At 39.1% G+C, this 72,089-nt stretch overlaps 1 protein-coding gene across 1 annotated transcript; it reads right to left on the reverse strand.

Moving 5' to 3' along the window:
* Positions 1–16,419: 16,419 nt before the first annotated feature.
* UBE2D1 (ubiquitin conjugating enzyme E2 D1) lies at positions 16,420–51,385 on the reverse strand. The gene is given in 8 exon segments (XM_028481411.2): positions 16,420–17,301; positions 18,050–18,143; positions 21,249–21,354; positions 22,414–22,491; positions 24,559–24,590; positions 24,684–24,747; positions 51,071–51,169; positions 51,332–51,385. Coding segments are annotated over 8 exon segments (573 nt in total). The 3' UTR covers positions 16,420–17,255.
* Between the last annotated feature and the right edge of the window lie 20,704 nt (positions 51,386–72,089).

Below are 72,089 nucleotides of genomic sequence, written 5' to 3' on the forward strand. Positions count from 1 at the left end.
CTCTGAGTTTACCATTGCATTTTGTGTGATATGCCAAAATTATGGAAATTACTGGATAAGCATACAGACTTGGAAGTTAGACAGATCTAAGTTCAAATCCCGTGCTTGTTACTACCTGTGTGACTTTGCTAAATGACAATCTCTCTGTCCCAGAGTTTTCCCCTCTGTGAAATGGGAACAGTGATAGTTGATTCTTAGGATTGTTATGAAGATTAAATTAGAGAGTGTATAAAAAGTTCTTACTACAGTCCCTGGCACAGAGTAAAAGCTCAATAAATAATAGCTATCTTTTTTTTTTGGCCATGCCATGTGGCAGGTGGGATCTAGTTCCCTGACCAGGGATGGAACCTGTGCCTCCTGCATCGGGAGCACAGAGTCTTAACCACTAGACTGCCAGGGAAGTCCCAACAATGGTTATCATTATCCTTACATTATTCATAACACTTATTATTAGCTTCTAAATAATTATAGGTGTAGTATGGATTGTATCCAAACAAAAAAGTCATATTTGCCTCACAGCCCTGTCTTTTATTTTGTCATTTCATCTCCCGATTAAATAACACACGAATTATATACCAGCATTGCTCCTCTCTTCCTATTGAACTTTTAACATTTCTTAATTATTAGTGATGGCTATCTTTGAAATAAATGGAACGTGAGAGCTAGAAGGACCCTTCCGTAGCTTTAGTTTAGATTTTAATTATTAGTGATGTTTTGAGCATAAACACTATGGTAGGTGATGAAAAATTAAAACAACACACACTTAGGTTGGAATTGTTCTTTAATGTTTTCAGAACATCTTTATATAACTGTATTTGATTATATGATTCACGAATTGAAGAAGTAGACAGAGCAAGTATTATCATGATCATGGTTCCCAATTTACAAATGAGAGAAATTAAGTTCAGAAAGCCCATGTCACAGTGTTACAACAGTTAATAAGATGTGGAAATGAACACCTGGTCTTCCAATTCATTGTCTTGCACTTTTCCCATTATATCAGACTATCCCTCAGACTCAGTCAACACATCACATCATTCCAGCCCCAAATATCTTCTTTGGATCTTCTAGACTATGTGAACTCATATTATTTACTTGTGACATATCATATAGCACTCTGGTTGTTAATCTTTTTTATGTGTACATATTTTTTCCTCAATAGATAGTAAGCTATACTTGAGGACAAGACTAAGTCTTATGCTTCTTTCTGTCCCCTATAATACTAGCATAGTACATTGAGCACGACAGATGGATGGAGGGAGGGAGAGAAAGATAGAGAGGGAGATTAAAAAATGTAAAAAGATTAGTTTTGCACAAATTATTTATGTACAAATTTGGCACCACAGAAAACAGCAGCTACCTGTTAGAAGTGTCATTTGCCAATAGAAGGGACAGTTATGTGTGTAGATGGGAGCAATGTAAAATTTGGGAACATATATATGAAAGCAATGATCATGGTTTATTGATATTGCACACTAGTAAAGCTGAAAGTAGCACCAATAAATAGCAGCAGCAGCAGTCAGAGACCACGATAATTCCCTGGTGAATAAGAGTTAGATCCATAGTTATCACTTGAAGAAAAAAATATTCCTAAGAGAAAGCAGTCTTGCTTTTGTAATTATAATGGACAAATAATCCAGCTACAATAGGAACAATCACCTAGTAGGTTTAGCATGAGGAATAGATGTAATTCTGAACTCATAAGTAAAATATATTTCTAGAAATAAGGTTATACTGTAAACACCACATCTAAAGACAATGTACTCATCAGCAATTAAATAGCACGGTGATAGGCATTGGAAGTGGTACAAAAAGGGTAAGACATCGTTCCTGTTTCAACAAGTTTACACTTTGAGGAAATAAAGTATAAACACACACAAATTATAAAAGTATAACAATTCTTTGCAGCAATATAAGAAAAAAATTATAATCTGAATATCTCCTAGCTTATCTTTCCTGTAAATCAAGATTTTAATAAAGTATGTGAAGAAAACTACATGTATAATTTTTTCCTTCAAACCATTTTCATTCACTTAGGGTCTATTATCATCTCACAGCAGTTTGCCTTTTAAAACAGTACACATGCCGCGCAGTGCAGCCAAAACATAAAAAACAAAACAAAAACAAAAACAAAACAAAACCAAAAAAACCCAACAGTATACAAAAGGATGGAAAGGAGAGAAAAATTCTAAAGAAAGATCTATTGCATGTTAATAGTTCCAAGATATCTAAATTAGTTTATGAATTACTTCTCAATTAGAACAAGGTATGCAACCTTAATTATTAAGAGGGTGTCAGAGTTATTTTTAGCCATTGCTATAGCAGTATTATGCAAAATAAATATAGGTTTTCTATTTTAAAGCTGATTCTATGAGTCAGCAGGAGGAAGGACAAGTAAAAAGGATAACTATAATTTTATGCAAATTATAAAACCCAAATTCATATTGCTGGATATTCCTGAAAGCCAACCTAAAGAGTGGAAGAAATTCAGAATGATTATATTGAGGGAATAATGCTATTAATAAACAAGATAACCTACATTGTCTGCCCTCACATTGTAAAACACTGGATCAATACAAATGGTAATAATTATAATATATCACTCATGGCAAGCATGTTAATATATTTTGCTTCTAATCCTTTCGTAAATCCTACAAAGTGGAATTATTTGTATTGTACAGGTATGAAAACTGGTATTCAGAGAGAGATATATAGGAAGGATTATCTTCCTTGTTGCATCTTGTTAAAAATTTCCACCTATGAATCCACAGTTTGCAGCTTTGAAATTATATTTGACTCTATGTAAGCGTAATACAGGCAATTCAGTCATGAGGTTGCAATAGTTTTTTTTTTTTTTTTTTTTTTTCCTGGCTGCACTGTTCGGCTTGCAGGATCTTAGTTCCCTGACCAGGGATAGAATCTGTGCGGTCCTGCAGCGTAAGCGTGGAGTCCTAACCACTAGACCGCCAGGGAATTCCCAGTTTGTTTGTTTGTTTGTTTTAATGAATCCTACTTGATGCTTTTCTCCTGTTTCCCACCCTGTTTTAAATTTATTTATTTATTTATTTATTTATTTATTTATGGCTGTGTTGGGTCTTCGTTTCTGTGCGAGGGCTTTCTCCAGTTGTGGCAAGCGGGGGCCACTCTTCATCGCGGTGCACGGGCCTCTCACTATCGCGGCCTCTCTTGTTGCGGAGCACAGGCTCCAGACGCGCAGGCTCAGTAATTGTGGTTCACGGGCCCAGCTGCTCCGCGGCATGTGGGATCCTCCCAGACCAGGGCTCGAACCCGTGTCCCCTGCATTGGCAGGCAGATTCTCAACCACTGTGCCACCAGGGAAGCCCCCTGTTTGTTTTTTTTAATATTCCCTTACATTTTATTGTTTCTTTTCTATCCTTGTAAAGACTCCTTCTTGGGACTTCCCTCATGGTCCAGTGGTTAAGAAACACTCCACGCTACCGATGCAGGGGGCCTGGGTTCGATCCCTGGTCGGGGAACTACTTCCCACATGCCGCAACTTAAGAGTTCAAATGCCACAACTGAAAGATCCCGCATGCCGCAATGAAGATCCCACATGCTGCAACAAAGACCCGGTGCAGCCAAATAAATAAATAAATAAAATTTTAAAAACAGTTAAAAAAAAAAAAGACTCTTTCTTGACTTATTTAACTAATTTGTGTGTTGCTAAAAATAACATCTGAAGTTCCTTTATTTCCTCATTCATTCAGGCTTCAATTTTTTAAAACTATACACACACATATGCATGTGTGTGCATGCATAAAAAGTGTGCAAAATAATACACACAGAATTGGGTTTAATGGTGATTATACCTTAGTATTGCAGGAGTGAGTAGATGGTACTCAATTTTTACTTTATATAGACCTGTATTGTTTTACATTTTTTTCCAAAATACAATGGTAATATTTATCATTTTAAATATATTTAAAAAAAAAACCTCCATTCCTGGTAGAAGCCAGTACTATGCTAGATACTGCAATAAGTTCTAAAAATACAAAGGTGACTAAGGCATGATCCATCTGTTTAAATCTGCTGGGAGAGTAGGGAATGGCTTCACAGAGTAGGTGACATTTGAACTGTTTTTTTCAAGTGAGGAAGGGTGGAGGTGCTTTCCAGAAAAGGGAAGCAGTATGTGCAAATCGCAGATATGCATGAGGGCATGGTGTCCTTAAGACAAAATATATGTGAAAAGGAGTAGTATGAGACAAGTCTAAAGAGGTTGGGTGGCATTAGTTCGTGAAGGGCTGTGTGTAATATGCTGAGGAGTTTGTTAGCAAAAGATGGACAAATAACTTTTTAGGCAGCTTAAACTCATTTTTAGAAAAACCTCTTTGGTAGGAGCACTGAGTGATGGAAGTGAGGAGGCTGTAAAGAAGGAGGTAAATTAGGAGGTTATTGCTATGATCCAAGAAAGAGGTTGAGATTCTGAACTAAGATTCTGCCATGGCTCATATGCCAAAGGCATTTCTAAGTACAATCAGCAGGATTTCATTCACAGGTGGAAGCCAAGAATGATTCCGAGGATTCTAGTATGACAAATTATTCCAATTCCAATTCTACACTCTGCTAAATAAATAGCCCCAAACGCATGCTTTTATTACATCATTTTGTTGATTAAAAACTTACACTGATCTGGAACCTAGAAAAATGGTACAGATGAAATGGTTTGCAGGGCAGAAATAGAGACACAGATGTAGAGAACAAACGTATGGACACCAAGCGGGGAAAGCGGCAGGGGGGTGGGGTGGTGGTGTGATGAATTGGGAGATTAGGATTGACATACATACACTAATATTTATAAAATAGATAACTAATAAGAACCTGCTGTATAAAAAAAATAGAATTCAAAAAAAACTTACACTGATTTCTTACAGGCCATCAAATCAAGGTTTCACATCTAATTAATCTGCCTTCTCCACCTAATCTTTTCTCTCATTAATTGCACACAGACCAAGGCCATTTTCACTTATTTTTACTTTATTATCTTTGGTTTCTCTTACTTGAATGAATGCCTTTCCCACTTAAATATGCCATTTAAAATCGTAAATATCATCTGAGGCCCAGTTCATTCATTTATTTATTCAATAAATATTTGAGCTCTTGTGGACCAGATACTGTGCTAGGTCCCAGGGAGTCAAAAATGATAAACACTAAGGATCTCATGGTTAGTGATACTGATAATACAGCATGGTAAGGGCACTTATAAAGATACACACTGGGGGTAGAGTGATGTCAGCACTATGGCTGAATAAGTTGACCCTTGCTTGTGCCCTGCCCCCAACAAAAATTTGGCATCTATCCATGGACAGAAGTGCCTTTGTGAGAGCTGTGAGCATCTCTGCCAAGGGATCTGGGAAGAATCTCGCCCACCTGTGTGTTGGGTAATAGACATACAGAACGTGGTCCTGGTCCTGGCTGTGGACCCTGCAGTGGCCCATGAACTGGCTCCAGCCCCTCACAGCCACAGCCCAAGAACTCCTGCAAAACACTGTCTTAGACAATCACTTATGGATGAAAGAGCCATTGTGGAAGTCCAGGTTTCCAGCAGCGAACTTCCAGGACAATGTTGAAGCAAAAAAAATTTAAAAATACAAGTTTGGACACATCGGAGAAGGTAAAAGAAATAGTTTGACTTTACTGCATCAACCCTCCCCCAAGACAGCACAGCTTAGGGCCAAGAGAGATCCTCTGAGCCTGTGATATCTCTAACAAGGGAAAGTGAGAGTGTGTGAGTGACCACCTGGCCTCCCCAACTGTGGGGAACACAGAAAGGAGCTCATTTCTCTCTCAGCGCATCCGTAATACTGAATCATGAACTTCAGGACTGGGGAGTGGGAAGAGGCTGGGATAGAATTCTTGGAGGGCATTAACGGGACACGGCTCACACTATGTTGTGGATTCCATCAAGAAACCAGAGCTGCTGGGGACACATCACCCATGGTCCCCCCAACTGGTCCACGAGCACCCCCAGTTCCTGGCACAACTCGTGCACACACACATGCCCCCCCCCGCACCCCCCCCCACCCTGTGTCCAGCTCCCTGCGTGCATTTCTGACAACAGTAGTGATGAAACCGAGCGGGGCCCTGGGGGGCTCCTGGGCCCCGAGGCCTCTTTTTGTCCCTCATTTCTTATAGGCAAGACTCCAGCCTCCATGACCTTCCCTGAGTTCCAAAGGGCAGATTTGAACAGTTGCTAATCAAGGGAGGAGCAGCCAAGAGACCACCTGAGGCCAGATTAAAGGGACCAGAGAGGCTCATCAAGATTAGGAGACCACCTGAGACCCTGCACACACCCTAATCTTGTCAGCAAACCCTAAAGGGACCAGAGAAGCTCATCAAGATTAGGAGACCACCTGAGACCCTGCACACACCCTAATCTTGTCAGCAAACCCACTCTTGGGAAGTACTGTTATAAAACTCTTCATCAAATCCTCCTGGGTTGGGACACATAGTATTTCAAGGCAGGAGTCTGCTATGTCCCCCTTTGCCTGGCAAAGTAATAAAGCTACTCTTTTCTACTCCTCCAGAGCTCTCTCTCTGCGTTTCTATTCGGCACCGGTGAACAGAGGCCGGGTTTTGGGCAACAGTGAGAGCCAGTTTTGGCATATGGCTAGTGAGCACACACAGAAAGCCAGCCAGAGTCTGCAGGCCAGAGAAAAACCCCAAACTTGAGCTTTAGCACCACCTTTGGGAAAACAAAAGGGAAGATATCAGCACTGGGAGAGATAGTTAAAGGACCGAAGAGGGCATTTTAGGCACCATGAACAGTTTGACCAAAGTCTGAGATTGAGCAGCACCACTCTGTACTGGAAGTGGAAGAAGTTGGGAGCCAATGGGAACTGCAGGAATTTTGGTGGGAGGCAGAGAGTGGAAAATGAGTCTGGAGATGCAAGCCACATCTGATCACGAGCCTTAAGGACTTAGTACTTTATTCTTCTGGTTGATGATTTAAACCAAGGAAATGAACCTGTGAACCATAGGACACATATATAAATCCGATAAAAATGAGCATCACTGTTTGAAGTAGAAATGTATGATTCACTTCTACTTCATTTTCTTTCCCAGCATCTCCATTTTCTTTCCCAGACTCCTCTGCAAAACCACTATTGAGGCTGTGGGGAAATATTAAACCTTTTTTTTTTGGCCATGCCATGCGGGATCTTATTTCCCCCACAGGGATCAAAACCGCGCCCCCTGCGGTGGAAGCGCGGAGTCTTAACCACTGGACCTCCAGGGAAGTTCCTAAACATTCTAAATATTTTAAAATGATAACCCACAAGATCAAATTTCAGTTAGATGGAATACTTTGACATTTCTGAGGATGATTAATCTGAGGGCGGTCTGAGGGTAGGGAAAAAGATAGGAGGTTGTAGTAGCACTGCATTCAAAGAATGAAGAGGTTAGGGATCTCTGTTTCCAGATAGGAGGTCCTACTGAAAATCAGAACTGGATGAATTATATCAAAGATCAACTCTGAGTATTTGCAGTCATTCTTCTCCTGGAGTACAGGCTAGAGCTGAGAATTTGGGCTTAGCACAGGCAGCAGGCCACTGCTGGGGCAGAGAAACTAACAGAGCTTTCTGTGGTTGCACAGTGCTAGAGTGACAAAACTGGAAACTTAAAGGACCTCAATATGCAACTTGTTTTCTCAAGATATGTACCAGAATCTTAAGCTATATTGGTAAAGAAGCTAAAGAATAAACTTTTGAAAACATGGTATAATTTTCTGCAGTCTTGTAGCATTGTTAAGACAAAGGCCTGCCAGAGGACAGGGTCCCCAAAGAACACAGTAACACTGAAGTGGAGAACTGACACTAATGATCTGCAGTCCCCCTTTTACCTGGGGCACTTGATTTGGATGGGGTGTAAGGCTGAGAATTCAGGCTTGGTCTCCGACAGAGAGCGGCTATTCATGACAGAAAAAATAGTAGTACTTGTGGTGGTTGCACAGATCAGAAGTGACAAAATGGTGGATTTGAAAGACTTCAAACATATGGTTATTGCCCCCTCAGGATGTTTGCCAAATTCTGCAGCTCTAAGAAGAAAGAAGCTAAAACTGAGAATCAAAAATACTATTTAAAAGCAGAGTGGAATTTCCTGCAGTCTCTCTGGTCTGAGAAAACAAAGACAATCCTAGAGGGCTGTGCGCTATGAACAAGGGTAAACCAGACATAGATTGAATCTGATGAAACTGCAACCAGCCTCAACTAAGCACAGACCCTGATTGCCTTAAGGTGATCATCTCTGCACACTATTTGTCTAGCAGAGGAGAGGGTGAGCCCTCTCTGGTGGAAGAGAACATCATCTAGAGACTACAGTTTTTTGTTTTTTTTCATTTTTTTTTTTTTTTGGCTGCATTGGGTCTTCGTTGCTGCGCGCAGGCTTTCTCTAGCTGTGGTGAGCGGGAGCTACTCTTTGTGGCGGTGCATGGGCTTCTCACCGCGGTGGCTTCTTTTGTTGCAGAGCACGGGCTCTAGGCGCGCAGGCTTCAGTAGTTGCAGCACATGGGCTCAGTAGTTGTGGCATACGTACTTATTTGCTCCATGGCATGTGGGATCTTCCCGGACCAGGGCTTGAACCCGTGTCCCCTGCATTGGCACGCGGATTCTTAACCACTGCGCCACCAGGGAAGTCCCAAGAGACTCTACAGTTTTTATACACAATGTCCGGCTTTCAATAAAAGTGTAAAAGCACACACACAGGTGATTCAGTTCCTTGAAGTTAACAAAGGCTTTAAAATAACCGTGATGAAGTACTTCAAAAAATAGAAAAAAAAATAGACAAAATAAACAATTTTGGAACACAATAGAAAACTAAAATATGTAAAAAAAAATCAAATGATAGTTCTAGAACCGAGAAATACAATCTGAAATTAACTACAGTATCTGAAATTGAGGGGATGGGTTTAAGAGCAGATTGAACATGCAGAAGACAGGATTAGTGAACTGGAAAAAGATGAATACAAAATTTCCAAACAGAAGCACAGAGGAAAAAAGAAAAACACAGAAAATAGGTTAGGAAACAGTTTTAATACATTTTATACTGGAATCCTAAAGGGGAAAAATAGAATGGGGCAGAGGCAATATTTGATGAAACAAGGGCTGAGATTTTCCAAAACTTATGAAAATGTATCAGCCTACAAATCAAGAAGCTCTGTGAACCTCAAGCAGGATAAAGACAAAGAAAATTATACCTTGTAACATCATAGTAAAAGTATTACAATTTAAAAATAAAAGTATATAATCTTAAAAGTAGAGAAAATAGACACTTTTTAAAGCTGCAACAATAAAAAACAGGTGATTTCTCAACAGAATTGTGGAATCCAAAGACAATGGAATGATATCTTTAAAGTGCTGAAAGAAAATAAGCTAACTTCTATTCCCAGAGAAAATATCCTATACAGATGATAGCAAAATAAAAACATTTCAAGAAAAAAAAAAGTATTTGTCACCAGAAGACTTGCACTAAAAGAAACACTAAATGAAGTTCTTTAGTCAGAAAGCAAATGATCTCAGATAGAAACATGAAAATTCAAGAAGCAATGAAGAGCACTGGAAAAGTATATATGGAGGTCAGTATACTGGCAATAACATACAAAATAAGAATATTAATGTCTTGTGGAATTTAACATACATGTAGAATCAAACTTCATAATGATAATGCAAAAAGTGGGAAAGGAGTAACAAGGCCCAAATAATTTAAGGTTCTTACATTACTGGGAAAATGGTATAAGTAATAATTTATATTAAACTTAATAAGACGGATCTTTTAATTCAGGTTAATCACACACATAAAAAAAATAAAAGGATGTGGAACTAACAAGTTATTTTTTAAAATAAATTTATTTATTTATTTTTGGCTGCGTTGGATCTTTGTTGCTGTGCACGGGCTTTCTCCAGTTGTGGTGAGTGGGGGGCTACTCTTCGTTGCCGTGCGCGGGCTTCTCATTACGGTAGCTTCTCCTTGTTTCCGAGCACGGGCTCTAGGCTCACGAGCTTAGTTGCTCTCTGCCACGTGGGATCTTCCCGGACCAGGGCTCGAACCCATGTCCCCTGCATTGGCAGGCGGATTCTTAACCACTTCGCCACCAGGGAAGTTCCCTAACAAGTTATTAGAGGGAAAAAATTGGACTATTATAAAAATTGATTAATCCAAAAGAGGGCAAGAAAGGAGGAAAAAATAAAACATTGTTTAAAAAAAAATCAGCACAGGAACTCCCTGGCAATCCAGTGGTTAGGACTCGGCGCTTTCACTGTTGTGGCCCGGGTTCAATCCCTGTTCAGGGAATTAAGATACCTCAAGCCACGCAGCGTGGCCAAGTAAATAAATAAATAAATCAGGAACGTAGTAGGTAGAAACCCAACCAACATCAGTAATTCCATTAAATGCAAAGGACTAAATACTCCAATTAAAATACTAAAATTGTCATATTGGATAAAAACCAAATCAAATAAAACCAAATAATGGTTTTATTAAACTCACTATAATGAGTGCAGGAGACATTTTTAAGAAGACACAGAAAGGTCCAAAGTTAAAGAACAGAGACAGATATACACTGCAAATACTAGCCAAAAAGAAAGCTATATTAATATTAAAGTAGACTTTAAGCCAAAAGCATTATTAGAGATAAACAAAGACATTTCTTAATGAGAAAGGGATCATTCTGCCAGTAAAACATCACGATTTCATGTGTATTGTGCGTGTGTGTGTGTGTATCCAATAATGACTTCAAAATTTTTACAGCAAATATAAACTAATAAATAAACAATTTCAGTCATAAACGGGAAACTTGCACACATCACCCATAATGGCTGTGAGAAAAAGCAAATATTGTGAGCACAATTAACAAACTTGATCGAATTGGCACATATATAAACTCTGCACCTAATAACAGACTCATATTATATTCAAACGCAAATGGACCATTTATCAAAATTTACCACATTCTGGGTCTGAAAGCAAGGTTTAAAAAATAAGGTACCAAGGGATAACTCCAATGAAAAATGTACAAGACCTCTGCACAGCAAACTACAAAGCAATCAGAAATTAAAGACAGCCTAAGTACACTGAGTGATCTATATATTCATGGAAGATTCGGTAAAATGTGATGGTGACCCTAAATTCCTTCTTATGGAGAAGTGGGAGTCTATATTCCCTTCCCTTGAATTTGAGAGGGTTTGTTACTGCTTCACACAAGAAGTGACACTATGTGACTTCAAAAGCTAGATCATAAAAGGTCATAGGACTTTCTCCACCTTCTCTTGGTAGACCTGCTCTCCAGATGCTGCGTGTTGGCACTGAGCTGCTATGTTGTGAGTTCAAGCCACACAGAAAGGCTTTTGTTTATGTATTCATATAAATTTATTTATTCATTTTTGGCTGCGTTTTCGTTGCTGTGCACGGGCTTTCTCTAGTTGCAGCGAGCGGGAGCTACTCTTCATTGCGGTGGCTTCTCTTGTTGCAGAGTACGGGCTCTAGGCACGCGGGCTCAGTAGTTGTGGCTCGTGGGCTCTAGAATGCAAGCTCAGTAGTTGTGGCTCAGGGGCTTAGTTGATCCGTGGCATGCAGGATCTTCCCGGACCAGGGATCAAACCCGTGTCCCCTGCCTTGGCAGGCAGAATCTTAACCACTGCGCCACCAGGGAAGTCCTAGAAAGGCTTTTAATAAGTGCTCTAGTAGACAGTGCTCATCCAGGTGCCAACATCTCAGAAGCCTCCCAATGATTTCCGCCTCCAGCCATTTGAATCACCTGAGCTGAGGCCCTAAGTACATGGAAAAGACAAGCCCTCCCTACTGTGCCCCATTCCAAATCCTGACCCAACAGAATTTGAGCAAGAACTGTTCTTTTATATCACTTATTTGAGGGTGGTTTGTCATTCAGCGATAACCAGGACAAAAATGTCAACTTTACCAAAACTGCTCTAAAGATCTAATAAAATCCCAATGAAAATCTCAGAAGAAATGGAAAAGCTGATCCTAAAATGCATTTTGAATCACGAGGGATGTGAATAGTCAGAACAATATTGTAAAAGAACAAAGTTGGAAAATCCACACTTCTTGATTTCAAAAGTTACTACGCAGCTACAGTCATCAATGTAGTGTGGTGTTAGCATAAGGCATATAGGTCATTAGAACAGAATTCAGAGTCCATAAAAAACCTCTAGGGTCAGTTGATTTTCGACAAGGGTACGGAGACCTTTTCAAGGGGAAAGAAGTCTTTTCAACGAATAGTGCAGGCCTGATTTTTAGAAGAGCTTACCAGGTTGGCCTTCAGCTGGCATCAAGGAATATGTCTTTTAAAACTTTCCCTATGTGATATAAGGTTCTATCTGCTATGCTAGCCTGACTAGACTTTTTAAATAAACAATGTGATTTCAGTGAACACCTGCTTACCTTCTGGGAGCCTGGAGTTTTGGTGGGCAAAGGGTGCCTACATGGTTTAGCCCCTATTAAAACCCCTGAACTTTGCATTTCAAACAGTCTTCCCTGGGCAGAAACACCGTGCCTGTGTTCCTGCATATCACTGTTGGAGGGAGAGTGAGCTCTGTGTGGCCCCTTCAGAGAGAGCTTCATGGTTACCTTCATGATCTGTCTTTTCCCCTTACTGAGGGAGCTGTATATCTTTGCTGTGTCGCTATAATAAATCTTAGCTGTGAGTATGAACATATGCTTAGTCTGGTGAATTCTTCTATTGACACACTGTGTGGGTGGTCACTGGACCACCTAAACGGGTGTATCAGGAGTGCTTACACAAGTGGTGTCACAACTGTTCCCCACAATATGTATACTAAGTTTACAATAAAATCTTACATGCAACTCACAGTGATCTTTTGCACTAAAAAGATTTTAACAAAAGCAAGCAAATGATATGAGGAAGCATAGCTCAGAACTTGTACATGTGCCATCATAATAAAAGCAACTTCCTCCTGGGGTAAGAAAGGCACATCCCTCCCTTTACAACAGTAGAACCTAAGAGAGCACTAAGTTTTTTAAAAAATGTATCTTATAATACAAAAATGCCTCCAAATGCTAGAACTTTTAGGTGAATATTCCCTCTTCCTATTAGTTCAGTTCATTTACAATTTAAAACCACATTCTTACATATATAATAGGATAATGAGAGCAGAAATTTAAATGTAACATGATACAAATAAGTCATAAAACACTATTAGGTTATCACCAATACACTACTGTGTTACAAATTATTTCTATTACCCAAAATGTCAGCTGTCCACAAATTTTCAGTTGTCACTACTACTGAAAAAACGCCTGGTCAGAGTGTATCAATATACAGTTTAGGAGTTTGCAGATGTCAGTAAAAAAAAATTTTTTTTAGAAATGACTAGTTATCTATACAGATGAATTTTTACAAGTGAAATTAGATGAATCTCTACCTGCTGCCCTGTTTGCACAACACAACTGTCAGAACAGTCAAAGAGAAGCACTGTAAAAAATTAGAACTTTCACAAATACTCGGCATTACATTTTAGGGCTATTAAGGTGCAATTAAACTTCTGCTTTAAAGAAAATTTTCGGCATAGTTTACATTGATAGAGTGCTAGAAGTAAACTTTTAAAATTCATGTTTGTTATTTTATTATATTAATAACCACAAAAGATTTAAACAAACTAAAAAGATAAGTGCTGTATCTTAACAGACCAAAGTCAACTAAAAAGATAAGTGCTGTATCTTAACAGACCAAAGTCAACAGTTTGAATACACTGAAGCTATATGGCCGTGGCTAGAGTATTAATCACATTTTCCATGGCTAATCCTAATAAAAATGAGTAACAGGACCAATGATTCTACTACAGAACTCAAATTTTAAAACATTGGACTGGACTGGACTGGACTCTGAATCCAGTTCAAATTGACTACCAACAAATAGACAGGATATAAATAGTTTCACCAAGAATCTCTCTTAATCCGAGAGGAAAATTCATTTCCCCAATCTTTCCACCTTAAAAATACAGAAGTGAGAGAGCAGGATTCTGTGAAACATCAATGACTGGAATCATGTACAAAGATGATAAACACATCATTGTGCTAAAATAATGAGAAATGAAAAACTACATGTGGTATTGTTTTTATCATTAAGTTAAAAAAAGTTACTCTTATTTATTTTGGGCTGCATTGGGTCTTCATTGCTGCGCACGGACTTTCTCTAGTTGCAGCGAGCGGGGGCTACTCTTCATTGCGGCGCGCGGGCTTCGCATTGCGGTGGCTTCTCTTGTTGCGGAGCACGGGCTCTAGGCACGCGGGCTTCAGTAGTTTGTAGCACGTGGGCTCCGTAGTTGTGGCTCGCGGGCTCTAGAGCGCAGGCTCAGTAGCTGTGGTGCACGGGCTTAGTTGCTCCGCGGCACGTGGGATCTTCCCGGACCAGGGCTTGAACCCCTGTCTCCTGCATTGGCAGGCGGATTCTTAACCACTGCACCACCAGGGAAGCCCCAAAAGTTACTCTTCTGAATATTAACTCTTAGGGTTGCCCTGGTGCTCTGTGTTCGTGTTTCTCACCTAATACCTTTTGATCCTTTGAAATTGCTTAATTGACAAATTTAAAATTTTCCCTAACAGAGTTCATGGAGGGGTGGGGGTATAACGTAAAGCAAAAATGAATAACTGTACATGATTTACATATGCGTGTGTAAAGCTTGTTCAGGAATTAGAGATAGTTGGGGGGATGAGCATGAGGTATCATAGATTTATTGTATGTGGCAGTTACGAGTGTTCAGAATCCAAGACTTCAAGAGGTAGGATCGTAAAACTCCAAAAGACTATCCATTTTCCTTACTCCCAAGAGGTCCTTAAATTAATGGTTGGTCTATGGAGGAAGGTCCTTGGCTTCGGATTTACAGTTAGGTAACTGATGTACCCTTTGTTAGAATTAAACAAAACAACAAACCCAAAATACTGATCTGGCTGATCATTATGCCACTGCTGAACTTCTAAGATTTTTTAATTAATTATGAGAACTTGTGCTCACTTCTCAAGAGAGTGGTTGTACAATTCAGATGTAAGCAAAGGCAAACAGAGTTAGAGTGTTAGGCAAGTTTCAAAACTTTAATACAGAAAAAAAAAAGACATTTCCAAAAATAAATGCCACACAAAAGTTTTTTAAAAAGTGAAAGATATTCAAGAAACAAAACCCTTTATTATCAAAATATACTAAATACTTAAATCTAATGATGTTGAGTGTTCAAATTCTGGGCCAATGTAGCTTATAATAACATAGTAGTATTCTTCATGATATGGCTGTTTCAAGACATCATTTAATATAGTTACTTTTTTTTTTTTTTTTTTTGGTGGTATGCGGGCCTCCCTCTGCTGTGGCCTCTCCCGTTGCGGAGCACAGGCTCCGGACGCGCAGGCTCAGCGGCCATGGCTCACGGGCCCAGCCGCTCCGCGGCATGTGGGATCCTCCCAGACCGGGACGCGAACCCGGTTCCCCTGCATCGGCAGGCGGACGCGCAACCACTGCGCCACCAGGGAAGCCCTATAGTTACTTTTTAAACCTATATTTTCTTAAACATCCATTTCACAATTCATTTAATTATTTTACATTCATTTATAAAAACACATTTTTTAACAATGGGTTATTTTGTGCTTTATAATAATGAACCATGGTAAAATACTTAAGTGATTTACATTCTTTGCTAATGACAACACCCATCACAGATTTTTGTACACTTATACAGCTACTGAAATAATCAGAAGAGCTACAACTCTTCTTAAAAATGACACTCAAGTTTGGTAAGCATGCTAATAATTAGACATTTTTTTTTCCAAGTTAAAACATTAGAACTTTCTAGCTTTCTTTAAAATCTGCAAAGATAACCTGCTCATTTAAGTCATTTTAACCGACAATTTATAAAACAGAGGGAAAGTGTCATTTTAGAATTTTCTGTATAACTTCTACGGTAAAAAATGGATGTCCTCTTTCAAACTGTGATGGCACTAAAATTCTATTTTAGAAATTCTAGATTTTAAAATGTTAAGAAATACAACGTCAGTTATATCTAGAGCGGCATTTTAATGAATTAACCTAATTATTCTTCAGGTCTATAAAGACTTTTCTTCAATGTAGGTGACACTGTCTTACATTCATCTCAGTACCTTAGAAAATAATTCATTTTAGACGTGATCCAAGACAAATGCCAACATATCCTAAATTCTCTTCAATAACAAGGGACCAGTGTATATCATCCTCTAGATTGACAATTTAGTAAACAGATATCAATACAAACCTAAAGCAATAAAATTTATATAATTAATGGTGATTAGTGCCAAATACAACAGACTTCATCCTTATAATTTGGAATTAATTTCCATGCAAAATTTTATATAGAGTATTGATCCTTACTTATAAAGTAATTTTTTATCTTTTTAAGTAATCAAGACAAATAGTAGAAAAAGCATTTTATTTAAATGGAAAAAGCTACATTAAGATCTGTAAAAGGTGTCAATATAATATTGCCTATACAGAAAAAAATTCAGATGTGAATAGCAACAAATAAAAGTTACACGTCTTCCTACTTAGCAGTGCAATTAATTCACATTGTAATAAAGTTAAGTCAAGTATAACAAAATCAAAACAAGTGTTTCTCCATAATCAGTATACTGAGAATTACAGTGTAAAGATCATTTCAGGTTTAAGGAATCTGCAATCAATCTACAGAATACCCTAAGACAAGGGAGACGGACAGTTAATTCATTTCATTATCAGCTGTTGGGTTTTTTCAATACTGTTCACAGGAAAAAAGTAACGAGTTGACATACATGTAAATAGAATATATTTAGTCTATACAGTAAAAAAATACAAATTATAAAGTGAGCTAACAAAGAATGAAATCTGAATACAGATTTATATAACTGACGACATCTTAGACAACACATACAGTATTTTTCATGTAAAAACATGTAGTTTCAGCAAAAAATAATTTGGTTGCTTTTCAGATGCATTGTAGATTTTGTAAGCTGAAGATGCAGATGTCCAAGTATCTTAAAAACCATAATAAATGTCTTTCTTAATGCATACAAAATGATAAATGCTCTCATCACAGTCTCAAGAATATTTTTGGAAGTTTGTTTTGTCTTGCTTCAGAAATACATTTAAAATGGGTAAAAATCAAAGGATTTCATGGTACAATGAAACAGTAAACAGTGCTCGATTTACTGCTAATGTTGAAAAAAAACCTAGATTTTACAGTACTCTGGTATATATGAAAATTTTTTTGATTTTACATTGCATATTTCTGAGTCCATTCTCTTGCGTGTCTGTTGTATCTGTAGACATACAAAAGGGAGGGATATAGTAAAAACATACAAATTAAATCTTTTAGAAGATCTATGTAAAACTGTATACCTTTTTTATGCTTAACTGCAATAATCATACATACACCAATTATTGGGTCAATGTGACTTAGGTTCATGCATAAATAAAACAGAAAACATGAGCCATTTTTTAAACTAATGGATCTCTTTACAACCTATATGAAAATGTACCTAAGTTATACACAACGAAATAAAGAAATCAATTTCTAATAGAAATCTGTAAATGCCAACCCTGAATGGTCATTATCTGTAAAATGCAAATGAATCAATGGTGCCAGCAAGATGTAGCACCTTGAAAATTAGATCAGTTTAGGGGTAGTTAAGGATAACCTTTCCTGGGAGAAGGTAAGGAATATGATATTCAGTAATTTCCAATTATCAACTTTTTAAATTTTAAATTTACTACTTAGAATTATAGATAGTTTGATAGTTACTATCAAAAAACATGCATACTATGTAAATGCAAAACAAGTACTATTAAATAGTAAAGGATGAAACAACAAGTGGGAAGGGATGAGATTTTTTGTAAAAGGAGTAATAGAATTTAAAAAGAAAGGTTTACTCCACTGGAAAGATAAACAAACTTAACATAAACACAATAAGCATAACTAAATGTACTTCAATACATTGATAATACTTATGTTTTGGCAGACTACATAGAAATGCACCCAAATAGAAACTAATATAAGCAAACACTTACTTTTCTTTGTCTGATTTATAGATTTGTGCAATATCTGGTACTAAGGGGTCATCTGGATTGGGGTCACAAAGCAGAGAACATATGGACAATAAAACTAGATTTAAAAGAGAACATCATATTAAGTAATGAGCTTTCTACTTTATATGAATTACACATGTGAAAATAATTTTACTGAATAGACAATAAACTTATAAAGAAAAAACAAAATGAACACATTAAATTACATTTGAGATTAATTTTGGTTGGCAGCAAATATCTTTAATTTTTTTAATTACAAAATTACCATACAGTGTATATAATACAAAATTATTATCACTTTTGCAATTTTAAATTCTATTTGAATTTCTATTTATTTTAAAAATGTGAACCTCCAAAGTAGCTATTAACTTTTTTTTTTTTTTTTTTTTTTTTTGCTATTAACTTTTAAACTCAAGAGTTCTCTACAAAAATATTTTTTAGGTAACACACATATACTCCGGATGGTACATAGTTGGAAAAATATTCGAATAGCATCCTAACTTTATTTATTTTTTCTTTTTTTTGCGGTACGTGGGCCTCTCACTGTTGTGGTCTCTCCCGTTGCGGAGCACAGGCTCCGGACGCGCAGGCTCAGCGGCCATGGCTCACGGGCCCAGCCGCTCTGCGGCACGCGGGATCCTCCCAGACCGGGGCACGAACCCATGTCCCCTGCATCGGCAGGCGGACTCTCAACCACTGCGCCACCAGGGAAGCCCCATGCTAACTTTAGATGTTTCTTAGAGATACTTTTTTACTTTAATAAGAAAACTGTCCACTTTTTATTCTACTTTAATGCAGAAAATCTGTGTCCTAAACAGTTCAAGGTAAAGCAATCAAATTACAGTTAACAGTTCAAACCGCTTTGGGAGATGGCGCTCATGCACTGTTTTACTTGGGCTTAGAGCTAAAGAAGGAAGATCTGTAAGATTATTTTCAATGAATTTTTTTTATTCCATGTACATTATTTGTAGCAAATGCATTTAAAAAATAATAGGCACAGCTATCATTACATAACTTGTATATTTTTAAATATAAATGAAAATTGATAAATTATAGTAGTTGTTTCTTGCATGTTGTATCAAAATACTAATGCAAACAGCTACACTTAAAAAAATAAACAACTAAGTATCTGAAAAAGAAGGGAACAAGGACTCTGGTTCCTCATTTGTCTGCTTCCATGCCACCACTTCTGAGGGGATATGTAGAATCTTTGGAACAACATTCCATCTTCACCTTCCTCTACTATGTTCCTTTATCTTTTCCTACTCTTACAAATCCAAAGGTGAATTTATAAGGAAGGCAGAGTTGATTCTTAAATGACTTGGAAAGGGGGTGCTATGGGCTAACAAAAACTAATATTTCATTCATCTTTTTAATCTTTCATCTGCCCAATGGAATTTCAAGCCTGTATATTAAACCAACTGGGTAAGTTATCTGGGCTCACACCTCCAGAAAGTTTCCAAACTAAACTCATGATAAAAAGCGAAATAAGATATTTAAAATATTAAAAAGTGAAACATGTACAATAAAGAAAATATAAGCTACTTAATAAAATAGGCAAGAGGGAAGTTCCTCATCTCCCCACTCCTGCTGCCAAGAGCCCTGTGCCCTGATTTCACTATTATGCACACAAATCAAACGTTTTCAGATAAGGAAAAAGATAACAATATATAACATTCATTTGAATGCTTACTATGTGCTAGTTGCATAGTAACCATATGTGGTAATACTATTATAATCCCCATTTGACATATGAGGAAACTGAGGCTGTTTGAAACTGTTCTTAAAGGACAGTTTCTAGAAGCTACCAAAACTATTTTTTATAAAAAGCTACCAATGGCAGAAGGTAAGTGTTCAACATCTGGCAGTCTGCGCTCTCTAAGTATTTAGCTGCATATGCTAAATGAATTTCATTTTGTGATCCTAATCCAGGAAAGAGAATATTAATTTGAAAAACCCTATGACACAGTATCTTTCCTATATCTAGTGTGTAACAGTTATATTATGTGAAAGATTTTTAAAAGGACACTAGAATCTACATGAACATTTTATAGGGATATGTTAGATCAGAAAAATTGCCATTCATGAATAACTAACCAATCTGAAGGGCTGTTACTTATCTAATACTTGAAATACTCATGGCTATGGACACTGCTTCCTCTAAACCTTATCCATTTTTAAAACAAGTTATATATTCAGGTAGCATTTATTTAAAAAAATTTTTTTAATGACCATGGATTCCTCCCCCAAATCCTTCAAGAGAAACAGTTTTCTTAAATTTTATAAAAAGGGAAAACTACCAAGTTACTTTCAGGGGTAGATGGTTCTAACTCAAAACAATAACTCGGGCTCTCTTCTGTTAGAGAAACAAGACAAAATTAAGAGGCTGGCAAAGCAAATAACATTAGCTAATGAAACAAACGGCTTCAGATGCCCTATATACACATCTCATAATTTAGCAAAGAATAATGCTATTCAACTGTGAAAGTTGAGAATCTGCATGGATTATGTATCAGTCCTTACAATTATGCTACTGATTATTTGAAGTTTAGACTAACATGCTATATATACTACATTATTCTAAAGTGTGAAATATGTCTTTCATTTTTTTTGGCCACACCATGCAGCTTGTGGGATCTTAGTTCCCCGACAAGGGATTGAAGCTGGGCCCTCGGCAGTGAAAGCGTGGAGTCCTAACTACTGGACTGCTAGGGAATTCCTGTCTTTCATTTTAAATCATTTACTTTATCTGCCATTCTGACATTTCCTCTGAGATGAAGTAAAGGAGATGTAAAGCTTTACTCATCATGTCAATAAATAATTCCATTTAATGAATGGGACATCTGGTCCTAAAATCTTATTTTTACTTCTGTATGTCTCTCTCTCTGTCCCTGTCTCTTTCTTTTTAAAGATAAAGCTCAAACTAAAGGGGTGAAATGTCAACAGTTCTTATCCCCAAATTCCTAGTTCTAACATTTTAAATTTCTCTCGTTTCATCATTTAGATCTGCCCATCAACCCCCTAAGCAAGAGTAATATAAAAGCTATGAAAGCAAAGCAAAAGCAAAGCAGAAGAAAACACAGTAGATTGGTTTTTTTAAACTTTGGTCCCTAAGATATTTCTGCTGTATTTTTCCTGTCTCACTGTTATCAACTGTTGTAAATCTGATAAATGAAATTACCTTTTGATACAGTCAGAGCTGGTGACCACTGTGACCTCAGGATATCAAGACAAATACTTCCATTACTGTTTATGTTTGGATGGTAAATTTTTGTTGTGAAAGCAATCTAAACATAAAACAAAACAAAACAAAACTGTGACAATCCATGAACTATGAAAGCAAACAGAACCAATTTGCTCTAGGGTAAAATGTCCTCAATTTTATGTGATCTTAGAGGAGAATGTATTCAACACAAATTGGATGAGCATCTACTTTATGTGCACGTAGCTTTAGCTACTGATAATGTGAAAGCAAAGCCAGTTTCCTGCTCTCCCCAACCCCAAGGAATTGAGGAGTATTTTGGAAAGTGTGATAAATAAGTCTATAATAGGTGGTATGACTGGTTGAGTAGCACCTAAAGTAATTAACCATGGCTTTCATCAACCCTCAAAGCGATCCTTTTCTTAATTTGATTATCAATTGATACCTGGATCTAGAAATAGGCTGCTGATCTTATTCCAGAGGAAAGTTGAGGGGCCCCAGCTTATTACCTGCCCTAACAAATCCACCAAGAATTCTAATCTTCCATGAGAGTTGTTACATCATTTCATATGTTATGTTAATTAGGTGTTTTAAAAAATCTAAAATAATTATTTCCTCAGTGACAGAATTTGTTAATGATTTTCTGCCTCATTGACACCCCCATCATTTGTTGGCTTCCTCTTTAGATCTAAGTTAAATTTAATGAGAATGTGTTTTAATCTTTCCTACACTAAATAAAAGGACTATGTCATATTTACTTTTGTATTTCCCAATGCAACAGAACATGGTAGGTGCTCAATAAATGTTTGTTGAATACTTAAAAACTGAGAAAGAAGGGTCAACCTAGGAAAGATAATCCCCTAAATGGAAGAGTCTAACTCTTGACCATAAAAACTTCCCAAACTACACATATCTAATGCAGAGGGAAAGACAGGTAGGGAAGCTAATTTCTAGCCTAACAGATACTGCCTTCTGTTTATAGACATAATACAATATTTGAGTAAGAAACCATATTTTAGATTCATTGATTTTACAGAACAGTTTGAACATGCCAACCTACCCACGGTTTTTTCATGAAAATATCTCTGGATAGACAGTAAAATCCCTGACACAGGAGTCACGTCAATCATAAAAATAAAAATACCTTTGGTGGTTTAAAAGGATAGTCTGTCGGAAAATGTACAGTGAGAAAGAAGACTCCACCTTGATATGCGCTATCAGGCTGAAATTACAAAATAATCACATCAGTGTTTGATTACTATATTTATTATTAGTAACCCAAGATGATTCCCTCCAAATATACCAGATTGAAAAAAATGCCATCATTTTGTCATAAGTTCAAATCATTTACCTTAAAAACAGGTTTCTCTTTGCAGGCATGAAGGAGGACTTTCCAACAATCATGCCAACGTCATAGTTTAAAACAAAACAAAAATAGGACATACACAGTGGAGTGGTGTGACTTGCCCAAACAAATCTGTTTATGAGTATAGACTGTTAAAGGTCAGTAAACACACAAGACTGCTGTGAGAAAATAAGAATTTTCTGTAGCAGTAATCAGTATAAAAGAAAAGGGTTGGGGCTAGTGTTTTTCTTCTTAATTATAACACTTAAGTTCTCACGGTCCTTTAAGGGGCAAGAATAGAGATGAACTGAAAGGACCAACTTATGAAAAGAAAAGGCTAGGTGACACTGTTACATAATTTAGACCTCAAATCTTCACTTAGTAACAGTTTACAAAACAACGTGGGAAATGCAAAAAAGCCCCAAACAAAACTAGATAAATTCAGTTTCATAGAATTATCGAATTAGGAATCAACTTTACAAGAGGAATTTAAGTTTGGCCATATCTCTTTATAGCAATTAGGAAATACTTAAAATGTTACAAGCAAGGAAAAAAAAAGGATGATTAAAAAAAGGGAAAAGGGGGAAAAAAGCAAAAATACCTTAAATTCTATTTTAATTCATTTATATTGAATTAAAAGTATCACGTATATTAACATTTTGGTAATAATAGCAAGGCTATCATTACTTCCTCCTTAAGTTTCTACATATACATTAGAGGACTGTAGCGTATAATTATTCTTACTATACACATAGTTTAATTCTAGTTCATCAAAAATTATATGGAATGTAGAAAATGTAAGTTAATTACAATCAACAGATATGGTCTTCTTAGATGTTCAAATTATATTATTGAGTGGCATATTTACATTACTACAATAAAGAGGATATGAGTAACATAATTGTAACCATTTGCTACATGTGATTCACCTGAGAAATATTTGTGATGGGCTATAATTCAAACAGTAAGGGTGCGACGATATTATTTTGAAGGTTCTTGGTAAGCAATGAAAATCAAATAACTAGATTCTTATTAAAAGTTGTTAAATAAATATGTTGCACTTCACCCTTTAAAAAACTAACTTAATAAAACAATTTAGTAATTTAAGACACTTGCTCAGGACTCCTGCTCTGAAAATTCAATAACTGTTGTATTTTTTAAAAGTTAAGCATGAGGCAATATGATTAAAAACTCTATGGCTTACTAGATAAAGATCTTTCAAGGCAGGGAGGAGAGAATGATGTTAACGGAAACATGTTACTAATGCAGTCTTTACCCAGAAAGTAGATTTGAGCTGTCAGTGCCTATTCTTATGCAATCAGATTTTTGCCCACAGAAAGAAAAGTCATAACTGCTTCTCAGGTGTAGAAATAATCTTAACAAAGGTAATAAGTATTAAGAGAAGCCAGTCATAGAATAGTAGGTAATTCTGAGCTCAGGACAATGCAACAAAAGAGGCAAATTCATGATGTGGCAACAATAGAGCCATTGCAATATTTTATCTGTTCCTCTCACACACAAGAACAGTGATGAGACTTATTGCAAATTGGTACTTGTTACTTGTAGGAATTCCATTATTGGGTTAATTAGACTTATTTCTAATCTACTAAAATGTTGATGTGAGAGTAATTACGCTTAGTTCTGAACAACTGACTTTCTGCGTTTAAAAAAAGATAAACACGCAGCCTGGTTGCAAATTGTGGGTGATTCATTATTATGCATAATGATCAAGGATTTGGCAAAGTATTGTAAATGTGTTCCTAGCAAGTATTTGCCACCAGGGCTCTAGAAAATCATCATAAATCCTTTACTCATATTTTGCTTTCTGAGTGATTCAGAGTACAAGAAAATTCAACCCTAGCCACAAACATCTGATCAAAGGTGAAATGCCAAGAATGAAGGATGGCTGAGGGGATTAATTTCACACAAATGAATCATACTTACAGGCCCCATAATAGTTGCTTGCCAGTGGAACACTGAAACAAACAAAGGAGTTTTGGAGTCATTAACAAGTGTTCACACCTGTATTATTAATGGTAGCAAAATCCTAGCAAGAGAGCAAAGCTTACAGTCATCTCCCACAGGTCCAGCCGAACAGTGAGCAGGTGGGTCGCGCTGTAGATCACTCAATTCCTGAAGCAAAGCAAAAATACTTAAGGTTAATTATTTTCCAGTGAAACACATAATAATCCATGAAGACATAAACTACTCATTTAAAAATCATTTTAGGCAGTTCTATTCACAATATGGACACATAAAATATACTCTGTCACTGATGGGTAGAAGAATATGGAATGAGGTATTAAATTCCTTCATGAGACAGCTCCAAACCCTGAAAAAATTAAATGGATTAAAAAATTGTTTTTCTTTAGCATCCCTAAGACAAACTATTTTTGAGTATCTATTACATGCAGGGTAACTTATGTAAATGCTAGGTGTATAATATATAAAAAACAGATCCTACTTCAACCAGTTTATAATCTAATTTGGGAGAGTGAAGGCTCACAGAGAGATGGATATTTAAGGAACAACATGAAGGTTAAATGGAAAGAAAGGAGAGCAGTTGGGCCATATTTTAAAGGCTAGCACATTGATTCATATACTCTTTTCTGCTCTCAAGGAAGCAAAGGAAGGATCATGGAAATGGCACAGCTTTAGTTGGCCAATCCTAGCCTGGCATTCCAATCCTACCATAACTAGCTCTATGACTTTGGGGAAATAATTTACCTTCAGTTGGGAAGGAAATGATCACCACCAACTATGAAAGGTGTAAATTCAATATAAAAGACTATATATTAGAACTGAAGAACCTAATTTAGTTACGAAGATAAGGGAATGTCTCTGAGAAAGTGACATTTCAGCTGAAATCAAAAGGATGAGTGGGAGTCAGTTTTGGGAGAAATGAGTAACGTGAGGCAGCGTGGCATAAGATGAGGATGAAAGAGTAGGCAGAGGCCAGGCAGAAAACTGAGAACAATATACACCATATTAAGGATTAGGGGTTTTATACCAAGTGCATTGGGAGGGGTTTTAAGAAGTAGCATAATCTGACTTAAAAGATGGCTCTGACTGGTCTATGTATTGAATGGATCAAAGATGGGAAAGAGGAGAAGCTACCAGATTAGTTATTACAGGCTATAACAGGGGCTTGGACTGGAGAAGCGGCAGATAAAAAAGTGGATGGATCTGGGATATTGTGAAAGGCTTACTTATCACAGGATTGACGATGAATTACGCGTACAGAGGAAGGAGAAAGGTCACGAATATATACGTTGAAGACTAGCAGCAGCTAATATTTACTCGATGTTTTACCATCTTAATAATCCTGAGAGGTAGGTGTTATTATGCTTCCCATTTTACAAATGAAGAATAAAGGTGACACGCTTCACTGTGTGCTCACAGAACTAGTATAGGGTGGAAATGGTATTCAAACCCTGGCAGTGGGACTTCTAGCTTTTTAGTTTCTACAGGTGTAGATACCATTTACTGAGATGTGGGAATATACTACAAGACATGTTGATTTGGAAAGTAGATACACTGAATCTGTGATCCTTGTGAAATCAAAGGAAAATTTATTCAACATACAGGGCTAGAGCTTAAAAGAGGATTAGAATAGAAATCAGAAAAATCACTGTATATACCTGTTATTTAAAAACTGTGGGAATGATGTAAACATTTTCATGGGAACACATGTAAACGAATACTGCACTCATCAAATCTAAGATGCCATCAATGGTAAATCACATCCTTATTTTATGTACCAATAATTAAGGAGAAACACTGTCAATTAATATTAAGACACCAACAATTATATAAGATGCGTCCAGATTTTAGAAATGTTAAAATGAAAAAGATGTACACCTTAGACTCATTGCAATCAGTTCAGTGTCCTAATAGAGACAAACAAGGAGTAGGGAAAGGCTTTCCTAAGAAAGTGATATATGAGCTAAGTAACCGAGCCAAGTGCAAACTCAAGTCTCCTTCCAAGTCTTCTGGTCTTTTCCAGTATACCTCAGTATTTCATTTTTGTTTTTGTTGTTTTTTCCCCACAGTTCCTGCTGTCCTTTTCTTCCTGACAAGAATTAACTAAACAGAGTTAGCAGCTTCTTTGGTCCTAGTACAGTTAAACAATAAAGAGGAAGATTTCAGTGACAGTGGTTAAAAAGCAAGGCTTTGAAGCCCAAGTCCAGGTGCCATCACTCATCTGCCTCATGATCTTGGGCAAAACTCTTTTTTTCCTCCTCTATAAGCCTTAGTTGTCTTTAATGCAAAGTGATATTATGACTTTCATCCACAGTTTCTATGACAAACAAGTAAAATGACACATATGAAGCATACAGCAGTCTCTGGCACATAGTAGGCATTCAAATAAATGTAAAGTTAATACAGGATTCATAACAACCATCCAATTCTCTAGTAGCTGAATACAATTATTGAACCAGTTTAAATGATTCGGGGAGGAGCAGTTCCCAAGTCATAGCCCCATTTTATTTACTTATTTATTTTTGGCCTCACCAGGTGGCTTGTGGGGTCTTAGTTCCCCCACCAAGGATCGAACCTGGGCCCCCCTACAGTGGAAGCACAGAGTCCTAACCATTGGACCACCAGGGAATTCCCCATAGCCCCATTTTAGAATGACTGTTCTTTACTTAACTGTTTTCTAATTCGGTCTTTTAGGAGATTGCTTTTGAAAAGATTCATCATGTTGAGTTTTCTAAACATTAGTGTAAATGGGTAAATCGAACTTCTTGGACCTTATTTTATTTTAATTTTTTTAAGAGAGTATTTTTTTTTTAATTTTTATTTATTTATTTTGGCTGTGCTGGGTCTTCATTGTGGCATATGGGCTTTTCTAGTTGTGGCGTGTGGACTTCTCTAGCTGCGGCATGCAGGCTTAGTCGTGGTATGTGGGATCTTAGTTCCCTGACCAGGAATCGAACCCGGGTCCCCTGCATTGGAGCACGGAGTCTTACCCACTGGACTACCAGGGAAGTCCCTCTTGGCCCTTACTTTAACTAGAAAACTAGTTAATAAGAAAACGATAGTCTCCTATGAAACAGAAACAGAATCACGGACATAGAGAACAGACTGGTGGTTGCCAATGGGGAGGGAGTTGGGGGAGGGGTGGAGTGAGAGGTTGGGGATAGCAGATGTAAGCTTTTTTTTTTTAATTTAATTAATTAATTAATTTTTCGCTGCATTGGGTCTTCGTTGCTGTGCGCAGGCTTTCTCTAGTTGCAGACAGCGGGGGCTACTCTTCGTTGCAGTGTGCGGGCTTCTCATTGCAGTGGCTTCTCTTGTTGCAGAGCATGGGCTCTAGGCGTGCAGGCTTCAGTAGCTGTAGCGTGCGGGCTCAGTAGCTGTGGCTCATGGGCTCTAGAGCACAGGCTCCGTAGTTGTGGCGCATGGGCTTAGTTGCTCCGCGGCACGTGGGATCTTCCCGGACCAGGGCTCGAACCCATGTCCCCTGCATTGGCAGGTGGATTCTTAACCACTGCTCCACCAGGGAAGCCCCAGATGTAAGCTTTTATATATAGAATGGATAAACAACAAGGTCCTACTGTAGAGCACAGAGAACTATATTCAGGATCCTGTGATAAACCATAATGGAAAAGAATATATATATATATAAGAATGTGTGTGTAGGGACTTCCCTGGTGGCACAGTAGTTGGGAATCCACCTGCCAGTGCAGGGGACATGGGTTCGATCCTTTGTTGGGGAGGATCCCACATGCTGCGGAGCAACTAAGCCCGTGCGCCACAACTACTGAGCCTGTGCTCTAGAGCCCGTGAGCTACAACTACTGAGTCCACGTGCCACAGCTGCTGAAGCCCACACGCCTAGAGCCCGTGCTCCGCAACAGGAGAGGCCACCGCAGTGAAAAGTCCACGCACAGCAACGAAGAGTAGCCCCCACTCGCCACAACTAGAGAAAGCCTGCGCGCAGCAATGAAGACCCAACGCAGCCATGATAAATAAATTTATTTATTTTTTTAAAAATAATGTGTGTACATATATCTATATATACCTATATATATGTATAACTGAATCACTTTGTTGTATAGCAGTAATTAACACAACATTGTAAATCAACTACACTTCAATTAAATATAATTTAAGAAAAAGAAAATAATCTCTAATTGTGGTTAAAAAACTGTAATGATTTGCATGTATATATTTTACGGAGTAATGTATATGTGAGTAAATCATACATAAATACAAATTTATTTTGTTTACTAATAAAAAAAACCCCAAACCATGTTTTACATGGAATAGCCCTGAATTGTGTTCAAATTTCAAATGTCAGACTGTTCTTTCAAATCCCTTCAAAATAGTATAGAAAAATACTCATTATCATGTTCTTATATTTCTGTGCCCTGATTTTACCTCTTGATAGAAGTTAGACCTAAGAATGAGAAAGATAAAATCTAACAACGGAACTCCTGCAAAGGCCAGGTTCTTTAAAAAAAATTAATTAATTTTATTATTATTATTTTTTTGGCTACGTGGGTCTTAGCTACAGTATGCAGGATCTTTGTTGCGGTATGCGAGATCTTTCGTTGTGGCACGCGGGGCTTCTCTCTAGTTTTCGCGTGTGGGTTTTCTCTCTCTAGTTGTGGTGCGTGGGCTCCAGAGCGTGTGGGCTCTGTAGTTTTGTGGCACACAGGCCCTCAAGTTGAGGCACAAGGGCTCAGTAGTTGTGGCGCATGGGCTTAGTTGCCCCGCGGCATGTGGGATCTTAGTTCCCTGACCAGGGATCGAACCCATGTTCCCTTCATTGGAAGGGGGATTCCTTTTTTTTTTTTTAAATTAATTAATTAATTAATTTTTAATTTTTGGCTGCACTGGGTCTTCGTTGCTGCTCAAGGGCTTTCTCTAGTTGTGGCAAGTGGGGGTTACTCTTTGTTTTGGTGCGCAGGTTTCTCATTGCTGTGGCTTCTCGTTGCAGAACACGGGCTCTAGGAGCGGGGGCTTTAGTAGTTGTGGGACGTGGGCTCTAGAGCGCAGGCTCAGTAGTTCTGGCGCACAGGTTTAGTTGCTCCGCGGCATGCGGGATCTTCCCGGACCAGGGCTCGAACCCATGTCCCCTGGATTGGCAGGCGGATTCTTAACCACTGTGCCACCAGGGAAGCCCGGAAGGTGGATTCTTTACCACTGGACCACCAGGGAAGTCCCAAGGCCAGGTTGTTTTTTTTTTCTGAGGATTACAGTTGCCTTTACTTTGTCATTTATCACTTTCAATATTTTATTACTTGTTTTAGAGTGAACATACATTATATCATATATTATACATTATACATATACATCATAATCAGAATTTAAAAGCTTTGTTTTAATTTTTAAAAGGAAGGCAGGTGGGCAGAAAAAGTGAAGAGCTGGGAGCACAGAGCTGGACGTGCTAGGCTCCGTGCCTGGGCTCTGGGCAGTGAACTCACACATCCTTTCTCCTTTTCTCAGGACCATGTTCTCTGTGAAGCCAAGGCCAGGTTCTTAAGTTGTCTATTTAAAGCTCACTTATAGGAAAGAGGCAGCTGATGGTACATCAAACATTCTTAATAGTCACATAAATCATTAAATTACTACTAATACTGACACAAGTGCTTTGGTAAGGAAACTTAAACGCATCCTAGACTTTTTTAGGAGGGTCTAAATTTCTAATGTTCTTTTTATCAAAATATGTGTCTGCCGCTATATTTAAGATGGATAACCAACAAGGACCTACTGTATAGCACAGGGAACTCTGCTCAATGTTATGTGGCAGCCTGCATGTGGCACCCTGCATGGCAGTTTGATGGAGAAATGGATACATGTATATGTATGGCTGAGTCGCTTTGCTGTGTACCTGAAACTATCACAACATTGATAATCGCCAAACCCCAATGTAAAATAAAAAGTAAAAAAAAATGTCTGGAAATATGCCCTATTACACTGCTTGGAAATACACAACTGAAACTATGGTGCATATGAACAGACAGAATGACCAACAGAAAACAAAAGGCACAATACACACCCTTCCCTGCCTACAAAAATAGAGACCTTAAATTTGAAAAATGAAAAATTCTGAGTTGTGCTAGGGAGGTGAAAATATAAAACAAACAAAAACTATAACCAAACAAATCAAAACCCCACCTTTTTGCTCTTAGTCTATTCAGAAGCCAGTATACTTTTAGACAAACACAAGAAATCAAGGACCACTTATACTTCTCCCTTTTGATTTAGTTTACTCAAAGTTTTTCAGAAATCACCCAATTACCTGATTTATGCTTTCTCTACCATAACTGGCATTCTTATTTATCTACTTTTGGCATCACAGCCACATATGGAGTACTAAAAATAATTTAATGATTCTTATGTTATTTCAAAAGGAAATGCTAGGATCAGTAGTCTCTTCCTTTGCTCTTCTCTCCACTCTTTAAGAATTAACACTGAATTATACAAGTTGCTCAAGTCCATAAGATCCAGTTTATCCCATGCTGATTAACAGTTAAAGGTCTCAAAGACAAAGCATTTAAAACCATTCATTTTTTTCCACATCTTTATTGGAGTATAATTGCTTTACAATGTTGTGTTAGTTTCTGTTGTACAACGAAGTGAATCAGCTATATGGATACATATATCCCCATATCCCCTCCCTCTTGAGCCTCCCTCCCACCCTCCCTATCCCACCCCTCTAGGTCGTCACAAGGCATCAAATTGATCTCCCTGTGCTCTGGCAGCTTCCCGCTAGCATTCCATTTTACATTTGGCAGTGTATGTATGTCAATGCTACTCTCTCTCTTCGTCCCAGGCTTCCCCTTCCCCCTCTGTGTCCTCAAGTCCATTCTCTTTGTCTGCATCTTTATTCCTGCGCTGCCACTAGGTTCATCAGTACCGTTTTTTAGATTCCATATATATGCGTTAGCATACGGTATTTGTTTTTCTCTTTCTAAAACCATTCATTCTTAACTAAATATTGTGTGTGTGTGTGTTACAAAAGCAAAACAAAGCAAAACAGTGCTTTGTAGGGAAAAACAAGAGAGAGCTATGTATAAATAGTCAAACACCCATAAGGCCATTACCCAAACCAAACCACTGTCACTGTATTAGAATACCTCCATCCATGGCTTTGGCGGGAAATAAGCATGTCACTTGCTGTTGGAGGGAGTGTTAGTTGAGATAGAACCTTTTGGAGGGAAATTTGGCAATAACTGTGAAAGTGGAAAATGCATATGATCTCTGATGCAGGAATTTCACCTCCTAGTAATAATCATCCAAACAGACAAAGATAAATATATAAGGATGTTTAGTGAGGCATTTTGTATAATTATGAAAGACTGAGGATAACCTAAAGGCCCATCAATAAGGGAATGGTTCTATGACATAACCATACTATGAGATACTACAGCCACTAAAAAGAATGAGATATGTATATGTTGACATCAAAGAACGTTGTATAAAAATAATATAGTTTTTGAGTGAAAAATATATGTGGCAGAAGTATGCTCAATAGATCCCATAATGCTATACATGCATAGAAAATAAATTAAAAGAATACACACCACACTATTAACAGTAGTTATATCTGGCAGTGGGCTGTCACCTTTTATTTACGTCTTTTACATTGTTTCAATTTTTTACAATAATTTTTTCAACTTTTTAAAGAAAAAATAATGGTTTTACTCAGGTTCTTATGCATTTTAAGAGAGATGAAATGACATTGTTTTTCCCCCACTACATATATTGTAAGCATCTTCTCTCTTTTTTATTAAAAATTTTTGCAAGACAAGGAAAAACTGAGGAACTGTCACAGATTAGAGGACATATTATATACTAAGGAGACACAACAACTAAATCCAATGTGGGATCCCAGATTGGATCCTTGGACAGCAAAAGAACAGTGGAAAAACTGGTAAAATCTGAATTAGGTCTGTAGTTTAGCTTACAGTACTGTATCACTGTTACTTTCCTCATTTTGATAACTGTACAATGCTTATATATATTGTAAAAATTAGGGGAAATCAGATGAAGGATATATGAGACCTTTCTGTAATATTTTTGCAAATTTTCTGTAAGACTAAAATTATTTCAGAATAAAAAATAATGTACAACTTTTTTTTTTTACATATTCCAAAACTTAATTCACTATTTTCCTTCCCAAGCTTGCTTCTTTTTCTGTGTTCCCTATATTTATTAATGGGATTATTAGTCTCCTAGTCACCACGCTCATTTTGACTCCCCTTTCTCTAGTTCATCTTGTCAGAGGAAGAGTATAATATATTCTACCTTAATACCTATTACATTACCTCAAAAATCTATTATAGTTCAACTATAATTGCTTCCCAATACTCTATGAATTACTTGCATAACAATCTTCTAAAAGCACAGCTCGGTTTATTTCATTTTTCTGCTTAGAAAATGTCAGTGGCTCTCCATTGCTTATTAAAGACCAAACTCAACCAACTCTTTTCATTATCTAGTCCTAACCCTACACTTTCAATTGGGTTCCCCTTCACAAACATCCCCAGTAATTCTCCAAAGAATGCCCTTGGGTTCTCTAAAACACTTTCAGGAGGTCTGTGAGGTCAAAATTAATTTCATAATAAAACTAAGATATTTGCCTTTTTCACTCTCAATTATCTCATGGGTATACAGTGGAGTTTTCCAGTTTAAGAATATTTGATACTGTAACAGATTGAATGCATGAGCAGATGTGAGAATTCAACTGTCATTTATAAGCCTGACTATAATGAGATCTGAACACGTATAAAACAATGACACTCTACTTTTTTTTGTTTTGGAATATACAGTTATCTTTAATAAAAATGTTATTATGTTAATATGCAATGGGTTTACGGTTATTTTTAAATTACTAAATATTTTTAAATTTCTGCTTTAATTTCTCATATGGTAAATATTAATACATATAGCCTATACAAACAAAAGCTCTTTGAGGCACTCAAAACTTTTAATATAAGGGGGTCCCGAGACCAAAAAGTTTGAGAACCATCTAGTCAGGTCTAGCCTGCGTACTTGGATGTTCCCTGTACATGGCTAAAGTTTTCTGACCTTCATAATTTTACTTCTCTGAAAATAACCTTCCTTCTAACTCCCTGTGCCCAAATTTTATCCATCTCCTTAACAGTGGCTGTCTTCTCAATGACCACTTTAAAAATATGAGTTTTGGAGTCAGACCTGGCCTTGCTACTGACCCTTACTAGCTATGTGACCTTGGGCAACTAACTCACTTAACCTCTTGCTCAAGTGCCTCATATGGGAACATCACTGGAAGAACTATACTGAGAATTAAATGAAAACACATAAGTGAAGTAACTAGCTTAATACCTGTCATGTATAATAGATGCTCAAGAAATACTAATTTCCTCCTTCCCTTTCCTCTTCTATCAGAATATTATTTTAAAACTAAGATTTTTTTGCATTTTATTCATGAATTCCTCCACAATACTTAGAACAATACCTTTCATATACGGTGCTTGATATTGTTTGAGTTAAACAATACAATTTAAGGAATAGCTTGATACAACCCCTATGGAGAACAGCATGGAGGTTCCTTAAAAAACTAAAAATAGAACTACCATATGATCCAGCAATCCCATTCCTGGGCATATATCCAGAGAAAACCATAATTCAAAAAGAGTCATGTACCACAATGTTCACTGCAGCTCTATTTACAATAGCCAGGACATGGAAGCAACCTAAATGTCCATCAACAGACGAATGGATAAAGAAGATGTGGTATACATATACAATGGAATATTACTCAGCCATAAAAAGGGATGAAATTGTGCCATTTGCAGAGATGTGGATGGACCTAGAGACTGTCATACAGAATGAAGTAAGTCAGAAAGAGAAAAACAAATATCCTATATTAATGCACATATGTGGAATCTAGAAAAATGGTACAGATGAACTTACTTGCAAAACAGAAATAGAGACACAGGTGAATAGAGAACAAACATATGAATACCAAGGGGAGAAGGTGGGGTGGGATGGATTGGGAGATTGGGATTGACATATATACACTACTATGTATGAAATAGAGAACTAATGAGAAACGACTATACAGCACAAGGAACTCTACCCAGTGCTCTATGGTGATCTAAATGGGAAGGAAATACAACAAAGAGGGGATATATGTATACGTACAGCTGATTCACTTTGCTGTACAGCAGAAACTAACACAACACTGTAAATCAACTGTACTCCAATTAAAAAAAAAAAAGGAATAGCGTGATCAGCAGAGCATAGATAACTCAAATTTCTATTTTTTTGAAATGCAGGGGCTTCCCTGGTGGCGCTGTGGTTGAGAATCCGCCTGCCAATGCAGGGGACACGGGTTCGAGCCCTGGTCCGGGAAGATCCCACATGCCGCGGAGCAACTAAGCCCGTGCGCCACAACTACTGAGTCTGCGCTCTAGAGCTTGCGAGCCACAACTACTGAGCCCGTGTGCCACAACTACTGAGCCTGTGCGCCGTAACTAATGAAGCCCATACACCACAACAAACAGTAGCCCTTGCTTGCCGCAACTACAGAAAGCCCACGCGCAGCAACGAAGACCAATGCAGCCAAAGATAAATAAATAAATTTATTTTTAAAAATGCAATTGATTAGATTTGGCAATAGAATCAGAATTAATTACTCTCCTATGTAGATATGCGGACTGCATATAATAAAAAAAATCTTAATAACAGGTGTTGAGAGAATAGTGCAGGTCACTTAAAAAAGACTGGGGTGGCCTTTTAAATAACATATAATAACATCTAGAAATGAACCTCAAGAGAATATTAATCATTAAGGTATCAAAAACACATGCCACTGCCACAACTACTTTCAATTTACAGAATGTCTGATACTCTAGCAAAGTGTCCAAAGCCACGTAAAATTCTTGTGAGTCTTTTTTGTTGTGGCTCTGATTTAGAAGACCTCAAAACTCTAAATATGCCATCCTTATTGTTTATTTAACATGCTGCTGACCTACTTTCAGGACATAGCTTTGGGCTGCTTTTCCAAGAGGAGTTAGAGGTTTGTGCTGAGCTGACCTAGTCTCAAAGTTAAGCTGTCTTCCAAACACTGGCAGTCCTTGGTGACAGAGCTATGCATACTCAGAGCTGCAGTCTGTGGCATGGACTGAGTTTTTTTTTTTCTTACTTTTTCCAAGCTCAATTTAACCAGCTGAATTAATTATAGCAGGAGTTTATTAAGCACTTCCACATCCTTTCTAATAGGGATCATGACTGATTTTATACTCTCGTCCCAACTCCAATGTTTTAAACATTTATTTTAATGGTATAAGATTATGACAGTAATAAAAATCCTCACAAGTCACTAGTCAGGCACATTTGTTGATGATTGAACTGGGGCATGAAATTCAAGGAGAACTTATTTGTGGAAAAAAGTAACTTTATAAGATCTATTGGGTTGGCCAAAAAGTTCATTCGGTTAGTGAATACCTTGTTCAATAAAGTTCTTCATGAAAATGAAAAACGTGCCTTTTGTTTTTACTTAAAACTGAATGAACTTTTTGGCCAACCCAATAGTTTAAAAGATATAGGAAAGAGGTCCTCTGGATCCTTAGAAACTTACAAGTAGTTGTGCCTCCAAGAAAATACATATAAGAGTAGCTATGAGCCTCAAGGGTCACCTTCTGAATGTGTTCATTAAAGTTTAGATCACTCAAGGGAGTCCTAGAAAGAAAGTTTCTCCTAGGACAGAAGTGTGATCTAGGAAGGAACTGGTATAAAATATCTTGACTGACACAAACTACTTTCTTTCTTTTTTGTTAAATTAATAAACTACTTTCTAAATAAAAAATAAACTCAAATATGAAACATTAAAAGGTTGTATGAGCTGGAAAATTCTGAAAAGCCACATGGATTGCCTCAGAGTTTCTTTCTTACTCCACCCCTTTAAACTTGTGGCACACCACAGTATTCAAACACAAATAACCCTCGTTTGTTAAAACGTGGATTGCTGGAGCATAGAAAAAGATGATGTTTTATTTATTTATTTATTTAAATTAATTTATTTATTAATTTATTTTTGGCTGCATTGGGTCTTCATTGCTGGGCGTACGCGGTCTTTCTCTAGTTGTGGAGAGCAGGGGCTACTCTTCGTTGGGGTGCGCAGGCTTCTCATTGCAGTGGCTTCTCTTGTTGCGGAGCATGGGCTCTAGGCACGTGGGCTTCAGTAGTCGTGACACACGGGCTCATTAGTTGTGGCTCACAGGCTCTAGAGAGCAGGCTCAGTAGTTGTGGCGCACGGGCTTAGCTGCTCCACGGCATGTGGGATCTTCCCGGACCAGGGCTCGAACCCGTGTCCCCTGCATTGGCAGGCGGATTCTTAACCACTGTGCTACCAGGGAAGTCCCAAGATCATGTTTTTGTTTTTTTTATAATTTGCCAGTTATTACAAGCAGCACTCAGGGCTGCTGCATTTGCCCCACAGGCCATGTGCGCCAACTCCAAGGGGCACCATTCACATAGATTTCAATGTGAGTGGTGCTCCCTGGGGCTCTACAAAGCTCCATTACAGAAAGCTGCACATTTTAAAAATGGACAGCATATCCTTTAAACCCAATTTAGGATATTATCACTGTTTTGAATAAACAAATAGCACTTCTGATGTAGAAGCAAAAGTGATGGTGTTTTACATCTGAGTGGTACCATGAGCACTTATTTTAACTTCATCAATGTGCTGAAAATGGAAAGAAAATGGCAAACTTGGAATTCAAAAATTAAAAGTGAACACAGTGACATTCTAGTGCAGGGAAAAGGAAAAATTTTTTTAATAGGTGGTGCTAGGTCAACTGGGTATTCATATAGAAAAAGAAAAAAAGGGACTTCCCTGGTGGTGCAGTGGTTAAGAATTCGCCTGCCAATGCAGGGAACATGGGTTCGAGCCCTGCTCTGGGAAGATCCCACATGTTGCGGAGCAACTAAGCCTGTGCACCACAACTACTGAGCCTGCACTCTAGAGCCCACGAGCCACAACTACTGAGCCCATGTGCCACAACTACTGAAGCCCACATGCCTAGAGCCTGTGCTCCACAAAAGAAGCCACTGCAATGAGAAGCCTGCACACCTCAATGAAGAGTAGCACCCACTCGCTGCAACTAGACAAAGACCCAACGCAACCAAAAATAAATAAATTTATTTAAAAAAAGAAAAAATAAAAAAGAACCTTGACATCCCCCACCTCAAACTATACAAAAAAAGAACTCTTTTTTTTTTGCTCACATCCAGAATATGTTAAAGATGTATTTTCCTATAAATCAATTTTTCAAAGACAGACTTGAATAAGCACTTTACAAAAGAGGGTATCCAAATGGCCAACAAGCATATGGGAAGGGCCGCAGCTTCATTAGTCATCAAGGAAATGCAAATTAAAACCAAAATACTATGTCATTACAACCCCCAAAGGATGGTGAAAATTAAAAAAGAAGAAAAGTACAAATGTTGACAAAGATGTGAAGCTACTGGAACTCATATGTCACTGGTGGAAGAGGAAAAATCTGACAGTAATCATTAAAGGTGAACATGACCCAGCAATTCTACTGCCAGTTACATAGAGAGAAATCATATAATGTAAAAGATGGCTATCAAATAATGAGACTAGCTATAACTCCATATATGAAAAGAACTCGTTATAGTAAACATGCTGTGTGTATACATGTATTTTGTGTATCTTTCAATTTCATTTCCAGTGGCTTTTTAAATTTAAAATTGAAATACATAGTTTTAACTTCCGTCTTCTCCTTCTAGACAAAATAAGCTTAAAACAAACCAATCTTATACTTAAACATAGACCATGCAATAAATATCATCAATATGGTGAAAGTATGCCCCCAGATAGTCTGTATCAATGAAGCAGTTTTCTATTCCAATCTGACACTCATTAAAAAACTAATTAAATTTCAAAATAAAAACACAAGATACAATAATGAAAGGCAGATTACAAGATATTGTCCCTATCTAGATAGTGTCCCTAGACTGGCACTATGAGTCCACAAAAATGTGTACTTAAGGAATTTATATAGCCTTACATGGCTAAGCACCTCTAGTCTAGTTCAGATTTCTATATCGAACTAGACACAAAGAAAAGTACTGAGAGGACTGAAACTGAATTTTAAATTGGCACAGATGGCATGTTTATAACATTCCCACAATATGCTGAGTGTTCTCCATAAAACCAACCTAGACACAGTCCCTGCCTCTAGGGGACTTAAAATCTAAAAGTAGATGAGGCAGCCTAATTCAAAGAAAGTAAACAAATAAAAGGAAACAAAGAAGGGAATGTAAGAGAAGAGAGGCCTGCATTAATCTCTCAGCTCCCCGAAGGGTAACAGGCCAATCTGAACAGTGGAGAAGGAAAGCTAACAAGTCAGAGTTTCCTTATTTACCATCATACTTAATATGACACTATGCAGTAAATATTCTCTAAAAAATTGTGCTGACCGGACTGAAAATGCTTTGTTGTTCTCTAGTTTCAACATTCAGAAAGTCTAAATCTCCATAATAGATGTAATATATACCCCACTGGGTGTGTGTAAAGGACATTAAACAGCCCATGCATAGTGACTGATTTACAGTCCAAAATCTAAATTACTGAATCCAAAGCACATGAAAGCATTATTTCAAAAATCCTGGCTCAACAGGTAATTAATTAATGTGACACAACCATCTTTATATTAAAACTTCTAAAACAAGACAGTGATTCTTACTGGATTGCATTTTTGATGTTGTCTCTAAAGGGATATATGAGCTATAATTGGTTTGTCTGTAAATAAACATTTCATGGGCTTATAATTCAGACTCTGATCTCCTTATCCAGTTGACTAGAGCTATTTCAATAGGGAGATGGCAAACAGTTCTCAGAAATGTCTCTGAATACAGAACCCCTCTAAACCCTTGAATTAAAAAATCTTTATTTTAAACTGTGAAGATTCTTTCCGGAAGACTTCAAAATGCTGATGACATCCAATTAATTAAGTTATAGGCACCAAATTCACTTCAATAAACTGGTCCTGGCTGCTTTGCTGTCTCTTTGGATCAGGTATCTCTGGCAAAGGCTGTTTATTAAAAATAATGATGATAATGCAGCCAAATTCCACACAAAAGGAAGATGATGAAGAAAGCAATGACACTATTGACTTTGCCACATCAAAGTAATATTTATTAAATCTGAACTATAAAGAGCACAATTTAGAATAAATGTTTGAGGTCAGGTTAGGGACATTATCTACCCAATGTCTCAGATCTGAAACCACTTTCCCCCAATGCTCTCTAGAGCAGCCATAATATAACTTTCAATTTCCCAAAATGCTATCTTGCCTCTAATTTAAAACATGGCTTCCTTTTAAAGGGAAGACTCAATAACCTCCTTTTATATGTAATATTTCCATCATAGGAATTACATAAATAAAAATATATTTTAGACAAATCCAAGGTATCCCAGTAAAAAATTGTATTTGAATCTACTTTATGAAGTATTATGGTAAAAATGCACTTATTCCAGGAACTCGAACTCTAAACCTTGAGATCACCATGATTCCTCCTTCCCTTCATGCCCCATCGTTTATACGAATCAGTACCAAGTTGTTTAGATTCTCCTTTAGTCCAGATCCTCCCACTGAAAGGGTCCCAGAAGGAGGCCCATCCTATAGAAAAACTGAGGTCCAAAGGGCAGAAGAGTTGGAGAAAAGCCAGAGGAGAGACATTTCAGGCTAAGAAGCCAAAGGTCTGAACCGGGGATACACTATTAAAGAACTGGTCAGTAGATGGAGGAGTCTGGTCAGTAGATGGAGGAGTCTGAAGAGACTGCCCAGGTTACTGAGCCTTAGAGATTTGACTTGAAAGGCCAAGCAGGGGGAGGTACGGTGGGTCAGACCAACTCAAAAAGGCCAGGTGGTACAAACACCCACAATTTTCCTCACATACCCCCTTTTCCAAATCCCCTCTGCCCCCAGGCTGGCTCAGACCCTCCTGGACCTCACTTGAACAAGTGTAACGCTGTCTTAACTGACCTGTTGTCCTCCTACTTCTCTACCAACACACTGTGGTCAAAATCATCTTCTTGAAGTACCACGTCAAACCCTTTCAATGTTTTTTCATTAGCCTTAATAGAAGATTTATAAATCCTTAAAATGGTTTCCAGGATCTGACTGCTCTCTAGCCCCACACTTTCCCCCAACATTCTCTGCACCAGTCACAGTGACTTGCAATTCCCCAAAATGCTGTCTTGCCTCTAGTTTCAAACATGATTTCCTTTTAGATAGAAGACTCCTTATCACCCCCCAACTTTCACTTTCATGTCTCATCTTAAACATCATTTCCTTAGGGCGGCTTTCCTTGAACCCTCCAAAGGGTCCCTGCTATATTCCCATGGCACTCTTGTACTTCCCTTTTCGTGATGTACTACAAATCTATAATTACAAACAGTAAAGAATCTTGTGTTCTATGAGGGCAAAATGAATACCTAGCAATAGGATTAAGAATGTTTCTTCCTTACTCAAAAATCTTCAATGGCATCCCCCAACTCGTGCATTAAGTACATATTTGTCAGCATGGGTCTTCAAGGCCCTCCACAGTATGAACTTTTATGGTCTACTATTTTCTGAATGCTTCCCAAAAGCATGATTATCTGTTCCTTTCCAAATAAGCCATGTACTTTCCAGTGCCTTCATTTCTGTAGCTTCCTCTATGAACCTAGCTTCCCTGTCTTAAAAAATGCTATCCATTCTTCCAAACCTATATCCAATCCCACCTTTTCCGTAGAATTTTTCCTAATTTCCCCCAAATAAATTTGGCCCCTCTAGTCCCTCCTGCTCAAATGTTGCATTTTCCTTATGGTACTTTCCTCAGTCTACCTAGTTGTTATGGTACATCTCATATCCTTACTAGTTTAAAATTTCTTAGATAATATTGGTTATACCTTGCTTTTCCATATATCTCCTTATCACATTTTGTATATGCCTTATATATATAAGGTGCTCCATAAGTGCATTAACTTGAATCTAAAAAATCTACTACATGTAAAGCAGTTGTGTAAGGCAGTTGTCTAAATATGTGGATAAAATAATCTTTTAAGTACAAAAGATACCTTTGAAACAGATGGATGCTAAATGGAATTAGAAAAGCACATTATGTTACCCATACAAAAACAGAAATACATCTTATTTGCATCTCAAATAAATGCTCTTTATCAAAAAGTAATATATCTTTAGAGACTCATTCATCTCATATTATACATTAAGATGCCCACATTTATTTCAATTCTGACAATTTAAAATAAATATAATTTTAACTCAAGTTTCATGCAGCAGTACAGCACAGTGTCACTGCTCAATATTTATTTTTGTGACCATTTTTGCTGTTTGCTGGACAAAAGGAAAACAGCAAATAACATTATTTAGGTGTGCTTAAAATTGTAAGTCAGAAAAGACCACAGAAGTTATCTAGTTCAACTCATTATATTTCTCGATAAAGAAAATAAAGACTATGAGTTTCTTGGCCAAGGTCACAAAGCCAAAGCCAGGACACAGGCTCAGACCATCTGACTTCCATTCCAGCACTCCTCCCACTCCAAAACAATACTCACCTCAAGGCTGTAATAACTAGAGCACATTATTTTCAACCGACATTGGAGCCAACAATACTCCAGTACTGAATGAAGGCCATTTGCACATTTTCAGTCATGCTCAAGAGAAACAAAAGTGTGACAAATGAAGAAATGAAAAGGAATTCTTATTATCTTTTCCCAGGAGCCTTCCTTCTTATAAATGGTTAGAAATGAACACTACTTCATAAGCTTTGAGAGGGTCTGTGTTCAAACACACTCTGAAAGGCGAGAAAAACATGATAGGAAATTACATACATAATAGAATTTTGACACACGATGGAACATGCAACACAGAACATTTTAAATGCTACATTATCAAAAGTTACTATTTATTTCATAGTAACCAAGAAAGATGGTGCTTCAGGGAAAAAGAAAAAAGGTAGCAGCCTATTTCTCAAAACCCACTTAAAACACAAACGTATCTACCAATATGTACCAAATATTTACCTACTTATAGTTCTATCCCTAAGAACTGGCACATAGTAGGTACTTAATAAGTATTTTCATAATAATTAATCTCTCTTTGTATTACCCAGTACTGCTCTTGAATACTGCAGTTGTACATCAGTGACTATAAAATGCTGCTCCTTGTAGTAGAAAACAATGAGCACTGACAGCCTGTATCAAACAGAAACACTCTAAGACTAGAACATTTTACAATGTGTGTGAATTTATATCTGTGTATGTGTGCTTGTATGTATGTATATAGGTTCATTTGTTTTCTCTCTATATACATATGTACACATATATGTATATGACATGGGTTTTTTTGGGGTTTTTTTGCGGTACGCAGGCCTCTCACCGTTGTGGTCTCTCCCATTGCGGAGCACAGGCTCCGGAAGCGCAGGCTCAGCGGCCATGGCTCACGGGCCTAGCCGCTCCGCGGCATGTGGGATCTTCCCAGAGCGAGGCACGAACCCGTGTTCCCTGCATCGGCAGGCGGACTCTCAACCACTGCACCACCAGGGAAGCCCTGTATTTTTGACAATAGTGATTTTACCTAAAGATCTTATGCTATGGGACAGTGATTTTCAAATTTTCCCTACAGCAAGTCATAATAAGAAAAACATGGGCTTCCCTGGTGGCGCAGTGGTTGGGAGTCCGCCTGCCGATGCAGGGGAAGCGGGTTCGTGCCCCGGTCTGGGAAGATCCCACATGCCGCGGAGCGGCTGGGCCCGTGAGCCCATTATATACCACAACCTAGTACACATAACACATACACGCACAGGAATACATATGCATAAATAAAACAAAGATTTAATGAAACAACACCATTGCTATACCCAAAGCACTAATGTTTTCTATTCCATTTTTAAAAATGCAGTTTGTGTCCCCCTAAACTGATTTTGTCACCCCTGCTCTGAAAGCTCATAAAAGTGCGAGAAGACACTAAGACACTGGCAAGGTGTAAATTTCTTAGTTTGGCATTCATTCCTTAAACATAGCCTAAGCTCTACATACAACAGACACTGGCAAAATGAAGACTAGAAATTATTGAACATCGTTCATTGAAAACCTATGCTGAACACCGGAAGGACGTTATCATAGTGTAAGTAAAAAACAGAGACCACATTCTGGGCCATAAAACAGCCTCAAAAATTCTAAAGGAGTCAAATAATAACAGATATTCTGATCACAATGGAATTAAATTAGAAATCAATAACAGAAAGCTCTGTAAAATCCCAATTATTTAGGAAATAAATAATATATTTTTAAATAACTCAAGAATCGAAAAAGAAAACAAAAGGGAAATTAGAAAATATTTTTAACTAAATGAAAATGAAAATACAACACATCAAAACTTGGGGGAAGGGGACTTCCCTGGTGGTCCAGTGGTTAAGACTTCGCCTTCCAATGGAGGGGGTGAGAGTTCCATCCCTGGTCAGGGAGCTAAGATCCCACATGCCTTGCGGCAAAAAAAACAAAGCACAAAACAGAAGCAATACTGTAACAAATTCAATAAAGACTTTAAAAATAGTCGACATCAAAAAAAAAAAAAAAAAAAAAAAAACTTGGGGGAAAAAACTACTCCAGAAAATATTTCTCCCAAACACAACATACTGTACAGGAATTTTGACTTCTAAGAATTGCAGATCATTTCAAAACTTATTTTTTATTAAAGTTTATCTGAGAGTAAAAAGGATCCTGGTAGGAACTATGATTGACTTATTACAAATACTGAATCTCAGGTACAACCCAGACCCACTAACTCAAAACATGCATATTGACAATATCCCCAGGTGGAACTTATGCATATTAAAGTATGATACCACATGCCACGGAGCAACTAAGCCCGTGTGCCACAACTACTGAGCCCGTGTGCTGCAACTACTGAAACCCGCATGCTCTAGGGTCCGTGTGCCGCAACAAGAGAAGCCACCACAATAAGAAGACTGTGCACCGCAATGAAGAGTAGCCCCAGCTCGCCACAACTAGAGAAAGCCCACACACAGAAATGAAGACCCTACTCAGCCAAAAATTAATTAATTTTTAAAAAATAGTGTAATCAACATATATTTTTAAAAAAACAAATTAAAAACAAAAAAGAGTTTTACTGGTTTAGAGAAGAACAATGAGCCCAGGCCACCAAGTCTGCTGGGTTACCTCTAGAGCAATCCAAACTGCTCACAAAAGGAGGGTGGCCACCTGGAGTGAGAACCATCAGGTTAATTTTACTGCTAATGAAGTTTAAGGTGAAGGAACAAACTCTCCACCTCACCCCAGTTAGAAAGGCTTTCCTAAATCTGAAAGAAGACTAGGAATCTAATAAGCAATCTGCTGTCAGTGAAGGAGAAGAGCCACGCAAACAGGATAATATGAATAGAGAACAGTGGGGGAAACATCCAGAAAGAGGAAAGACAGGGGCTGCAGAGCCTGGTGTGATCCAACAGGCAGTGCTAGATGGAGTTTTTCAGGATGGTTTCCTCCCCATACTACGGACAACTCCTGGAACATAGGAGACTCTTACTACTGTCTAATGTATGTAACTGAAACTTCACAGATTCATCCCAAGACCAAATTAAATGCAGAAAAAAACCCTCAGCTTCTCAGAGGCCATCTAGACCAAAACAGGCCAGAATCAGAACCTGTTTGGCCTTCATTTGTTCTGAGGTGGTCTGCGGACCCCTCCAATCCTGAAACCCTGCAAATCTGGGTTATATTATATATTCCAGCATACAGGGTTAAGAGGAGAGAGGACAAGTATCTCAATACTTAATTTGTTAATTACACATAGCATCAGTTTACCCACTTTTTAAAAAAGGGGTGGGGGGAGCTAATACATTACAGACAACCATTAACTCAGTTTGATGGAAAGTATTAGGCTGATCATTTTGATTAGCAGTGCTCATTAAATACATTTCCTACATGTATTTCAGGGAACTAAAATGAATAAGGATGCTATTCTGCTTTGCTGGAAGCGATCCCACATCCTGCTAGGTTTGGTTTTTATAACATGTGCCTGGCTTCCTAAAACAGGCATAAACAGCCTTATTAGATCTATGCTATTTATTTCCACAGAGAAGGAACCTCAGAACTTTTAAACTAGGATAGGTTATCTAATCTTTTTACACCTTTGTTGTGATGAAGGAAGAAAAATATGTGATCCTGGCAGCAAAAGGAAGATTGAACTTAATTACAAAGATTTAAAAGCAGAAAAATGCATACAGTGGCTTTTTAGAAAAAGAACACTTTCTTCCTTTCATCTCAAGGCAAACCATTTATCTACCAAGAAGCATGAATAGTGTGTTCCTTCTTTTTAAAATTTTTTTAGAAGTCATATCCTTTTTTACTGAAGGAACCTGGAGTCTTAGACTTAATCTTGTAATCTGAAAGTCTTTCTAATATATCTGTGTAATCTGAACTGTTGACTACTATTCAAAGCCATTATAGGAACTAAATAGCTAGATCAATTCATAAACCATTTTCTCAAATGAAAACCTCACTATGAAATGATACTTTTGACAAAACATTTATGAATTACACCAATTTTTCTAAATCCTTTTGGAGGAGAAACATTTTAAGTGATGGAATAAAGATGAACAAAGTTACATTATTTTTACCATGTTAACCGGTCTAGTGCACTTTACCTCAGAGCAAAAACTTACAATACATAATCAACAAGCTGAGTGATGCATCAGTGAAAATGATTAAATTTGCCAAGGTCTTAATTATAATACCACATTACATTTGTATAGAATATTCCAGTTTGCAAAACACTTACATCCATAAACTCATTTGACTCTATGTCCTTCAGTTTAAGTACAATAGATAGAAAACGTGAGTCTACCTGGATATACTGAAATAGTTAAAAGCAGGGACTCTGGAGCCAACTGCCTGGTTTGGACTCTCAGTGCTGCCACTTACAATTACAGAATGTGATTCTGAGTACATTCCTCAACATCTTTACGCCTTAGTTTTATCATCTGCAAAATGGGGATAATAATTGTTTCTACCTCTTGGGCCCACTAATGATTAAATCAATTAATATATGTCAAGCACTTAATACAGTATGTAGCACAGAGGAACCATTATATATTATACATGCTGGTTGTACTTATCAGCAGCATCATTGTATGGATAGGGAAACAAGCTGGTAAGTCACAGAGCCAGGAACAGAAACCAGAGCTTCTTCTCCCATTTGATGCTCCATCCACAAAGGCCTGGGTTTTTTTTTTCTGTTTGTTTTTTTGAAGTATCCTAAGGTTTTCTAGACTGACATAAAATAGTTTAACGCGGAAGTGTACAAATCAAAAAATTCAACAGTTCAGAACACTTATAAAGTAATTTATATTTATATATACATTTTAAGTTAAACTATTAAAAATACAAATATTCCATTTTGGCGGCAGAACTATACACTGAGGAATAGTCATCTGTGTTGCTATATTTGCAAAACAAAACTCAAATCTAGAGGGAAATATACTAAGATGATAACTGTGTTAGAATTTCCTTTTTTTTTTTCCCTTTCTGGTTTTCAAGACATTCAGTATTGTGATATAACATTTATAATTAAAAAAAATTATTTCCAGGGACTTCCCTGATGGCGCAGTGGTTAAGAATCTGCCTGCCAACACAGGGGACATGGGTTTGAGCCCTGGTCCGGGAAGATCCCACATGCCACAGAGCAACTAAGCCCGTGTGCCACAACTACTGAGCCTGCACTATAGAGCCTGCAAGCCATGACTACTTAAGCCCATGCGCCTAGAGCCCATGCTCCACAACAAGAGAAGCCACCACAATGAGAAGGCCACACACCCAACAAAGAGTAGCCCCAGCTCACCGCAACTAGAGAAAGCCCGCACGCAGCAATGAAGACCCAATGTGGCCAAAAATAAATTAAAAAAAAAAAAAAAAAAAAAAAAAGATTTCCAAAAAAAGTTTACCAAGGTATGAAAATAGTATTCATAGAACAGACACTTCAAAATTAATTCTAGAAAATAATAAATGTCCAGCTGAAAAACTGCCCTTTTTTTTTCAGACATGTTTTAGGGATCTCTCCTCAGACTTTGCTTAAATTTTCTCCCTTTAGTGATTCAGGTGACTGTGACAACATCTTCCATTGTGTCTAAAAATAGGGCATGGGTGTGTAAATTTATGAGCTGAAATGCAAAACTGGCATTGCATGTCTAAATCAGAGTATTAAATCATTTAGCACACTCTAGCATAAAAATATATTTTGAGCACTCATATCCACATGCTTTATATATTCATACAATTTTAATTCAACTATCTTTAATCTTTTCAGATGAAGTGAAGTTATGAACTTTTAAAAACATGCCAAATCACTTCTTAAGAGATTAACCTGGACAAAGCACTCCACTCCAAACCTCAAGTTCCTTCTCTAATAAGGAGAGTAGACTAGAATGTCAGTCAGTGGTTCACAACCTTCTTTCCACCCCAGCGCATCTGAGGGATTCAACATCTCTCCATTTACAGCAGTGGGGACAGTCTGAAAATGTCCCACAGGTGATTCTGATACACTACCTTATAACAGGAGTCCCCAGGCGTGGACCGGATACTGGTCCATGGCCTGTTAGGAAGCGGGCCACACAACAGGAGGTGAGCAGTGGGCCAGCGAGCGAAGCTTCATCTGCCGCTCCCCATTGCTCGCATTACTGCCTGAACCATCCTCCCATCACTCGCATTACCACCCCCCCCATGGAAAAATTGTCTTCCACAAAACCGGTCCCTGGTGCCAAAAAAGTTGGGGACCACTGCCTATAAGCTATTCTCCTGCCCTCAACCCCACTCCACTCCTGCAGAGTTCTTTAAGGTTCTGCACAGTTCTAAAGCTTGCCACTGTAGGTACAGGAAAATCACAACCCAATGACCTGGAAGGTACCTGACAGTGTTACTTTAATACATTTTAAAAGAAAAGGCCAAATGTTAATTACACGTATTCTTTTGTTGAAGCATGCAGATTCAAAAAGAATCTGTAAACTGATGATATCAAAGACAGCTTTGTAACTTAACTGTTCATATGGCAAACGGCACAGCGCCCCTGGAATTTGCTTCTAGTCAAGGAGGCAGGTAAAGAAAGAGGAAAAGTGGGGAATCAAATAAAATACCTCCTGAAGTTGAAAGAATGGCTGGAAAAGAGATTTGTACAAGTCAACTTTTCTGATAACAGAGAAGAAAAGCCAAAGATTGATATGCAGAGATGAGATATTATGTGATTCCAAATTTCTTTTTTTTTTACAGACAACTGTTATAAACTAATAATAACTAATAGCTACTAAAATATGATTTTCATATATGCCATATTATAAATATAAGCCAAATATATTGGCTTAGCATGGTGACTGATAATTGCCCAGTATATTTACAAATAGTGTCAATTTTCTTTGAATGCCTACTTACTATGGACAAATTCTACGCTATTTAAAAGCTACTGGATGTGAAAAGTCTTGTGAAAAATTCTCACAACTAGGGAAGAAGGAAACGGAATCTTAAGACTTCCTTGGAAAAATGTGTTTACCTCAAATGTGAGCCAACATTACATCATCATTAATAAGTACACAAGGCATGGCAAAGATGCTGAGTGTGGCTTCAAAATTAGAATTATCTACATGAAAAAAATGTGCAATTGCATTATCTTCAAATCAGAAAACACATTAATAAATAAATGCTGATGATTAGCTACGTGTATTGTAGTGAGAGGAACCTTAAAAGGCACAAAAAAATAACAGTATTTCACAGATTTAGTATTTGACCTCTCCCCCACCCCCGACAAACTGGCTGGGTCTGAAAGTTGCTGTCCTCTGTACCAGAAGATGACACCAAGGGTAACTGAGAATACAATGTATACATCTCTATCACTGCTCTGTGGATTCATGCCTGAAAAAGTTGACACAAATTTTTGGTAGGATTTCTTTTGAAATTCTTTGCAAAACATGCTGTCCATTGTTGGCTTAACTTGCTGAACGCACTACCCATTAAAAAAAACAAATTCTCAGTGTTCTCCACATGAACCATAGCAGTAAAAACCTAAAACTTGTGTCAGTGAACAAACGAGATAACCCAAAAAGAAATAAAAGTGAAGAGAAAGAAAATGCCCCAACCTCAGTTTTGTAAGATGTTCACGTTAGAGACGGTAGCAATAAACATTATGCAAGAGAAGATAATTCCTAACACTGAGTTGGGATGGACAAATATTTGTTTAATGAACATACACATTTCTTGCTCATTCTACAGCCAAATGTCAAAGCATCAAACAATTTAATTTGTGGCAGTTTCTGTTGTGTCTCAAACTTTACATATAAGTTTATCACGAAGGGAAAAAAAACCTGCTTGGCTTGACTCACGATGAATCACAGCCAGGAGGTCATCTTGTTGTGCATCAGCAACTATGTTTTCACTACAGCTATGTGACCTAAAGTGGCAGCAGGAAAGGCACCAAAATAGAAGGGGCAGGAGGTTTCTCCTGGTTTCTCGGCCCCAAAAGAGCTTTTCCACCGCATTCGGGCTTCTGAGCAACAGCCAACCGCAGAGAAGAGAAAGAACAAACCCAACAGCTCCGCGGAGTAAGGCTGCAGGCCCAGGCCCTCCCGGGAGCCCGGGGAGGCAAGCACATAAAGAGGACGGGCTTAAGAAACAGCGTGGAGAAAGCAGCATGACAAGGGCCAAAACTAGCCGGGTGTAGGGCAGAAATCCAGCAGTGACCGAGCAGCACAGACTGCGGGAAGGTCTGGAGACCAAGGAGGCTCTCCAGCCCGGGCTCCGGGCTCAGCTGCGGCGCGAGCGCACAGCTGGCCCCCTGCCTCCACGCACCTCCAGCACACGCGACCTGCCGCTGCTCCCACCTCACCTGTCGGGTGCCCGCTGGCCCCGCCGGCGTCTCTGGCCCCGGGTCCCCGCCCCGGCCCATCCTCCCTTCACGTTCCCTCCCGGCGCGTCTCTCGGGGCCACCGCCGGGGTCAGCGTGGGCAGGGGGCCGAAGCCCGCCCCGCCGCCCCAGGCCTGGCCCCGGCACTCACTTTCTGAATCCGCTTCAGCGCCATGGGTCAGGGAGGGCGGCGGGGATACCGGCCGGCTGGGGGCGGCTGCGGGGTTCGGGGGCGTGGGGTCGTCGCGGGCTCGGCTCGCCGGCTCCTCGGCTGGCTCAGCCGGGTGAATCCCCGGCTCGCCGCTCTCTGGCTCGCTCCGGGCGCCGGTGCCTATTCCTAAGGCGCCCGAGCGCGAGTGTGCGCGAGTGTGCGGGCGGGGACGCCGGCGAGACTCTTTTGTTTCCGCTTTTGCTTCTGGGAAGGAGCCTGCGCCCGCCCCGCCCCGCCGGGCACACTGGGAAGTGTAGTTTCTGCGCCCTGCTCGGCCGCCGCCCCGGGCCGGGCTGGTTACTCACCGCTGACCTCGATCCACAGCCTGAGCTCAGAGCTGCCGGCTCTGGAGTTGGTCTTTGCAATTGGATTTTGATCAAGGTACTGAACCTGGAGTTCCCAATCTGTAAAGTGAGGATAACAAATTAGCTCGAAAAACATGTACTGGATTCGAATATGTGCTACAGCTCGTCTTGTTATTTTTACCTTTACAGTTCTCAAATATATGAATTGCCTAAATTTCTCACACATGCACAGACTCATTCCAGTTATGACGCCTTACTTACCTCCTTAGTTCCTGTTTCAAAAGGCGCCTCTTCTGTCCGATGCTAATCTCGCATGTCTGCTCCTCCTTGGAACTCTGAATTCTAAGCTTCGTCCTCACTCTTGGCTCCTTCTTTTCCGTTGGCAGTACAATACCTGCTCAATCCACATAGTCTACTCGCACTCCTCACTCCCCCAATTCTTATGAACTTGTGTGCAAATTAAAACTTGCCTTCTGCTTTCAGCAGCAGAATTCGGTTTTCACCAAAGTTGAGCTTGAGCTTCTAATTCCCGAATCCAATTCACTCCTTTTCCTCTGTGATGTTTTTGACCCATTTGATTGCTGGCTGCCCTTTCGCTTTTCAAAATGCTCACCGCCTCCGGAGCACCAGGTGGTTGGCTCTTCTACTTCTCTGACTTACCCTTTTCTGTTACCAGCTCCTCTTCTCAAGAGTTAGAGTGCCCTGGAGTTCCAATCCCTGATCTCTCACCATCACTATCTTCCTAGAAAGTAGACTTCGTGTCCTCCCATGTCCTGGGAGGCCACCCAGAATGGCTGGAGGAGCTTGGGCTTTGTAGATTGACCCCCTATCCTGGAATGGAATCCCAACTCTGACCCCTACCACTGTGTGACCGTGTAGCTACTTAAACTCTCTAAGCCTCAGTTTCCTCATGTCCAAAGCGATCATAATCTCTAGATATGTTATTGTAAGAATTAACTGATATTAATGTAATGTGCCAAACACAGTACCTAATATGCTGAAAGTGCTGTATAACAATTATTTCCTTATTTGTTTTTATCTATGTGATGATGCCTTTAAAATCTGTCTTTCCAACCAAACTGTCACTCCAGTTTCAGCCTTTTATGTCCAAAAGTCTACTGGACATGTGCACCTTCCTCCCCTGTGGCCAGGAATCAGAATGTGTTACCAGGTGAGGGTTGGAGGAAAGCTTTTCAGGAAGTCCAAAACAATAGCTACCATAGCATTCTAAAGGCTTACAAAGAGCAAGGAGCAAAAATCCATTCATGTAACTTAAAAGAAAATGTCTAGGGAAATAGGATCGTGAAAGAATGGTAGAAATAATTAATGGAATCTGAAACTTAATTTAGAAGCCTGTCATTCCCCCTCCCCGCCCTCCCACCCAAATAAACATAAAAACTAAAACTGGTCTGGAGCCTGGCTACTCTCTTACTTTCCTTTCCCTGAGGTCTTGCTTCTCTCTGCACGCTGGCCTGCCCTCCTTTTTCCAGCTCCCCCTTAACTTCTCTTGTACAAGGCATGAGCTCCCACCACCCTTAGTCCACTTCTTGACACTCTTCAAGCAACTGCTCCTGCTGCTAAATGGCCAAGCCTTTTGGTACTCCCTATTTATCTCCCTAAAAGGAAGAATTCCATTGACAAAACTCATCTTTTTACTCCAGGCTATACATTTTCAGCTAGTGAGCAAAGTATATATAGATTGACTTGGGTTAGTTGGCCACCCACGGTCAAATCAGCTGTGGGAAGTTTGAAGTACTGTGGGGCAAAGAGGTTTCTGAAACACACCAGCAAGGTCATATCATCCTGTAGAGAGGTGTATTGGGGCTAGCTTGATGCACCATCTTTGTGCTCCAGAAAGTAGGGCCCTACCCCCAAACATTGCTCTTCCTTTTTATAGGGCAAGCATGAGAGCGTCCTTGTAAATAGGGGAGAAATAGTCTGAGCTTGGGCATCAGCTGCTTTGGGGAGTTGCATTCCCAAGCTGATAGCATTTGGATAGTATCATGTAGGAAGTGAGGCCATGCTCAGCTGCTCCCACTACGGGGAAGCACTAGCTGCAGGTAGCTCATTACCAGGAAGCCCAGAAAAAACCTCCAGGGTCATTAAGTGGACAGTCCTGATAGGACAGTCCATCATCACTCCGTAGATAACAAAAACACACACTTACGCAGACGCTACAATCAGGGCAATTTCATTTAAAAGGCCAGGACACTGGCATTAATTTCTCCCTCTTCCAGGTTATCCTACATACTGCTAAAAGACGCAGTAGACAAATCACTCCATTGCTTAAAAACCTCTATTGGTTTGTATCATGGAAGTCCAATGCCTCAGCTTACTGCAAAATACCCATCCCAATTTGTCCCTAAATGCCTCCTTTCCGTCTTTAGCTCACACATTATAGTTAATTAATGTCACGTGTCTTTGCACAATGCATTCTCTCTGCATAGAACGACCTCCCACCCTGCACCTGACAAACCCAACTCAAATGATACAGACTTTATGAGAGGGATTGCGCTTCTTTCAGAAACTCATATTTAAGGATCTGGAGCAGCCATTCTCAGCACTTGGAATACAGAATGGTTGCTGGATGATGTTAATCGGGAAAAAGAATGGTCCAGGGCAAGAAGTTGAATTAAGGAATTAAGACATTTGGAGAAGTCTCTGGAGAGGTTTGCTGACCAAGTAAAAGAGGTGACTGAAGAGCTTCTTGGGACCAGGTGGAGTGTGCTGAGTCTTTGACAAACTCAAAGCAACCATGTGGGCAGTTTATGAAGACCCTGGAGAAACTGACACACTGATCTGGCCAGAAATTTTCAGAGTTGAGTGAAAAGGAAGGGTTTGATGAAAAGATCCAGGCATTCCTAGTGAGTGTGGCATGATGGAGCAGGGCATGTGTCAGGACTCCGGAGTCTGTAGTCGCTGAACTTGGCCCTGGCTGAGTGAGGCGAGCAGAGAGGCCGCCCTGCTAGGAATACCACCACCAGCTCTGCTCTCTCTGGAACAGAAGTCACCTGTTTCTCAGGTACTGCTGGGAACAGTCGCTGATAGCCAGTTTTGCTTCTCTTCCACCTGTTCTCTATATAAACATGTTTGTCTTTGCAAATATAAGAGCTCCTTTTGGTTTTCTCTTTGTGCCTCTTTGTGGCTGTGCTGTCAAAAGCCTTCGTAGAGGGCCTCCCCACTCAAATGCTCGCAGTTTTTTTGACCTGTTGGTGCTTTTTGGGGCTGATGAGAGCTGTCATTTGTCCTGGGACAGTTCTGGGCATATAGCCCACCATGGTCTTCAGATATAGGAGGGCCTTTTCCCCTTTGATTCTATTGTCCCATAACTGTAAAACCAGAATCACCAGGAGGCAAAACCCAGTCAGGAGAGTTGGGACGGCTCAGAACAGGTGTTTGGCACACATGTAGTTCAAGCATTCTTCCTTTTAAAGTATTTCCAGAATAGCTGTCTGGCTTGTTGGCTCACAGATTCTAACCTTACCCCCTCCCCACCTAACTCTGTCCAGCTACAGGCCAGAAGATTCAAGGGGACCATTCCCAGGCTGGGGCCCGTGTTTGAAGCATGAATTTCCTTGTCCCCAAGTAAATCTCCATAGGGTTAGAACCCAGTGTTGAGGTAGCTTCTGCTTGAAACTAGGCCAGAACCATGGTTTAAGAAGGGCACAGAGCAGACAGCCTCAAAGGTTGTGCAGCCAACCATAAACTTTTCAGGAGGTACTTCCTTTAAGGGTGTTTTCTGTTATGTGTACCCTCTAGGACCTACATTTCCTTCAAAAGTGTTTCTGTCAACTGAGTTATTTGTAATGAGGTGGATAGACCTGGAGTCTGTCATACAGAGTGAAGTAAGTCAGGTCAGAAGGAGAAAAACAAATACCGTATGCTAACACATATATATGGAATCTAAGAAAAAAAATGTCATGAAAAGATTAGTGGTAGGACGGGAATAAAACACAGACCTACTAGAGCATGGACTGGAGGACATGGGGAGGGGGAAGGGGAAGCTGTGACAAAGTGAGAGAGTGGCAGGGACATATATGCAATACCAAATGTAAATTAGATAGCTAGTGGGAAGCTGCCACATAGCACAGGGAGATCACCTCTGTGCTTTGTGACCATGAGAGGGGTGGGATAGGGAGGGTGGGAGGGAGGGAGACGCAAGAGGGAAGAGATATGGGAACATATGTATATGTATAACTGATTCACTTTGTTGTAAAGGAGAAACTAACACACTATTGTAAAACAGTTATACCCAATAAAGATGTTAAAAAAAAAAAGTGTTTCTGTCTATTTTGTAGCCTATTTTTTAAACGGTTAATTAAAACCAATTTCGAGCACTGAACAGCAAGCAGAATGTTTGAACATTTTTTGGTTTCTGTTTGTTTGATGAGGTATGAGAAGGAAACGCCTTCTGTGGTTCCAGTCATAATCTATTTTAATAAAGTTTTGAGCAGCCCTGGTGTATTAGGTAGGACTCTCCAGAGAAACAGAACCAATAGGGTATACAGTACATAGATATGTAGGAGGAGATTATTATGAGGATTGGCTTACATGATTACAGAGGCTGAAATATGCCATGATATGGCGCCTGCAAGCTGGAGAACCAGGAAAGCCAGTGGTGACATTCAGTCCAAGTCCAAAGGTCTGAAAACTAGGGAAGCCTATGATGTAACTTCCAGTCTGAGGCCAAAGGCCTGAGAAAGAGGAGGAAAAGAGGGGGATGCTGGTGTAAGTCCTGGAGTCTCAAGGCCCCCAAACCCGGGGCTTCTCTGTCCTCCTATGTGCAAGGGCAGGAGAAAATGGATATCCAAGCTCAAGAAGAGAGGGAGAGAATTTGCCCTTCCTCAGCCTTTTCGTTCTATTTGGGCCCTCAATGGATTGGATGACACCCGCCCACATTGGGGAGGGTGGATCTTCTTTACTCAGTCTAGTGGTCACTGCCACACACACACCCAGCTATCTGGGCCTCGATTAGCCCAGTCAAGTGGACACATAAAATTAACCACATCTGGGTAGCTAGAACTCTTCTTAAACAGAGCAACTGAGTCACCTCATTCTTTAGCACAGTGCCCAGCAGACAAGCTTCTGACAGTCCAGTCTGAGGCAGAGTGGTGTTTCACTGAAGTCCCAGAAGTTTGGACTGGGATTGTGGAAGGTAGGACAAGAAGGGGGTGAGGGCAGATGAGTGGTTGAGGCTCTAGGCCTGGTGCCTCTCACCCCCAAAAGTAATTGGAGCAGTTCAGTATATATCTGTTTTTCTAAACTGTCTTGAGTGGACTTGGGTAAGTTTCCTCATATAAAAGTTGGTTTAATAACACCTACCTCGGGCTTCCCTGGTGGCGCAGTGGTTGAGAGTCCGCCTGCTGATGCAGGGGACGCGGGTTCGTGCCCCGGTCCGGGAAGATCCCACATGCCGCAGAGCGGCTGGGCCCGTGAGCCATGGCCGCTGAGCCTGCGCCTCCGGAGCCTGTGCTCCGCATCGGGAGAGGCCACAACCGTGAGAGGCCCGCGTACCACAAAAAAAAAAAAAAAAAAAAAATAACACCTACCTCATATGATGAAATGAGGTAATGCATGTGATGCGCTTAGCACGGTGAGGGGATCATGACGCTTTTCAGAAAAATGTTAGCTGTTATTGTTTGGATTCTACTTTAGAGTTTGTTAGAAGAATGGTTTCTAGTACTTGAAAATCACTGACTTGGCCCTCATTTAGAAAATGTTTTGATAAATTATATAAATATACATGAATTCGTTTGTATAAAATTTTTTTAAAGAAGCAACAATGACAATACAGCAGTCTCCCCTCATGTTTTCTTCTCTAAAATGAAAAAAATATCTCTGTAAGAAAATGTCACTAATCAACTCGGTTCAAACTTTTAATGTAAAAAAGATTACATCAGGGACTTCCCTGGTGGTCCAGCGGCTGAGACTCCGCACTCCCAATGCAGGGGACCCTGGTTCGATCTCTGGTCAGGGAACTAGATCCCACATGCTGCAACTAAAAAGATCCCGGGTGCCGCAACTAAGAGCTGGTGCAGCCAAGTAAGTAAGTAAATAAATAAATATTAAAAAAAAAAGATTAAGGCAGTGATAGTCCTAGAACAGAAAGCTATATGTAGAGAGAATTTTATTCCCTGATTAGATATGTTCTATTCTTTTGCAGGGTTCTTCCTTCTCAGATCTCTCTCTTTTTTTTTTTCTCAATTCCATTTAACAATTTTCTCCTATGCCAGGAAATCTCTTGCTTCTCCACAAGTATTTTCAGAAACTTAGTTCCTTCATTCTTTGATATGACTTGTCATATTAGGCTATGATATAAATATTCTGGATGGAGGCTTTCAACTCCACCCCCATGCTTCATTGCTCTGAGAATTTTTGCTCTATTTTACAACAGTTGCACATTTTCCATTTGATATTACCATGTAATAGTAAAGACTATTATTTAGAGGCAATAAATGACTACCCCGCTCTGTAAATTCTCTAAGTAATCCAGGACAGTATATGACAATTTACTGAGAAAGAGGGATGTTAGTAATTTTGCTCCCCAGTTTAAACAATATTAAGCATGTTAATGCTTTAAAAGTTGTTGAACAAGTCTACATGATACAGCCTTTCAACAAACAAACTCATTCCCAAGTGCCATGAATCATGGCTGGATGTGCTTTTCTGCAAAGCCTAGCAGGATCTAATTATGGGCAGTAAATGCAGAGCCAACTGCATAATCAATTTAAAGCTGCAAGGACTCCAAAAATCAGTCTGTCCAAGAAGACTATATATATATATATATATATATATATATATGTATATATATGTGTATGTATATATATGTATATATGTGTGTGTATATATATATATATATATATATATATATATATATATATATATATACTTCTGCCTTGTGAAAGGGAGGAAGGCGATTACTTCTGACTGCCAAGGGGAGTTTGGTGGTTGGGCTCACCCTGGGCAAAACGGGATAAAGTGTGTGTTCCTAATTCCTTTCTGTACTTCTTTCTCCTTTTCAGAAACTTTCCTCCACAATATACTTCTCCTATCTTCCTTCCTCTTTCCTTCTCTTTTTCCTTCCCTCCCCTGCACCTAGGACTGCAAGAGAGACTTTGCTTAACCCTAAGGTTGATAAATGTAGCACTCCTTAGCCTTTAAAAATCCATGCCTTCTGGACATATATAGACTGCCAAATGTAAAATAGCTAGCTAGTGGGAAGCAGCCGCATAGCACAGGGAGATCAGCTCAGTGCCTTGCGACCACCTAGAGGGGTGGGATAGGGAGGGTGGGAGGGAGATGTGAGAGGGAGGAGATATGGGGATATATGTATGTGTATAGCTGGTTCAGTTTGTTATAAAGCAGAAACTAACACACCATTTTAAAGCAATTATACTCCAATAAAGATGTTAAAAAAAAAATCCGGGCTTCCCTGGTGGCGCAGTGGTTGAGAGTCCGCCTGCCGATGCAGGGGACACGGGTTCGTGCCCCGGTCCGGGAAGATGCCGCATGCCGCGGAGCGGCTGGGCCCGTGAGCCATGGCCGCTGAGCCTGCGCGTATGGAGCCTGTGCTCCGCAACGGGAGAGGCCACAACAGTGAGAGGCCCGCGTACGGCAAAAAAAAAAAAAAAAAATCCATGCCTTCAACCTTAAAAAAGAAGGAAATCCTGACACATGGAAGAATCTTGAGGACATTATGCTAAGTGAAATAAGCCAGTCACAAAAAGAAACACTACGTGATTCCACTTATATGAGGTATCAATTTCACAGAAACAGAAAGTAGAATAGTGGTTTCCAGGGGATAGGGAGCCTAAGAGGCGGGGGGAATGGGGAGTTGTTGTTTAACGCAGCGGTCCCCAACCTTTTTGGCACCAGGGACTGGTTTTGTGGAAGACAATTTTTCCACAGACGGTGGCAGAGGACGGGGGATGGTTCAGGCTGTAATGCGAGAGATGGGGAGCGCGGCAGATGAAGGTTTGCTCCCTTTCCCGCCACTCACCTCCTGCTGTTCGCCCAGTTCCTAACAGGCCGCGGACCAGGTTGGGGACACCTGGTTTAATGAGTATAGAGCACAATGATGTGAATATACTTAACACTACTGAACTGTACTCTTAGAAATAGTTAAGATGATAAGTTTTATGTGTTTTTTTTAACCACAATTTTTTAAAAAGTCTTATTAGAAAGACAGGTGTTGGAGATGGTGGGGGCAAACTGGAACTCTTATACAGTGCTGGTGGGAACGTAAAATGGTACAGCCACTTGGAAAAATATATTGGCAGTTTCTTAACAAAAGCATAAACTTTACCATATGACCCAGCAATTTCATACTTAGGAATCTACCCAGGAGAAATAAAACATATGTCCAAAAAGACGTGTACATAAAAGCATTATTCATAATGGCCAAAAAAATGGACACAGTTCAAATGTCTATCAACTAGTGAATAGATAAATTAAGTGTGGTAGAGTCATACAATGGAATATAATTAGGCAATAAAAAGGAACAAACTACTGACACATGCTACAAAATGGCTAAACGTCAAAAACATTATGTGAAGTGAAAAAAGCCATATGCAAAAGACCTACATATTGCATGATTCCATTCATATGAAATTTCCAACAAAGGTAAATTTATAAAGACCAAATAAAGCAGATCAGTGGTTGCCTAGGCTGTGGAGTGCAAGTGGAGATGAACTGTCAATAAGCACAAAGGAACTTTTGGGGGTGAAAGAAATGTTCTAAAACTGGGTGGTGGTGATGGTTGTACTCAGTAAATTAACTAAAAATCACTGAGATGTACATTTTATTTTATTTTTTAATTTTTAAAAATATTTATTTATTTATTTGGCTGTGCTGGGTCTTAGTTGTGGCAGGTGGGCTCCTTAGTTGCAGCTCAAGAGCTCCTTGGTTGTGGCATGTGAACTCTTAGTTGCGGCATGCATGTGGGATCTAGTTCCCTGACCAGGGATTGAACCAGGCCCCCTGCATTGGGAGCAAGGAGTCTTATCCACTGCACCACCAGGGAAGTCTCTGAAATGTACATTTTAAATTCGTGAATTATATAGTATATAAAGTATACCTCAATAAGATAAATATTAAAGATAAAAATTAAAAACAACAGCATGCCCTGCATCTTGGATGTAGATCCTGCAGCCCCATTCAAGCTGCAGGGCAAGTGTTTCCTGGAGCAGAGATGACCTGTCTCAGTGAGCTCTGCCCAACATGAAGGTCTGTGAGCAAGATAAAGCCCCACACATACATAAACCCATGTCCCAACAATAAAAGTAACATTTCATCTTCCCACAGATTCTAACCTGCCTGCTTTCTTGAAGGAAAGAAGTCTATCATGGGGACTTCCCTGGTGGTCCAGTGGCTAAGACTCTGCACTCCCAATGCAGGGGATCTGGGTTCGATCCCTGGTCAGGGAAATAGATCCCACGTGCCACAACTAAGACCCGGCACAGGCAAATTAAAAAAAAAAAAAAAAAAAAGTCTATCATGGAAGAATTCTCACCAGTGAACTGCACTTTACACACAATCACCTTTCAGCCTTCTAACAACCCTAGGAGATAGACTAGTATATACAGAATATAAAACAGCACAGATTGTCAGATATCCCAATCATAAACATTAAAATACAAAAAAGTCTGCCTCTCAGTTAAGGAAATACTTATTAGCCCCATTTTACATATATAGAAACTGAGATTTAAAGAGAAAAAATTATTTCATGAGGTTGCATAACCTGTAAGTAATAGAGCAAATAGCCATGCTGTTAGCCGTGGCACTTTACTGCCTTCCACTGCACTATAATATGCTTTTTCTAAATGTATATGTTCCCCCAACAAATAACCCCCCTCTCTTGAGAACAGTTGATATCTCAAAGGATGGTATTTGGCATTCACTCTGCCAACCCTTCTATTACAGAGAGAGCAGGTGGGTGACTCACCTCTGGGAGCCAGTCCCTTTTGCACACTTGTCTCTCTGGCTTTTAGTTGTGACAGAACTCCATCCACTGTTGTCCTGAAGAAAAGGGACACACTCTATCATTAGATGATCAGGAAATGCAAGAAATGAGGAGAGATTGGAAAATGAGGGAGCAATCCACCTTGTAAGACTTAAAAGTAAAAAGAGTTCAGCTGCCTGGGAAATAGTGAAGACAAAACACATTTGACCAGGAGAAAAAGTGTGAGACTTTGGGCAGAGGCCCTTTGCTTGCTAGGAGATAACTGTGCTGGTTTTTTGTTGTTGTTGTTTTTTTAAACATCTTTATTGGGGCATAATTGCTTTATAATGGTGTGTTAGTTTCTGCTTTACAACAAAGTGAATCAGTTATACATATACATATGTTCCCATATCTCTTCCCTCTTGCGTCTCCCTCCCTCCCACCCTCCCTATCCCACCCCTCTAGGTGGTCACAAACCACCTAGCTGATCTCTCTGTGCCATGCGGCTGCTTCCCACTAGCTATCCACCCTACGTTTGGTAGTGTAACTGTGCTGTTTTGATGCTTGCCTGTTGGGAAATGGGAGAGGGCAATTGTGTAGAAATGGGAAAGAGAGCCACAGTGTCTGGGTTTTGACAAAAACATCCCATAAAGGTGCACTTACATAAATGTCTGCTATTTGGTTAATTTCTTAAGTCTCCCCAGCCCACCACTCTAGTGGGTGATAGGAAAAAACTGAGTCACATCTTAACATTAACATCCCACCCACCTCAAAACAAAACAAACGTTTGGTGTCTGGATTGAAGTTTCTTTTGCCTTTGCAAGAAAAGGAGGTGGAATTAGTGTGAATGTAGGTGTTGTAGCTACACAGATGCTGCAGCCTTCATACCTTAAAAAAGAAAATCACCTTATTCTGCTGGTGTTAAAAAGTCTCAGAAAACTGACAGGTTTAAGAACATTAAGCCTCTTGGAATAATTTTCAGATATTTCTTAACACGGAATGCTGGGGAGGGGAAAAGGAGGGAGAGAGAGTGTGGGAGAGAGAGACAGAGGAACCACAAGACAGAAAATTCATTATCAGAGGCAGAGAAACTGCAAAGTCATCCCTGAATGTCATTTAATGCTAGATTCCACAATCCCCTGGATTACTGTGTGGTTTAGCATTTGGGCAGCCATAATACAGCTGCCCCGAGTTTAGAGCCTAAAGGAGTAAAATTTAATGACAATTACATTACATAGAATTATAAACACATGAATTAATTGATCCAGTGGCATGCCAAGGGAGCTGTTCATCCTGGGTACAGACTATATGGGGCTCATTGTAGAGAATTTAAGAATAATACAAAACTGCCAGCAATTCTAAACAATGTCATTGATAAAATTCTCCTATCCTCAAAAATCATTCATTGATGTAAGTTCTAAACTATCGCTGCAGTTCCTCTTGAGTTTTTAAAAACATCTTTATTGTGATATAATCCACCTACCATAAAATTCACCTATTTATATAATTCAATAATTTTTAGTATATTCACAGAATTGTGCAGCCATCACCACAATCTGAGTTTAGAACATTTTCATCGCTTGTTGGGTTTTAGTAATGCATATGTAAGATTCTGATTAGCACATTTTTATTACTAATTCTTTAATAGCTTTGCATACTACATGGAAGTTAATTTGGAGAATTTCCAATCATACTGTTGGCTTCTGACCCAGTGGAATTTAGCTACATGGATTCATTTTGAAAATAAGTTCATAATGATCAAGAATTGTTTTAGGTCATTGGGCAGTTTTTACCTCCAACGCTTGTAATTTACATATTCTTACTTTTAAACTGTAGATTCAAAATAAACAATGATGGATGTAAGTATGTTTCTTGTTATCTTTTTTCTGGTATGAAATTCTTAGATGAAGTTAATCAGATATGAAAATATTTGTAAACAGCAAGAATCAGACTTGAATATCTGATGAAAAAACACTAAGCTTTGAAATTGCTCCCTGAAGATCTGTGCATAGAAATTGAGGAGAAGGCTATACAACAACAAAATGTAAAGAAATGGGACATTTACATTAAAAAAAGAATAAAAGTTCAAAGAATGCCAAGAGAAAAGATTCTGTTCTTACATTGCTAGAAAAAAATCAGAAGTCAATGTTTCAATTATAAGCACTGGATACCCATTTTAAAGTAATGGATCAAAAAAATGCCAATATTTACTATTATTATGTCATTTCCTCAGATTTTTTTTTATAAGATGCAAAACTTTGGAAGTTTTTACTAAATTACAGAAAAAGTAATCTCTGGTAAAGATAACATTTTAATATAAAATTTTTAATAGAAAATTTTTGATTGTGGAGACATTTGAAAGTCTCTAGAATCATTCCTGAAGACAAAGACTTGAAGCATATTGCAATTTCTGGAATTTCTTGTTAAATCTGATTTTTATGACTCTTCCAAATTTATCCTCATGTTTAAGACTTTCCCTAACTCTTTGTGTGTCTGTTTCTTTGTGTGAAAGAAACTTTTCCAAGTTAAAATTATTAAAACATGTTGTTTGCTCTGAAGATAGATCCACAAATCTATTGAATGTGAAGATACGAAGGAGGTCCAATTTGATGAAGTCATTGACAAATTTTTCTAAGCCAGCACCCCAAAACAGAAGATGTAATGTTATTCATTTCTGTCACAGACAAATATGTAGGTATGTTTCCCTTCTTTCAAGAAATACATTAAAGTAATTGAAAAGCTTGATGCTTTTTTTCTTTATTTTATTGAAATATTTAAATTTTAATTTTTACCAGCATGCTTATACATATGAAGTTAAAGGAAAATTTTCTCCATCTGCATTTTTTTCTGGCCATGATTATTATTTATTCCCTTTTACAATATTACTGAAGCTAATTTTGTCGTGTAACATAGAAGGTGTTTAAAAGCAACAACAATAAAATGATTTGCTCTGGATGTCAGATAAGCAAGATATTTGATCACTACATTGATCATCTTTGAAAATTACTTTAAAAAAATTATTTATTTTATTTATTTATTTTTGGCTGCGTTGGGTCTTTGTTGCTGCGCACAGGCTTTGTCTAGTTGCGGTGAGCGGGGGCTACTCTTTGTTGCGGCGCGCAGGCTTCTTATTGCAGTGGCTTCTCTTGTTGTGGAGCACGGGCTCTAGGTGCACGGGCTTCAGTAGTTGCAGCATGCAGGCTCAGTAGTTGTGGCTCCCGGGCTCTAGAGCGCAGGCTCAGTAGTTGTGGCACACAGGCTTAACTGCTCCACCGCATGTGGGATCTTCCCGGACCAGGGCTCGAACCCGTGTCCCCTGCATTGGCAGGCGGATTCTTAACCACTGCGCCACCAGGGAAGCCCCTGGTTTCTTTTTTTTTTAAACCTATGCTATCATAAATAAAGATATACTAATGACTTCCTGCAAATTACTCGATTAGGACCTGGCGGGGCATGACTCACATCTGGTACTCAGATGTGTCAGATGCTAGGACAGGCAGTTTCTCATGTGTTGCTTGAATCAATCAGCCCAACTCCCTGTGGTAGGTTTTATTATTTTCATTTTACAGGTGAGGTTTAGAGAGGTTTAGCAAAGTAAACAAAGTTACATAGTAACATGTGGTTTCTAACTAGTGGATTTGAATCCAGGTCTACCTCAAATGAGAGGCATTGTGCTGCAGACGTTTACAGACTAACTGGGAATTCAGAACCCATAAATGAAGATAAAAAGATAAAATAATATAAATAATCTATGCCAAGTGCCCATAAAGACCTGACCAAGACCTTTATTGGGTCAAAAAATGGAGCCATCATTAGCGGGTCTCGCAATTGAGAAGGCTTTATGGGGAAAAGATTGAGCAGGGCCTGGAAGGGAGTATTTATATACAGAACTATAAAAGAAAGAGGAATCTGCATGAGGAAATGTGAAAAGCTGAAAAGCTGGGTCTGTTCCTTGCCTGTCAGGATTCTAAGTGCCGAATTTAATTGATTTAGAGGGACCTGCTTACAGAAGAAAGAAAGTTCACATCCTTTTACTTTACCTGTATAACTAAGGCAAAATCCTACCAACCATTTCCAGTCATCTTCAAGTTTGGGCTTGGATTTCAGAAGCTCATGCCACTATATTCAATGTAACAAATATTTCGAGCATAGTAGCCATGGATAAAGCTTTGCACTGATTTTTCTTGAAACTTTATGATTTTTAGTTATATGTATATGCATATCCACACAGATGTACACCCACACAAATATACATTTTCACACAAAAGACAGTTATGGATAAAGCATATACATACTCTTCTGCACCCTTTTTTTTTAACTTAACATATATTGTAGAGTTTCATATCAGTACATAAAGATCTGCCTTATTTCTTTTAATAGCAGCATTTTATTTCATTGTCTGAATCCTATCGTCTTTAACCCTTAGGTTGTTTGTTTTGGTTTGCCGTTACAAACAGTGCATCATATAACAACTTTAAAACTATATCCTTTGCTTATGTGTAAGTAAATCTAGGATAAATTCCTGGAAGTGGAGTTTCTGGATAAAATTGTATATGAATTTTTAATTTTTAAAAGTAGTGACAAAGTCTCCTTCATAGAGGTTGGCATTAATAGTTTTTAACTTATCTGCAACCAAATTATTTTCTTGCAGAAACAAAAGATTGATCCATTAATGCTTTGTACTGTCTGCTGGGTCCACCAAAGCAGCCTACCATGAAAGTGCATTCAATTCATTTCAGCCCATATTGCTGGAGCCTGTGCTGTGTGCAATGCATAACTTAAAACAATGAGCAAGAGAAAGGACTGAGGGGGAGAAATGGAGACATATTGCAAATACTAGAGAAGAAAAAAAATGCTTCTGCACCAAAACACCCACTTTCACACAAGTGGAAAGTACAGAGAAATCTTGAAAGAAGAGGCCTTTTGTGTTTTTTCCAAGGCCCCTCTCAAAGCCGTGAGAAATTCGGGACAGGCAAGGTTGCGGTCTTGGCTGTCCCAGTCTTCAGACAGGCAGGTGACTCCAGCAACAGAGGTCAAGCTTGGGTAAGTACACTGAGAAAATGAACACAATCAAGGTGATCAGCTAAGAAAAAGTTTGATGGCTGGCAACGGAGAGGAGAGAGAGTATTTTGGAGGAGAACCAGTGAAGAAGAAGGGCTTCTTGGGGGGCAGAGAGGAAAGCTCGTGTGGAGAAGGGCAGTTTAGGGGCCAGGAAAGGGGAAGCAGTTTATACAGGAAAAGGTAGGGGGACGGGGTTTGTTGAAAAAGGTTCATTATAATCTCTTTCCCGTCATTATCTCTCAAGTTTTGTCTGTTGAAAACCACTTCAGTAGGTCCCTACCAACCTAGACTCAAGACCTCTCTGTTTTCCTTCCATTGAGACACGGGTCAAAGCATCTGGTGTCTTGTCTTCCTCTTCTTGCCTCTTTCCTTCTCTGCACCAAATGGTTAGTGCAAACCCAGCCAGATAGTTACCTCATTTGTAAATGGGAATTCTTATCCCTGAACCCATGACCCTCCCCAACAGACAGGATACATAATGTAGCGGGAATCTATCATTTAAAAAAAAATTTTTTGTTGGAGTATAGTTGATTTATGAATCTATCATCTGAATGCAGGCTAGAGTTTGCTGAAAAAACTCTGAGCTCTTTCTACTTCCAGCTCCTTCATCATGTCCTCCAAGAAAAGATCACTTTATATATCAAAACCAAGAAGAAAATACAGATGACATGCTAGTTGGAAGCAAAAGCCCAGCAACTTTATAAAGTTATGGACTGGAAGTTTGGAAAAGATGTTAAAGGGTCACTTGGTCCCATACTTCAACACCAACAGGAATTCCTAGACCAATGATCTGTAATGACAAGAAACTCTAGTAAGTTTGGAAAAAGATCAGCTCCTGGGGTAGTTTGTTTTTTTGTGGGTTTTTTTTTTTTTTTTTTTTTTTTTTTGCGGTACGCGGGCCTCTCACTGTTGTGGCCTCTCCTGTTGCAGAGCACAGGCTCCGGACGCGCAGGCTCAGCGGCCATGGCTCACGGGACTACTCGCTCCACGGCATGTGGGATCTTCCCGGACTGGGGCACGAACCCGTGTCCCCTGCATCGGCAGGCGGACTCTCAACCACTGTGCCACCAGGGAAGCCCCTGGGCTAGTTTTATCAGTAACACTTCTCTCCTTTTTTTTTAAACTATGTGATGTCTTGTTTTTTAATATAAATTTATTTATTTAATTTTGGCTGCGTTGGGTCTTTGTTGCTGCACGTCGGCTTCCTCTAGTTGCCGTGAGCGGGGGCTACTCTTCGTTGTGGTGCGCGGGCTTCTCATTGCGGTGGCTTCTTTTGTTGCGGAGCACAGGTTCTAGAGGCGCGGGCTTCAGGAGTTGTGGCTCGTGGGCTACAGAGCGCAGGCTCAGTAGTTGTGGCGCATGGGCTTAGTTGCTCCGCGGCATATGGGATCTTCCCGGACCAGGGGTTGAACCCGTGTCTCCTGCATTGGCAGGCGAATTCTTAACCACCGCACCACCAGGAAAGTCCAACACTTCTCTTTATAGTGAGCTTAAACTTGTTTTCCTTGCACTATTCACCCACTGATCCAACTGTAATATCCATAGTTATACGAAATAAATTTAACTTCTCACTCCTCTGAATGTTTATGGTACTTATTGTCTATGTCGTTTCTCTAGGACTTATTATAATTTAAGATATTTAATATAGTAATTAATCAGTGAACACCAACTGCTGCTCTACAATGTAACAGGCACTTGCCTACATTCTGGTATTATTTCAATGAATAGGATGAATCTGGAAGAGACATATATAAGAGACATATAAACAGATAATAATAAATAATTGTTAAGTGCTATCTCTATTAAAGGTTTGAGCAAAACACTGTGGAACCACAAAGGAGGGAATAATAGAACGTATGGATGGGGTACCATGAAAAAACAACCAAGTTCATCATTAAATAAATATTTGATCTAGGTTTTGAAGGATGATTATGCATTTGGCAGGTGAAGAAATGGGGAAATAATTTTAGGAGGTGTTGGTTTCAGGGATTTCTTTGGAGCTTTTTTTTTTTTTTTTTTTTTTTTTTGGCTGCACTGCCTGGCTTGCAAGATCTTAGTTCCCTGACCAGGGATTGCATACCCTCGGAAGTGAAAGCACAAAGTCCTAACCACTGGACCGCCAGGGAGTTCCCTGTTTTGGGCTTATAGAGAGCAAATTAGAGTCTGGAGACCAAAAATTCCTTTCTCCCTGCAGTGGACAGACTTTAAGATGGTCTGCAATGATCCCTAACTCCTAGTATTGATGCATTTGTGTACCCCTTTATTGCGGGTGGGGCCTGTGACTTGCTTCTAACCAATAGAATACCGCAAAGGTGACAGCATGTCACTTCTGCTGTTATGCGAGGTATAATGCCCATCTCGATACCATGATGAAGCAAAGGCCGTGTTGCGGAGGCCTACGTAGCAAGGAACTGAGAGTGGCCTTTGGCCAGCAACCAGCCAGGAACCGAAGACAGCATCTGCTGACAGCAAGAAACTGAAGATCTCAGTCCAACAGGCCATAAGAAACTGATTTCTGCTAACGACCATCTGAGTTTGAAACAGATCCTTGCCCAGTCAAACCTTGAGATGAGACCAAAGCCAGGCCAATACCTTGATTTCGGCCTCATGGGACACTGAAATAAAGAGTCCTGACCCACAGAAGCTGTGAGATAATAAATGTGTGTTGTTTTAAGCTGCTAAATTTCTGATAATACTGTTATGCTGCAATAGATAAGAGATAACCTTATGCATTTTCTCTTGCTGTTCCTTTTTTTCCTCTTCATTATCTTCTTTGTTTTAAAGTATCTCCTTTCTTCACTCTCTTCTCTCTTTTTTTAGAGAACTAAGCTGACTTTTCTGCCAGTCTTAGTCCGGAATGCTCTCTCTCTTCTTTAAATACAGCAAGTAATAACTTTAGCATGCCTCTTTGTCTAGGATTGAATGAAAAATGGAATTGTGTGGGAACACTTGGATTTGTGGAGTCAGAGAGACTTGGGTTTGAATCCTGACCTCTCTACTTAACAGCTACATGAATTGAGGCATATTATTTAACCTCTCTGAGATTCACTTACAGTAAAATGGGTATAAAAATAATGAACCAGGGTGGAAGATTTTAATGTTAGGAATTTCCTTGTAGCCAAGCTGCTTCTTCTAAGGGCACCTCTAAATACTGTGTACTCAGCTGAGAAGTGGCAGCATCAGTAGCTAATGGCTCTCTCTAGCAATGCCAGCTAGCATTAACTAGTGTCAAACATGAAAGGAGGAGTCCTTCACTCTCACATCATCTGGGAAAAATACCATTAGATATTAAATTTAAAGTCCTGGTTAGGCCTTATAAGAAAGTCTACTTATTTATTTGGGGATGGGGAAGACTTTACATAGTTCATTTAATCTACTAAAATAAAGGGAGATTTCAATTTTGCTTTTATTTCACTTTTATAATCCTTTAAATAGAGACTTGACCCCATTTTAGCAGGCTCTGATAGAACACACACCATTCATTTAAAGAGTATTCCTAGTGTCTATTTTGGGCAAAATGCATTTTATAAAATTCACCTGTCCTAGAACTAGAAAATATTTTATAGAGGAAAGTAGCTGAATAAATTAGGGAAAAAGAAACCATTCCTTATATTATTTAAAAAGAGAAGAGAAAACAGAAGTAGGCTACTCCCAACAGATACAGGAGATGTAAGGACACTTTATTTTTATTATTTTGAATTTTATTTTATTTTTTTATACAGCAGGCTCTTATTAGTTATCCACTTTATACATATTAGTATATAGATGTCAATCCCAGTCTCCCAATTCATCACACCACCACCCCCCACCACTTTCCCCCCTTGGTGTCTGTACATTTGTTCTCTACATCTGTGTCTCTATTTCTGTCCTGCAAACCAGTTCATCTGTACCATTTTTCTAGGTTCCACATATATGCGTTAATATACGATATTTGTTTTTCTCTTTCTGACTTACTTCACTCCGTATGACAGTCTCTAGATCTAATGGAATATTACTCAGCCGTAAAAAGGAATGAAATTGGGTCATTTGAAAGGACACTTTAAAGGCCAGGTGTCCAGCATGTTCAAGTCTGCACCCCAGAGCTTGGCAGTCCTTGTATTTACAAGTTCTGCCTAGTGGAGAGAAACTGAAGAATAAAAGGCCTGATGAAGAGAATAAGGCAGAAATGGGAGGACAGGAAGGAAAGGGACTGGGAGGAATACTTTTTTCGAGAAACTTCACCCTCCTTTTTTTACTCAACCCTTCTCAAGAGCTGCACAAGCTGATCCAAGGCCTCCAAGAAACAGGATGAAGCCTACATGCTGAGCATTTCTTAAATAAAAGATCCCAGGGCTGGTGTCAGCAGTTCCTAGGGGGTTAGTCTAATGCAGTTTATCTTGAGAAGACAGGCTCCGTGGAGGTAAGTGTAGGGAAAAAGTAAGTAATAGCTACTTCTACATAGTAAGTACAAAAGGGAGGGGAAAAAATAAGTTTATCCAATACGAGAGGGTGTAACAAAGTTTAGGAAAGGATGCAAATGCGAAAGTAGAAATAGTAGAGACTTTTTTCTGGTCATTAATTGCTTTGGACTGTAATGTTGGAACAGGATTGTGGAGGCCATTTCATTGCTGGGTTACAGGGAACTGGGTGGAAGAGGAGTTTGGGAGAACATATAGGAAAGCTGGGGCAGCACTTGGGGGGTCTCCTCTGGGCACTGGCCATTTGCCAACTGGTTCAGAGGAATTTCAATATTTTAACATCTGGAATGCCCATCCTGATGCTTCCTGGCCTGAATATCAGCCCTGCCAGTGTCCCCGCCCAGGAGCCCCCTCAGGTTCTTACTATAGTTTCCTGGGATCAGTGGGGCCAGTAGCTCAGCCATTGGGCCAAATGCCCCCTTCAGTTTTCGTCTCTAGTTTTGAGCTGCCTGAAAAGAAGTACTGAAACTCTATATTACTTTTCCTTCCAAAGAACAACAACAACACACACTGTTTTAAAGGAAATCCACTGTATGATAAATCTTGATCCACAGTTTGACAGTTTGCTCATCCCATAAAAAAGTTTCACAAGGAAAAAATAAAACATAAAGTGACAAAATAAAAATGTCACAAGGACCATCCCAAATTAGAAACTCCAGAAGCAAAGACATACCATGCATAAGAAAGGAAAACAACCAGTGCTCCTTTAGAAGCACAGACTCAGCATAGACAAGAGCATGGACGTCACCCAACTCCATGGAATACAATCCCTCCAACACCTCCCAAAGTATCCTCCACAGTCCTCCATTTGAAACCCTCTATCACTATGTATAATTTGTGTATCCCTGACTCCAGTATTGTCACTGGGCTTGGTGCCATCCTGCTGTTACCTTCATTGCCCCCAGGAGAGTTGCTTCCACTGGGTATTTGTCATTTGCAGTGAGCCCTGCTACTTCTGCTTTCACTAGACCTCCCAAACGAAGACCCAGTGCAGCCAAAATAAAAATAAAAATGGAAATTAAAAAATGAAAAATAAAATATTTAAAAAAAAATTAGCCCACCCATGCCCTGCACCACTATGTCTCCTAGAATTTTAAAGAAACTGTACTTTCTGTTTATATTTACAGAATTTCACTCCCTCTCTCTTTCCCTCTCTTCACCACCAGTTTTCCCCAGCAAGCCTTGGTCATGAGCCCATGCGGAGAGTGGAGACTTGGCTCAATGAAGAATGTGAGTAGAAATATCATGTGTTACTTAAAATCTTTCCTTCCTAGTGATGACTAAGGCTTTGGTACTAGATTAAGCTTGTCTGCTTCTCTCTTTAAATTATGACTGTTTTTTTCTTTTTGGCCACACCACATGGCATGTGGGATCTTATTTCCCCGACTAGGGATCGAACCCACTCCCCCTGCATTGGAAATGCGAATTCTTAACCACTGGACCACCAGGGAAGTCCCAAATTATGACATATTTTAAGCATACAGAAAATACCAAAATTATATAAAAGATCCACAGTCCTATTCCCACCACCCAGATATAATGAATGTTTATATTTTGTGGT

This window comes from Physeter macrocephalus, chromosome 20 (genome assembly GCF_002837175.3).
Source record: "Physeter macrocephalus isolate SW-GA chromosome 20, ASM283717v5, whole genome shotgun sequence".
Taxonomy (NCBI): domain Eukaryota; kingdom Metazoa; phylum Chordata; class Mammalia; order Artiodactyla; family Physeteridae; genus Physeter; species Physeter macrocephalus.